Here is a 66,804-nt window from a genome sequence, read left to right as displayed (position 1 = left end):
CGTAAGATTGGGCATTCCAATGTTTGCTTTACCAACTCCTATCCATGTCATGGCTATTGATGCTACTCCTCTTATTGGTGGCCCACTCTAACTAGGGATGTCAAGTCCTACGTGTCAGCCTGTGAGGTTTGTGCCAGGACCAAGACACCTAGGACTCGCCCTGCTGGTAACCTACGACCCCTACCCATTCCCAGTAGACCCTGGTCCCATATCTCAATGGACTTTATAACTGACCTACCGCCGGAGGGTAAGACTGTAGTTTGGGTAGTGGTCGATAGGTTTAGCAAGATGGTCCATTTCATTCCCCTGTCTAAACTCCCGAATGCCAAAACCTTGGCGTCTATTTTTGTGAAAGAAATAGTTCGATTGCATGGTTTCCCGGAAAATATTGTTTCTGACAGGGGTGTGCAGTTTGTGTCCAAATTCTGGAGGGCCTTCTGTCAAAAATGTCAAATTTCATTGTCTTTTTCCTCTGCCTACCACCCTGAGAGTAATGGGCAGACTGAACGCCTTAATCAGTCTGTGGAACAATTCTTGAGGTTGTATGTTGCTGATGACCAGCAATTATGGGTGAAATTTCTTCCATTGGCTGAATTTGCTGGCTGAATTTGCATTCTTCTGCTGGTGTTTCACCTTTCTTTTGTAACCATGGTTTCCATCCCCGTTTTCATTCTGGGTCATCCGTCTCCTCCTCTAACCCTGAGGCGGATAGGCTCTCCTCTGAACTGTGCACAGTTTGGGCCCGGGTTCAATCGAACTTAGAAAAGGCTCAAAGTTCTCAGAAACTCAAGGCCGATAGGAGACGTTCAAGGGGGGTGAATTTTCAGGTTGGGGATAAGGTATGGTTGTCCTCCAAGAATCTCTCTCTCAAGGTAGATTCTAAAAAGTTTGCTCCTTGTTTTATCGGACCATATTAGATCACTGAGGTGAATTACCTGGTATCATTTAGGTTGGAGCTGCCTGAGTCATTCCACATTCATAATGTGTTCCATAAATCTCTACTTAAAAAATATTTTGAACCGGTAGTACCATCGAAAGCCTCGCCTCCACCGGTTCTTGTTAATGATGCTGTCGAGTATGTGGTGTCTAAAATAATGGATGTCAGGAAGGTGTGTAATTCCTTGCAGTACCTGATTCACTGGAAGGGGTATGGACCTGAAGAGAGATCTTGGGTACCTGCCAGGGAGGTTCATGCTCCTAGACTTGTTCGAAAATTTCATTTAGAACACCCTGAAAGGCCATCGCCTGAAGTCTTGGGTCCAGTGGCCCCTCGTAAAAGAGGGGGTACTGTAACAGGGTTCCGAAGGCGCACTCGGTCTCCCATCAGCCACAGACCTGCTGCTTAGCTTTGGGAGCGAGGATCTGTGCTTGACCTCGTTCCCAGGGTGGCTTTGCTAGCTGGGAGGCTCCCTGCTCCTAGGTCTGCCTTGAGCGCCGAGCTGATCACTCGGTGCTCGACTGGTCGGTCTGTCGGTCATGTGACGCTGGCCACGTCATATGACCCTCACTCCCCACTATAAATACAGGCAGCCTGCTGGCCACAGGTTGCCTGTTAATTTAGGTTCCTGGCAGTTGTTGGATACCTGTGTACTTACCTGATCCTGTTCCCTGACGATCCATTGCCTGCTCCTCCTGTACTGCGCATCCTTACTGGTATATTGACCTCGGCTTCTACCTGACTATTCTTTGCGGACTCCTTTGGTACTTCTCGACTCTCCTGGTATTTATGACCCCGACTTCTCCTGACCTTTCTTTGCTTATCCCTCTGTACTGCGTTGTCCTCTTGGTTTTGACCCGGTCCGTTCACTATCCGTTATTTGTCTTGTCTGTCCTTCCCGCACAGTATTCTAAGTTAGGGACTGCCGTCCAGTTGTCCCCTGTCATCAGGACTCGTGAGGCAAGTAGGCAGGGCCAGGGGTGAGGGTGGAGCGCAGTAGTCACTATCCTCCCCCCTGTGTCTGTGTGTACGTGACTGTTACATAAAGACTGTAGGACTACAGGTCCCAGAATACACTATTAACTCACTAGACAAGAACAAAATAGTAAGAATCTGAAAAGAAGTGCACAGAGCATGCACTGCCGCGAGCATTTAGAATCAAATAAGACCTGGACATATAAAGGCTCAACAATCAACAACTCCTCCCTGTATCAACCAGGTGGACCTTTCTTAGATCTGCTGTTCTTAGGGAGTGTCATAGAAGCAAGGCGACGGGGAAATGCCTGCAGCTTGTACACTGGTGGCCCCAGTCTCGCTGCTTAGTCATGTGACTTTATGGATTCACAAGAGTAAGGTGGCCTTATGGCCAGAGATGAATCACGTTATAAATCATGTATTTCCTGGCTGCAGAGAGCCTTTATAGTGGTGTAGAGCATTGTGCCTTGTAGTAAGGGCTCATGCACACGACCGTATGTATTTTGCGGAACGGAACAGCTGGCCCCTAATAGAACAGTACTCTCCTTGTCCGGAATGCGGACAATAATAGGACATGTTCTATATTTTTGTAGAAAGGAAATACGGAAACGGAATGCACACAGAGTAACTTCATTTTTTTTTGTGGACCATTTAGAATGAATGGTTTCCGTATACTGTCCGCAAAAAAATAGAACGAACACGAAAAAGAAAATATGTTTGTGTGCTGAGCCCTAACACACAGAGGGAGTCTGCTGTGGTAGTGAGATAATACTGTGAGTCAGTATGAGATGCAGATGACTGGCTTCACTCTCAGAATCACTGCACACTTCACTTATTTGGGCAGTCACGGGGCCAAAACTGACCAAATAACTGAAGTGTGAACTCAGCCTTACAGGTCGATGTTAGCGCCAAGAAGAAGCGCACTCCTTTTACACCGCCGTCAGCTGATTCCACATAGATGTCTACAGAACCTGTTCTATTAACCCCTTATACAAGTAGAGCCCCCCGACAGAGTGGAGAGGGGGTCAGCAGTAAGTTTGTGTTGACGTCACTGATTATTTTGCCCTTCCTCTGATCCGTCAGAACAATAACTCCTAAAAAAAACGGATCCTGTCTGTGGAGCCTCCGCCTTCACTCGGTCAGCATTTGGTCAGTAATCCATCAGTATTGGTAATGCCAAAAAAAACAGGAGTGGATCCAAAACAGAGATGACACGTGAACGGAATATTTGCATGTCTTCTGTGTTTTGTACCCACTCCCGCTTTTGGCTACCAAATCACAAGCCAATTCTGATGAGACCATACAGGCCTTACAGCTGCTACACAGACAGGATCCGTGGTGCGTCTCAATATTCCTTCATTCCGACAGATCAGAAGATGGGTCAAATAAATGATGATGCCAGCCAGGCCGAAAGGCACAATAGTGGCCCAGTCATGAAGTGGGGAGGGTAGGAACAGCTTGAGAAGTCCACAGAGTGGCCCTATGACATAGTGGTGAGGTAGAAGCAGCATAAGGAGACCACAGAGTGGACCTGTGACAGAGTTTGGAGGTGGTAGCAGCATGAGGAGGCCACAGAGTGGACCTGTGACAGAGTTTGGAGGTGGTAGCAGCATGAGGAGGCCACAGAGTGGACCTGTGACAGAGTCTGGAGGTGGTAGCAGCAAGAGGAGGCCACAGAGTGGACCTGTGACAGAGTGGTGAAGTGGCAATAGCATGAGGAGTCAACACTGTGGCCCAGTCACAGTGTGGGGAGGTGCAAGAAAAAGGGGGTCAGTCAGCACATCCCAAAGCGCAGGTGCACGCTGCCATGGCTATAAACACGAAGACAAAAAACACACAATGCAGCAGCGCTCTGCAAACCAAATAACGTACAATAATGCCAGGGTTATAGAAGATATTCTGGTGCTAATGCTTCCCTTATTTTATAAATTTGAGATTCTTGGCAAATACATTTTGTACAAAATTATTTGGACCCGTCTGCCAGCATCAAGGCGAATCTCTATAAGACAGGAGCCTAACACTATATACCGCCTGTTGTGTGCCATCCCTGCATTCATTGGAAGTCGTCTGGCACCAGGAGAGGTATAGAGTGGGCTCGGCATGCATGTGGAACCTGCATTCCCTGGATTTAATGGAGGCCAGTATGGCACATAACAGGTAGTATATGCACCAATCAGTGCGCCCAACTTGTGTGACAGTGTCACTGCACCTGCTGACGCGGATGTCAGTACTGTGTGTACACGTTGAACGCCGATATAGGTGGCCTGCCAGATCACCGGACTGGCTGTGTTCACCAGGAGCTGTGAGAGGCCCGATGTCTGATGGCGTCCTTATATCGTCCCTAAAGCGGCACTTCACCTCGGATCCAGCGGTCACACAAGTGTTTGGGGACTTCTGCTATTATTTGTTTGGTGCAGTTGGGCCATGGTTCCTACAATACTCGGGGGACATATATCTGAACTGCACCTTCTGAATAGACGTAAGCATTAATGGGGCCCTATTACTATAATGTCATGTGACTTTACTTTTACAAGAATACCCGTGACATCACGGGGCGCATTACTGAGTATAAGAGGCATTTTGATGGTTGCGTCTGACCATTTTGTGATATACTATACTTTTGGAATATTACAGTGTTATTTCCACCAGGTTCAGCAAAAAAGAGAACTTTCTCATTGAATATTTTGTCCCCAGAGAAGCCACTATTTTTAATAGGGCAAAACGCGTTGGGACAGATACATTGGGATTAATACATCTTGATCACTTTTTCATAGATGACTGTTTTAATCTACCTGGAATATGGAGTACATTCTATACTAGCATTGATTAGACCTCTGATTACTAGTACCGATTATACCTGAGTATTGGGAGTGATATATTTGATCCTCTAGATTATTCATTATAGGACTTTATGTCCCTTTGTTTTTTATTTTGAATAAACGGTGGTGGCCTCTATCCTCTAGTCAGGGCCATCCTAAGGGGAATACAGGAGGTTCCTGACACGGGATCGCCCCTATTGGGGCTGCCATTCCGTTCTAAGGTAGGGCATTGAGTATAGGAAAATAGTAGGGATCAGATTCTTCTTTTCCCATCTCTAAAGCCTGATTGGCCCATACTACACTAAGACAGCACTTTTTTGCAATTTTTATAGTATTTTCCAATTAAGGCTAAGTTTTAATGGTGGTGGTCTGCGACTACATAGTATAGGTGCAGCACAGAAGTCCTGGAGATAGGAGCTGAAGATTGTGATGGAGGAGGATGATGAGGCAGAAGGTAGAACCTCCATAGTATAGGTCCAGTACAGGAGAAGTCCTAGAGATGGGGGCAGGAGATTGTGATGGAGGACGATAGAGTAGAAGGTAGTGCTTCCATAGTATAGGTGCAGTGAAGAAGAAGTCCTGGAGATAGGAGCTGGAGATTGTGATGGAGGAGGATGATGAGGTAGAAGGTAGAACCTCCATAGTTTAGGTCCAGTACAGGAGAAGTTCTGGAGATGGGGAAGGAGATTGTGATGGAGGATGATGCTAGAGTAGAAGGTAGAGCTTCCATAGTATAGGTGCAGCTCAGAAGAAGTCCTGGAGATAGGAGATGAAGATTGTGATGGAGGAGGACAATAGGGTAGAAGGTAGAGTTTCTGTTGTATAGGTGCCGCACAGGAGAAGTCCTGGAGATAGGAGCTGGAGATTGTGATGGAGGACGATTCTAGGGGAGAAGCTTCCATAGTATAGGTGCAGCACAGGGGATGTCCTTGAGATGGGAGTGAGAGTTTTTGTGGATTTGTACAATTATGATTTACTATCATTGCTTCTAAGCAGACATTTCTGAGGAACTGAAAGTTCCTGTTTAGAAATCCCTAATTTTTGTAAGATTTGTCAGGAAATAAATTCACTATAACGTAACCTCTGCCCCCGATCCTCCTGACCCCAGACCCTCCCCCATCTCCTCTGACAACTAAGGAGTTTATGCAGAGTGAAGAAATCTGGTGCCCCCTGCAGGTCCCTGCAGCATCAGCAGGTCTAATCAAAACTTCCCTCCTGCATCTATAGACCATTGATCAGAGCTCTTACTGTACATGGACTGCGCCCTAAACCACAATGATATCACCCTGTAATAACCTTGGTGGCAGAGGGCGTAACTACCATAGCGGCAGACCATGTGACTCATCTCCTCTTCTACTGGGGGTGAAAATTTGGTCAGGACCCTACCCTCTAAAGGAACAACTTTTACCAAACGAAGCAGTGGAAAAATGTCCTAAGGGTCACTGAAAGGGGTTTAGGTGAAAACCCTTCTGTCCTGTGTGGGGGCCCGGTTCGAACCTTGCTATGGGGCCCTTACTTCTCTATGTACGCCACTGCTTGGTGGTGATACTATTATAAAGCGGCAGTGTTTGTGAAGGTGTCGGCCGGTGTTTGGGTGGTCTATATTATAACTGTCAACCATCTGACACAAATGTACCCCCACGACTCACTAGACACCCCCACGACTCACTAGACACCCTAACAAGTCACTAGACACCCCCCGCGATTCACTAGACACCCCCCGCGATTCACTAGACACCCCCCGCGATTCACTAGACACCCCCCGCGATTCACTAGACACCCCCCGCGATTCACTAGACACCCCCCGCGATTCACTAGACACCCCCCGCGATTCACTAGACACCCCCCGCGATTCACTAGACACCCCCCGCGATTCACTAGACACCCCCCGCGATTCACTAGACACCCCCCGCGATTCACTAGACACCCCCCGCGATTCACTAGACACCCCCCGCGATTCACTAGACACCCCCGCGAGTCACTAGACCCCCCCGCGAGTCACTAGACACCCCCCGCGAGTCACTAGACACCCCCCGCGAGTCACTAGACACCCCCCGCGAGTCACTAGACACCCCCCGCGAGTCACTAGACACCCCCCGCGAGTCACTAGACACCCCCGCGAGTCACTAGACACCCCCCGCGAGTCACTAGACACCCCCCGCGAGTCACTAGACACCCCCCGCGAGTCACTAGACACCCCCCGCGAGTCACTAGACACCCCCCGCGAGTCACTAGACACCCCCCCGCGAGTCACTAGACACCCCCCCGCGAGTCACTAGACACCCCCCCGCGAGTCACTAGACACCCCCCCGCGAGTCACTAGACACCCCCCCGCGAGTCACTAGACACCCCCCCGCGAGTCACTAGACACCCCCCCGCGAGTCACTAGACACCCCCCCGCGAGTCACTAGACACCCCCCCGCGAGTCACTAGACACCCCCCCGCGAGTCACTAGACACCCCCCCGCGAGTCACTAGACACCCCCCCGCGAGTCACTAGACACCCCCCCGCGAGTCACTAGACACCCCCCCGCGATTCACTAGACACCCCCCGCGATTCACTAGACACCCCCCGCGATTCACTAGACACCCCCCGCGATTCACTAGACATACTAACAAGTCATTTGACACCCCCACAACACACTAGACACCCCCACGACTCACTAGACATCCAAACACGTCACTAGGCACCCCCACGACTCACTAGGCACCCCCACGAGTCACTAGGCACCCCCACGAGTCACTAGGCACCCCCACGAGTCACTAGGCACCCCCACGAGTCACTAGGCACCCCCCACGAGTCACTAGACACCCCCACGACTCACTAGACATCCTAACACGTCACTAGACACCCCCACGAGTCACTAGACACCCCCACGAGTCACTAGACACCCACAGAACTCACTAGACATACTAACAAGTCATTTGACACCCCCACAACACACTAGACACCCCCACGACTCACTAGACATCCAAACACGTCACTAGACACCCCCACGACTCACTAGACACCCCCACGACTCACTAGGCACCCCCACGAGTCACTAGGCACCCCCACGAGTCACTAGGCACCCCCACGAGTCACTAGGCACCCCCACGAGTCACTAGACACCCCCACGAGTCACTAGACACCCCCACGACTCACTAGACACCCCCACGACTCACTAGACACCCCCACGACTCACTAGACACCCCCACGACTCACTAGACACCCCCATGACTCACTAGACATACTAACAAGTCATTTGCCACCCCCACGAGTCACTAGACACCCCCACGACTCACTAGACATCCTAACACGTCACTAGACACCCCCACGAGTCACTAGACACCCCCACGAGTCACTAGACACCCACAGAACTCACTAGACATACTAACAAGTCATTTGACACCCCCACAACACACTAGACACCCCCACGACTCACTAGACATCCAAACACGTCACTAGACACCCCCACGACTCACTAGACACCCCCACGACTCACTAGACACCCCCACGAGTCACTAGGCACCCCCACGAGTCACTAGGCACCCCCACGAGTCACTAGGCACCCCCACGAGTCACTAGGCACCCCCACGAGTCACTAGGCACCCCCACGAGTCACTAGGCACCCCCACGACTCACTAGACACCCCCACGACTCACTAGACACCCCCACGACTCACTAGACACCCCCACGACTCACTAGACACCCCCACGACTCACTAGACATACTAACAAGTCATTTGCCACCCCCACGAGTCACTAGACACCCCCACGACTCACTAGACATCTTAACACGTCACTAGACACCCCCACGAGTCACTAGACACCCCCATGAGTCACTAGACACCCTAACAAGTCAATAGACATCCTCATGAGTCACTAGACAGCCATAATCCATTGGCCACATCCACAGTATATGCCCTCATATGTTCTCCCTGCTTGTGTAGACATTTGTTTTTTCCCCTCGTGTATATACATTTTCGTCTTCTCCCCAGCACTGCAGTGGTTAATGGCACCATGTTTTTGTCCACTGCTAAGTCAGTCCGCTGCTAAGTCAGTTCCGTTTCTGGATCATTGAACCGAGAATGTGAGTTTCCTCCCTGCGATTAGTGAGTCACGGACATTACGTTGTGGGACTGAAATGAGGAAGTGAAGAAGATGACGAATATCCAGGGGACCACCATTAATAGCAGGGACCTCTATGTCTACATGGTGGACGTGCATTACAGGAATTGCAGGTCATGTTACAATGCTGGCACTGGGCCTGGTTTGGTGGTAACAGCAGAACTGTGATCCCAGTTTCAGGCCGTTGTGTGGCATAACTGTGACCATTGTGGTCATTTGTAGCTCACCACCAGTGTGATCGCAGGTTTTAGGCTTGAGTGATTTGGTCATTGCATTATTATTTGGTCATTGCATTGTGTGAGGAGGAACCATCGGGTCTCTACTGAAGTTAGGGCTAGAAAAGGGACGAAGAGTCTACAGAATTATCTGTTCTTCATTCTTAACCCCATCATGGAGATGTGGACTTTTGAGATTGCAGTTTACTTACTAGCAGTAAAGAATCATAGTCTGACAGGCGGGAGCTCTGTATGGTAGAAGCCTGGTCAGACACTGGTAAAAGGGCACCGTTCGAGGTAGGCGGTCAGTGCATAGTTAATAGGACTCGAAGGAAGAACGCCCGGAACTCATGGCACAGTCACCTGCAAATACCAGAATTCTACCTACATTTGTTCTTGGATAAGATGACAGAGTCCAGGCTCTGGGTGTTACTTTCTTTTTCTTAAAACATAAGGGGAGATAGTACACATAAGAATATTATCAATCATATTTCAAATATGTAGTCTTATAGGATATATTAAAACAAAGCACCAGTAAGACCATGTCCACCCTGGTAATTGTAGGGTTCTGTATGGAACAGTCAGAGACAAGAGAAAGATGAAATAACTGGGACCTGCAAGAGTGAGAGGAATTCGGAAGCTGCTAAGATCTCACCCTGAACAAGGGAGGAATCTTATCAGAACCCATAAAGGAGTCTAGAAGCTACCGGTGTCTCCTTAAAAGCTAGACAGTAGTTTAAAAGCTAGTAGAATCTCATCAGGATCTATACAGGAGTACAGAAGTCACCGGCATCTTATCAGGATCTATACAGGAGTACAGACGTCACCGGCATCTTATCAGGATCTATACAGGAGTACAGACGTCACCGGCATCTTATCAGGATCTATACAGGAGTACAGACGTCACCTCATCTTATCAGGATCTATACAGGAGTACAGAAGTCACCGGCATCTTATCAGGATCTATACAGGAGTACAGAAGTCACCGGCATCTTATCAGGATCTATACAGGAGTACAGAAGTCACTGGCATCTTATCAGGATCTATACAGGAGTACAGAAGTCACCGGCGTCTTATCAGGATCTATACAGGAGTACAGAAGTCACCGGCGTCTTATCAGGATCTATACAGGAGTACAGAAGTCACCGGCATCTTATCAGGATCTATACAGGAGTACAGAAGTCACCGGCATCTTATCAGGATCTATACAGGAGTACAGAAGTCACCGGCATCTTATCAGGATCTATACAGGAGTACAGAAGTCACCGGCATCTTATCAGGATCTATACAGGAGTACAGACGTCACCGGTATCTTATCAGGATCTATACAGGAGTACAGAAGTCACCGGCATCTTATCAGGATCTATACAGGAGTACAGACGTCACCGGCATCTTATCAGGATCTATACAGGAGTACAGACGTCACCGGCATCTTATCAGGATCTATACAGGAGTACAGAAGTCACCGGCATCTTATCAGGATCTATACAGGAGTACAGAAGTCACCGGCATCTTATCAGGATCTATACAGGAGTACAGAAGTCACCGGCATCTTATCAGGATCTATACAGGAGTACAGAAGTCACCGGCATCTTATCAGGATCTATACAAGAGTACAGAAGTCACCGGCATCTTATCAGGATCTATACAAGAGTACAGAAGTCACCGGCATCTTATCAGGATCTATACAGGAGTACAGAGGTCACCGGCATCTTATCAGGATCTATACAGGAGTACAGAAGTCACCGGCATCTTATCAGGATCTATACAGGAGTACAGAAGTCACCGGCATCTTATCAGGATCTATACAGGAGTACAGAAGTCACCGGCATCTTATCAGGATCTATACAGGAGTACAGAAGTCACCGGCATCTTATCAGGATCTATACAGGAGTACAGAAGTCACCGGCATCTTATCAGGATCTATACAGGAGTACAGAGGTCACCGGCATCTTATCAGGATCTATACAGGAGTACAGAAGTCACCGGCATCTTATCAGGATCTATACAGGAGTACAGAAGTCACCGGCATCTTATCAGGATCTATACAGGAGTACAGAAGTCACCGGCATCTTATCAGGATCTATACAGGAGTACAGAGGTCACCGGCATCTTATCAGGATCTATACAGGAGTACAGAAGTCACCGGCATCTTATCAGGATCTATACAGGAGTACAGAAGTCACCGGCATCTATCAGGATCTATACAGGAGTACAGAAGTCACCGGCATCTTATCAGGATCTATACAGGAGTACAGACGTCACCGGCATCTTATCAGGATCTATACAGGAGTACAGACGTCACCGGCATCTTATCAGGATCTATACAGGAGTACAGAAGTCACCGGCATCTTATCAGGATCTATACAGGAGTACAGAAGTCACCGGCATCTTATCAGGATCTATACAGGAGTACAGAAGTCACCGGCATCTTATCAGGATCTATACAGGAGTACAGACGTCACCTGCATCTTATCAGGATCTATACAGGAGTACAGACGTCACCTGCATCTTATCAGGATCTATACAGGAGTACAGACGTCACCGGCATCTTATCAGGATCTATACAGGAGTACAGAAGTCACCGGCGTCTTATCAGCATCTATACAGGAGTACAGACGTCACCGGCATCTTATCAGGATCTATACAGGAGTACAGAAGTCACCGGCATCTTATCAGGATCTATACAGGAGTACAGACGTCACCGGCATCTTATCAGGATCTATACAGGAGTACAGACGTCACCGGCATCTTATCAGGATCTATATAGGAGTACAGACGTCACCGGCATCTTATCAGGATCTATACAGGAGTACAGAAGTCACCGGCATCTTATCAGGATCTATACAGGAGTACAGAAGTCACCGGCATCTTATCAGGATCTATACAGGAGTACAGACGTCACCGGCATCTTATCAGGATCTATACAGGAGTACAGACGTCACCGGCATCTTATCAGGATCTATACAGGAGTACAGAAGTCACCGGCATCTATCAGGATCTATACAGGAGTACAGAAGTCACCGGCATCTTATCAGGATCTATACAGGAGTACAGACGTCACCGGCATCTTATCAGGATCTATACAGGAGTACAGACGTCACCGGCATCTTATCAGCATCTATACAGGAGTACAGACGTCACCGGCATCTTATCAGGATCTATACAGGAGTACAGACGTCACCGGCATCTTATCAGGATCTATACAGGAGTACAGACGTCACCGCATCTTATCAGATCTATACAGGAGTACAGACGTCACCGGCATCTTATCAGCATCTATACAGGAGTACAGACGTCACCGGCATCTTATCAGCATCTATACAGGAGTACAGACGTCACCGGCATCTTATCAGCATCTATACAGGAGTACAGACGTCACCGGCATCTTATCAGCATCTATACAGGAGTACAGAAGTCACCGGCATCTTATCAGGATCTATACAGGAGTACAGACGTCACCGGCGTCTTATCATGAACAAGAGAGGTGTTTAGAAGCCACCACAATCTTACTGTCAATAAGAGAGGAGTCTAAGGCCCCTTGCAGACGAGCGTGTCCGGATTATCTCCGGGTGCGTTGCGGATGCTTTCGCAAAAACAAAGCTATTCAGTTTTGTCTGTGATCGCGTTCACTTCTTCAGTTTTTATCGCGTGGGTGCAATGCCATTCACTGCGTTTTGCACGCGCATGATAAAAAATGGAATGTTTACAAACAACATCTCTTAGCAACAGTCCGTGAAAATTGCATCGCATCCGCAAGGAAGTGTGGATGCGATTTTCATGGATGATTGCTAAGAGATGTTTGTAAACATTCAGAATTTCTTGCCCCATTCACTTCTATGGTGCCAGCGTTGCGTGAAAATCGCAGAATATAGAACAAAAGTGATGCATGAAAACCACTGCTCATGTACACAGACCCATTTAAATGAATGGGTCCGGATTCCGTGCAGGCGCAATGCGTTCACATCACGCATTGTACCCGCGCAAAATTGTCGCTTGTGTGAAAGGGGTCTAAGAGGCACCAGTATCCCGTCATGGACAAGATAAAGTTTGGAAGCCACCAGGATGTCGTCATGAAACAAAACAGACGTTTTAAAGCCACTAAGACCCAATCAAGTAGTAAGGAGGAGTGTAGATGCCACTAGGATTTTATCAGGAACCAGAGAAGCGTTTAGAAGCCACCAGGATCTCATTTGTCACATAGGAATCTGAAATCCACCAAACAGAAACCAGAGAAACATCTTTGAGGAGGATTATATCAGGAGTAGGGATGAGCGAACTCGAACTGTATAGTTCGGGTTCGTACCGAATTTTGGGGTGTCCGTGACACGGACCCGAACCCGGACATTTTCGTAAAAGTCCGGGTTCGGGTTCGGTGTTCGTCGCTTTCTTCGCGCTTTTGTGACGCTTTCTTGGCGCTTTTTGAAAGGCTGCAAAGCAGCCAATCAACAAGCGTCATACTACTTGCCCCAAGAGGCCATCACAGCCATGCCTACTATTGGCATGGCTGTGATTGGCCAGAGCACCATGTGACCCAGCCTCTATTTAAGCTGGAGTCACATAGCGCCGCCCGTCACTCTGCTCTGATTAGCGTAGGGAGAGGTTGCGGCTGCGACAGTAGGGCGAGATTAGGCAGATTAACTCCTCCAAAGGACTTGATTAACTGATCGATCTGCAGCTGTGGATCATTGAGCTGCTGATCCTCAATTGCTCACTGTTTTTAGGCTGCCCAGACCGTTTGTCAGTCACATTTTTCTGGGGTGATCGGCGGCCATTTTGTGTCTTGTGGTGCGCCAGCACAAGCTGCGACCAAGTGCATTTAACCCTCAATGGTGATGATTGTTTTTTGGCTAAAGCCTACATCAGGGTGAAGCTGTCACACCAAGTGCATTTAACCAGCAATAGTCTGTTCATTTTTTGGCCATATACAAAATCAGGGGCAAGCTGCGCCTGTCACCAAGTGCATTTAACCCTCAATGGTGTGGTTGTTTTTTGGCTAAAGCCTACATCAGGGTGAAGCTGTCACACCAAGTGCATTTAACCAGCAATAGTCTGTTCATTTTTTGGCCATATCCCAGTCTAATTCTGTCACTAAATCCATACCGGTCACCCAGCGCCTAAATACTAGGCCTCAAATTTATATCCAGCTAAATCTGTCCCTAGTGCTGTAGCTGGGCGAGTTATTTAGTGTCCGTTCAAGCACATTTCTTGTTCTGGGTTGAAATACAATTCCCAATTTAGCAATTTCATAATTTAGTGGTTTCTGCTATATCAGAGCTATTTGAAATCTATCCCTAAAAGGGTATATAATATTGAAGGTGCACATTGGGTCATTCAGAATAACTTCACACACACGCTACTGTGCATTTCCAAGTCTAATTCTGTCAGTAAACCCATACCGGTCACCCAGCGCCTAAATACTAGGCCTCAAATTTATATCCCGCTAAATCTCTCGTTACCGCTGTCCTGTTGTGGCTGGGAAAGTTATTTAGTGTCCGTCAAAGCACATTTTTTGTTCTGGGTTGAAATACAATTCCCAATTTAGCAATTTCATAATTTAGTCGTTTCTGCTATATCAGAGCTATTTGAAATCTATCCCTAAAAGGGTAGATCATATTGAAGGTGCACATAGGGTCATTCAGAATAACTTCACACACACACGCTTCTGTGCATTTCCAAGTCTAATTCTGTCACTAAATCCATACCGGTCACCCAGCGCCTAAATACTAGGCCTCAAATTTATATCCTGCTGAATTTGAATACAATACATTGGGCCAAATAATATATTTGTTGTTGTGGTGAACCATAACAATGAGAAAAACATCTAGTAAGGGACGCGGACGTGGACATGGTCGTGGTGGTGTTAGTGGACCCTCTGGTGCTGGGAGAGGACGTGGCCGTTCTGCCACATCCACACGTCCTAGTGTACCAACTACCTCAGGTCCCAGTAGCCGCCAGAATTTACAGCGATATATGGTGGGGCCCAATGCCGTTCTAAGGATGGTAAGGCCTGAGCAGGTACAGGCATTAGTCAATTGGGTGGCCGACAGTGGATCCAGCACGTTCACATTATCTCCCACCCAGTCTTCTGCAGAAAGCGCACAGATGGCGCCTGAAAACCAACCCCATCAGTCTGTCACATCACCCCCATGCATACCAGGGAAACTGTCTCAGCCTCAAGTTATGCAGCAGTCTCTTATGCTGTTTGAAGACTCCGCTGGCAGGGTTTCCCAAGGGCATCCACCTAGCCCTTCCCCAGCGGTGAAAGACATAGAATGCACTGACGCACAACCACTTATGTTTCCTGATGATGAGGACATGGGAATACCACCTCAGCATGTCTCTGATGATGACGAAACACAGGTGCCAACTGCTGCGTCTTTCTGCAGTGTGCAGACTGAACAGGAGGTCAGGGATCAAGACTGGGTGGAAGACGATGCAGGGGACGATGAGGTCCTAGACCCCACATGGAATGAAGGTCGTGCCACTGACTTTCACAGTTCGGAGGAAGAGGCAGTGGTGAGACCGAGCCAACAGCGTAGCAAAAGAGGGAGCAGTGGGCAAAAGCAGAACACCCGCCGCCAAGAGACTCCGCCTGCTACTGACCGCCGCCATCTGGGACCGAGCACCCCAAAGGCAGCTTCAAGGAGTTCCCTGGCATGGCACTTCTTCAAACAATGTGCTGACGACAAGACCCGAGTGGTTTGCACGCTGTGCCATCAGAGCCTGAAGCGAGGCATTAACGTTCTGAACCTGAGCACAACCTGCATGACCAGGCACCTGCCTGCAAAGCATGAACTGCAGTGGAGTAAACACCTTAAAACCAAGGAAGTCACTCAGGCTCCCCCTGCTACCTCTTCTGCTGCTGCCGCCTCGGCCTATTCTGCTGCTGCCGCCTCGGCCTCTTCCTCCGCCTCTGGAGGAACGTTGGCACCTGCCGCCCAGCAAACAGGGGATGTACCACCAACACCACCACCACCACCTCCGTCACCAAGCGTCTCAACCATGTCACACGCCAGCGTTCAGCTCTCCATCTCACAAACATTTGATAGAAAGCGTAAATTCCCACCTAGCCACCCTCGATCCCTGGCCCTGAATGCCAGCATTTCTAAACTACTGGCCTATGAAATGCTGTCATTTAGGCTGGTGGACACAGACAGCTTCAAACAGCTCATGTCGCTTGCTGTCCCACAGTATGTTGTTCCCAGCCGGCACTACTTCTCCAAGAGAGCCGTGCCTTCCCTGCACAACCAAGTATCCGATAAAATCAAGTGTGCACTGCGCAACGCCATCTGTAGCAAGGTCCACCTAACCACAGATACGTGGACCAGTAAGCACGGCCAGGGACGCTATATCTCCCTAACTGCACACTGGGTAAATGTAGTGGCAGCTGGGCCCCAGGCGGAGAGCTGTTTGGCGCACGTCCTTCCGCCGCCAAGGATCGCAGGGCAACATTCTTTGCCTCCTGTTGCCACCTCCTCCTTCTCGGCTTCCTCCTCCTCTTCTTCCACCTGCTCATCCAGTCAGCCACACACCTTCACCACCAACTTCAGCACAGCCCGGGGTAAACGTCAGCAGGCCATTCTGAAACTCATATGTTTGGGGGACAGGCCCCACACCGCACAGGAGTTGTGGCGGGGTATAGAACAACAGACCGACGAGTGGTTGCTGCCGGTGAGCCTCAAGCCCGGCCTGGTGGTGTGTGATAATGGGCGAAATCTCGTTGCAGCTCTGGGACTAGCCAATTTGACGCACATCCCTTGCTTGGCGCATGTGCTGAATTTGGTGGTGCAGAAGTTCATTCACAACTACCCCGACATGTCAGAGCTGCTGCATAAAGTGCGGGCCGTCTGTTCGCGCTTCCGGCGTTCACATCCTGCTGCTGCTCGCCTGTCTGCGCTACAGCGTAACTTCGGCCTTCCCGCTCACCGCCTCATATGCGACGTGCCCACCAGGTGGAACTCCACCTTGCACATGCTGGACAGACTGTGCGAGCAGCAGCAGGCCATAGTGGAGTTTCAGCTGCAGCACGCACGGGTCAGTCGCACTACAGAACAGCACCACTTCACCACCAATGACTGGGCCTCCATGCGAGACCTGTGTGCCCTGTTGCGCTGTTTCGAGTACTCCACCAACATGGCCAGTGGCGATGACACCGTTATCAGCGTTACAATACCACTTCTATGTCTCCTTGAGAAAACACTTAGGGCGATGATGGAAGAGGAGGTGGCCCAGGAGGAGGAGGAGGAGGAGGAAGAGGGGTCATTTTTAGCACTTTCAGGCCAGTCTCTTCGAAGTGACTCAGAGGGAGGTTTTTGGCAACAGCAGAGGCCAGGTACAAATGTGGCCAGCCAGGGCCCACTACTGGAGGACGAGGAGGACGAGGATGAGGAGGAGGTGGAGGAGGATGAGGATGAAGCATGGTCACAGCGGGGTGGCACCCAACGCAGCTCGGGTCCATCACTGGTGCGTGGCTGGGGGGAAAGGCAGGACGATGACGATACGCCTCCCACAGAGGACAGCTTGTCCTTACCCCTGGGCAGCCTGGCACACATGAGCGACTACATGCTGCAGTGCCTGCGCAACGACAGCAGAGTTGCCCACATTTTAACCTGTGCGGACTACTGGGTTGCCACCCTGCTGGATCCACGCTACAAAGACAATGTGCCCACCTTACTTCCTGCACTGGAGCGTGATAGGAAGATGCGCGAGTACAAGCGCACGTTGGTAGACGCGCTACTGAGAGCATTCCCAAATGTCACAGGGGAACAAGTGGAAGCCCAAGGCCAAGGCAGAGGAGGAGCAAGAGGTCGCCAAGGCAGCTGTGTCACGGCCAGCTCCTCTGAGGGCAGGGTTAGCATGGCAGAGATGTGGAAAACTTTTGTCAACACGCCACAGCTAACTGCACCACCACCTGATACGCAACGTGTTAGCAGGAGGCAACATTTCACTAACATGGTGGAACAGTACGTGTGCACACCCCTCCACGTACTGACTGATGGTTCGGCCCCATTCAACTTCTGGGTCTCTAAATTGTCCACGTGGCCAGAGCTAGCCTTTTATGCCTTGGAGGTGCTGGCCTGCCCGGCAGCCAGCGTTTTGTCTGAACGTGTATTCAGCACGGCAGGGGGCGTCATTACAGACAAACGCAGCCGCCTGTCTACAGCCAATGTGGACAAGCTGACGTTCATAAAAATGAACCAGGCATGGATCCCACAGGACCTGTCCGTCCCTTGTCCAGATTAGACATTAACTACCTCCCCATAACCATATATTATTGGACTCCAGGGCACTTCCTCATTCAATCCTATTTTTATTTTCATTTTACCATTATATTGCGAGGCTACCCAAAGTTGAATGAACCTCTCCTCTGCCTGTGTGCTAGGCCTAAATATATGCCAATGGACTGTTGCAGTGGTGGGTGACGTGAAGCCTCATTCTCTGCTATGACATGCAGACTAATTCTCTGCTGACATGAAGCCAGATTGTCTGTTACGGGACCTCTCTCCTCTGCCTGGGTGCTGGGCCTAAATATATGCCAATGGACTGTTGCAGTGGTGGCTGACGTGAAGCCTGATTCTCTGCTATGACATGCAGACTGATTCTCTGCTGACATGAAGCCAGATCGTCTGTTACGGGACCTCTCTGCTCTGCCTGTGTGCTAGGCCTAAATATATGCCAATGGACTGTTGCAGTGGTGGGTGACGTGAAGCCTCATTCTCTGCTATGACATGCAGACTGATTCTCTGCTGTCATGAAGCCAGATTGTCTGTTACGGGACCTCTCTGCTCTGCCTGTGTGCTAGGCCTAAATATATGCCAATGGACTGTTGCAGTGGTGGGTGACGTGAAGCCTCATTCTCTGCTATGACATGCAGACTGATTCTCTGCTGACATGAAGCCAGATCGTCTGTTACGGGACCTCTCTGCTCTGCCTGTGTGCTAGGCCTAAATATATGCCAATGGACTGTTGCAGTGGTGGGTGACGTGAAGCCTCATTCTCTGCTATGACATGCAGACTGATTCTCTGCTGTCATGAAGCCAGATTCTCTGTTACGGGACCTCCCTCCTCTGCCTGTGTGTGTGCTGGGCCTAAATATATGCCAATGGACTGTTGCAGTGGTGGGTGACGTGAAGCCTCATTCTCTGCTATGACATGCAGACTGATTCTCTGCTGTCATGAAGCCAGATTCTCTGTTACGGGACCTCCCTCCTCTGCCTGTGTGTGTGCTGGGCCTAAATATATGACAATGGACTGTTGCAGTGGTGGCTGACGTGAAGCCTCATTCTCTGCTATGACATGCAGACTAATTCTCTGCTGACATGAAGCCAGATTGTCTGTTACGGGACCTCTCTCCTCTGCCTGGGTGCTGGGCCTAAATTTATGACAATGGACTGTTGCAGTGGTGGCTGACGTGAAGCCTGATTCTCTGCTATGACATGCAGACTGATTCTCTGCTGACATGAAGCCAGATCCTCTGTTACGGGACCTCTCTCCTCTGCCTGTGTGTGTGCTGGGCCTAAATATATGCCAATGGACTGTTGCAGTGGTGGCTGACGTGAAGCCTCATTCTCTGCTATGACATGAAGACTGATTCTCTGCTGACATGAAGCCAGATTGTCTGTTACGGGACCTCTCTCCTCTGCCTGGGTGCTGGGCCTAAATATATGCCAATGGACTGTTGCAGTGGTGGCTGACGTGAAGCCTCATTCTCTGCTATGACATGCAGACTGATTCTCTGCTGACATGAAGCCAGATTCTCTGTTACGGGACCTCTCTCCTCTGCCTGTGTGTGTGCTGGGCCTAAATATATGCCAATGGACTGTTGCAGTGGTGGGTGACGTGAAGCCTCATTCTCTGCTATGACATGCAGACTAATTCTCTGCTGACATGAAGACAGATTCTCTGTTACGGGACCTCTCTCCTCTGCCTGGGTGCCGGGGCCTTAATATCTGAGAATGGACTGTTCCAGTGGTGGGTGACGGGAAGCCAGATTCTCTGCTATGGAACCTCTCTCCAATTGATTTTGGTTAATTTTTATTTATTTAATTTTTATTTTAATTCATTTCCCTATCTACATTTGTTTGCAGGGGATTTACCTACATGTTGCTGCCTTTTGCAGCCCTCTAGCTCTTTCCTGGGCTGTTTTACAGCCTTTTTAGTGCCGAAAAGTTCGGGTCCCCATTGACTTCAATGGGGTTCGGGTTCGGGACGAAGTTCGGATCGGGTTCGGATCCCGAACCCGAACATTTCCAGGATGTTCGGCCGAACTTCTCGAACCCGAACATCCAGGTGTTCGCTCAACTCTAATCAGGAGCCATTGAAGTATACAAGCCACCAGGCTCTCATCAGGAACAGAAAAGGAATGTAGAAGCTCCAGGATTTTATCGGGAATCAGAGGAGTCTAGAAGCCCTCACAGTCTCACCAGGAACCAGATAATAGCTAGAAAAGAAGTCTGTAAGTATAGAAGGCCAACCCAGGTACTATACAACAGAGACATCCACAGTGGCCCTGTAGCAGTGCCCTCATAATGGAGATAGATACCATGTCCCCATAGCAACACCAGCCTCAGTGGCCAACATTAGCAAACTGTGAATGATGGGGGCTGCTCCCCAAGATCACTGGGAGGTCCTGACACGAAACCAGTGATTTCCATCTATGTCGTGTGAACCTACGTACTGGTTATGCTCATTAAGTTGGTGTGAGACCTCTAGTATGAACCTAAGATCTTGAACCACTCCATAGATTCCACTGTCCATGTGATCAACACATGGGTCTAATGAAAAGTCTCATGTTAGAATCTGGGGAGAAAGTGTCTACAGCCAGAGGACAACAGGATGATTTCTGGAGGATGACCTGTTGTGTGATGGTCAGTATCTCAGTCTCGTCTAACTACCTTATTCTTCTTCCACCCAGAGTGTACCACAATTATTTGAATTCTAACTGTGATGACAACTTACCTTCCTTCCAGAACATTCAAGGTTATAGTCACAGTGAAGCCTTATTCACACGTCAGTGTTCAGTCAGTGATTTCCATCAGTCATTGTGAGCCAAAGCCAGGTGAAGATCAAAAACCCAGAACAACAGCAGATCTTTCCTTTAGACCTTATCTTGGTGGAGGCTTCAATCCTGGTTTTGGCTCACATTCACTGGTGGAAATCACTGACCAAACACTGATGTGTGAATAAGCCATAAGAATTCAGATATTTGTGTTCCTTCCTGGGTGGCTGGGAAGAAGACTGAGGTGAGTAGAAGAGACCAGGCCAATGACCCAGTACTGACGGATACTGTGCAAATAAAAGCTGCTCCACCTGCAGAATTACTGAATGGATTGTGGTGGTGGAAACCTAGGAGATGACAGACGTTCTGAAGACACTCCTGTCCTGCACCCACAGTTGTGTTCAAAATAATAGCAGTCAGACATCACTAACCTGATCAGTCACTGTTTTTGGTAGAAATTATATTTCTACATGGCAGAAAATGTACTAGCAGGTGTAGTAGAGTAATAGAAACCCAACAGACCCAACAGTCAGGACATGCATGCCGCTGATTCTGTGTAATTCGATCACTAATTGAAAGGGGCATGTTCAAAATAATAGCAGTGTGGAGTTCAATGAGTGAATCTATATGAAGCCGAGCGATCTGCAAGAAGCCCCCGCAAAGTCCCACTGCTGAAGAGGTGACAATCTGCCAAAGAGCACATTGACGGCCCGAAGAGACATTCTGTGGACTGATGGAAGTGAGATGGTTCTTTTTGGGTCTAGTGGCCGGAGACAGTTTGTCAGACGACCCCCGAACACTGAATTCAGCCCCAGTGTGAAGACAGTGAAGCATGGTGGACAAGCATCATGATATGGGGATGTGTCTCATACTACGGTGTGGGGCCTATTTATCGCAGACCAGGGATCATGGATCAGTCTGAATCCATCAGAATACTGGAAGAGGTCCTGCCGCCTTATGCTGAAGAGGAAATGCCCTTGAAATGAATGTCCAACAAGACAACGACCCCAAACACACCAGTAAACGGGCAGCATCTTGGTTACAGACCAACAAGATTGACGTTATGGAGCGGCCGGCCCGATCCCCGGATCTTAATCCAATAGAAAACTTGTGGGTGACATAAAAAATGCAGTTTATGAGGCAAAACCAAGAAATAGAGAAGAACTGAGGAATGTGGTCCAATCATCCGGGGCCGGAGAACCTGGTCACAGGGGCAGAAGGTGGTGACGCCGAGCGGCACAGACGTCCAGCAGGTCTCATAGACAGCGGGTATACAACTGAGTATCAGTGACGGGATTCAGAGGAGAGGAAATACTCAGACATTTCTCCGTTTATAGAGTGAAGGTTTGTAAAGAAGACAAACACTGCTATTTTTTTGGACCAGTCTAAAATTCACATTTCTTAGAGGAACAACACAAATTTGATATATTTTTCTTCATGTTTTGATTTGGGATAGAAGGTGTCGTGTTCCCAATGCATCTGTGTGGATGGAGATAGAAGCCATTAGAAGGATTCTGAGCTTTATTCACTTTTTTAAACACACTGCTGTTATTTTGAACACAACTGTATACAGTGCAGTGGTCCTAGAGGACCTGATCATATACCCTGGAGTCATCTCCTCCGCTGACCCCATCCTTGAAACTTCTGATCTCTGTGGTGTCCAAGATAATTCCAATGTTCTGGGGCTTCTCATACACATCTCCCCACATCTCAGAGTCTCTCACTCATTCAGAGGAGAGAGTCATGGCACTAAAATGTCTCCAATCTCTGCTGTCAACACTTCCACCTATAGACTGGCTCCCATGGGCAAAACGTACCACAAATTCTGCAGTGAAGAGCAGAGAGCACGCCTTCCACGCATCAATATCTCGTAGGTTAACATACTTTCCCAATTAAAGTCTCATTGTTTATTCCATGTACTCATAAAAATGTGGCCTATTGAGTAACAGCGGTCATGACTGAAGGTAAAGGGCCATCAAATACCATGTGTAATACCTACTTACCACGTGCCATGTCTTATTTGACCCTAGTGCGACCACAGATTCTGCACCACCTATAGCTATTCTCCTTGCCACAACCTCTAGATGCAGGGATGGGCATAGCCTATACAGGTCTAAATCTACACACCTATATCTACACCCCTGACTGTTACCTCTACACCTCTATATCTACACCCCTGACTGTTACCTCTACACCTCCTATAGCTACACCCCTGACTGTTACCTCTTCACCTTCTATATCTACACCCCTGACTGTTACCTCTACACCTTCTATATCTACACCCCTGACTGTATCCTTTACACCTCCTATATCTACACCCCTGACTGTATCCTCTACACCTCTATATCTACATCCCTGACTGTTACCTCTACACCTCCTATATCTACACCCCTGACTGTTACCTCTACACCTTCTATATCTACACCCCTGACTGTTACCTCTACACCTCCTATATCTACACCCCTGACTGTTACCTCTACACCTCCTATAGCTACACCCCTGACTGTTACCTCTACACCTTCTATATCTACACCCCTGACTGTTACCACTACACCTCCTATATCTACACCCCTGACTGTTACCTCTACACCTCCTATATCTACACCCCTGACTGTTACCTCTACACCTCCTATAGCTACACCCCTGACTGTTACCTCTACACCTCCTATATCTACACCCCTGACTGTTACCTCTACACCTCCTATATCTACACCCCTGACTGTTACCTCTACACCTCTATATCTACACCCTTGACTGTTACCTCTACACCTCCTATATCTACACCCCTGACTGTATACTCTACACCTTCTATATCTACACCCCTGACTGTTACCTCTACCCCTCCTATATCTACACCCCTGACTGTTACCTCTACACCTCCTATATCTACACCCCTGACTGTTACCTCTACCCCTCCTATATCTACACCCCAGACTGTTACCTCTACACCTCCTATATCTACACCCCTGACTGTTACCTCTGCACCTCCTATATCTACACCCCTGACTGTTACCTCTACACCTCCTATATCTACACCCCTGACTGTTACCTCTACACCTCTATATCTACACCCTTGACTGTTACCTCTACACCTCCTATATCTACACCCCTGACTGTATACTCTACACCTTCTATATCTACACCCCTGACTGTTACCTCTACCCCTCCTATATCTACACCCCTGACTGTTACCTCTACACCTCCTATATCTACACCCCTGACTGTATACTCTACACCTTCTATATCTACACCCCTGACTGTTACCTCTACCCCTCCTATATCTACACCCCTGACAGTTACCTCTACACCTCCTATATCTACACCCCAGACTGTTACCTCTACACCTCCTATATCTACACCCCTGACTGTTACCTCTGCACCTCCTATATCTACACCCCTGACTGTTACCTCTACACCTCTATATCTACACCCCTGACTGTCACCTCTACACCTCCTATATCTACACCCCTGACTATTACCTCTACACCTCCTATATCTACACCCCTGACTGTTACCTCTACACCCCTGACTGTTACCTCTACACCTCCTATATCTACACCCCTGACTGTTACCTCTACACCTCCTATATCTACACCCCTGACTGTTACCTCTACACCTTCTATATCTACACCCCTGACTGTTACCTCTGCACCTCCTATATCTACACCCCTGACTGTTACCTCTACACCTCTATATCTACACCCCTGACTGTTACCTCTACACCTCCTATATCTACACCCCTGACTGTTACCTCTACACCTCCTATAACTACACCCCTGACTGTTACCTCTACACCTCCTATATCTACACCCCTGACTGTTACCTCTACACCTCTATATCTACAGCCCTGACTGTTACCTCTACACCTCCTATATCTACACCCTGACTGTTACCTCTACACCTCCTATATCTACACCCCTGACTGTTACCTCTACACCTCCTATATCTACACCCCTGACTGTTACCTCTACACCTCCTATATCTACACCCCTGGACTGTTTACCTCTACACCTCCTATATCTACACCCCTGACTGTTACCTCTACACCTCTATATCTACAGCCCTGACTGTATCCTTTACACCTTCTATATCTACACCCCTGACTGTTACCTCTACACCTCCTATATCTACACCCCTGACTGTTACCTCTACACCTCCTATATCTACACCCCTGACTGTTACCTCTACACCTCCTATATCTACACCCCTGACTGTTACCTCTACACCTCCTATATCTACACCCCTGACTGTTACCTCAACACCCCTGACTGTTACATCTACACCTCCTATATCTACACCTCTGACTGTTACCTCTACACCTCCTATATCTACACCCCTGACTGTTACTTCTACACCTCCTATATCTACACCCCTGACTGTTACCTCTACACCCCTGACTGTTACATCTACACCTCCTATATCTACACCTCTGACTGTTACCTCTACACCTCATATATCTACACCCCTGACTGTTACATCTACACCTCCTATATCTACACCCCTGACTGTATCCTTTACACCTCCTATATCTACATCCCTGACTGTTACCTCTACACCCCTGACTGTATCCTTTACACCTCCTATATCTACATCCCTGACTGTATCCTTTACACCTCCTATATCTACACCCCTGACTGTTACCTCTACACCTCCTATCTCTACACCCCTGACTGTTACCTCTACGCCTCCTATATCTACAGCCCTGACTGTTACCTCTACACCTCCTATATCTACACCCCTGACTGTATACTCTACACCTTCTATATCTACACCCCTGACTGTTACCTCTACACCTCCTATATCTACAGCCCTGACTGTTACCTCTACACCTCCTATATGTACACCCCTGACTGTATACTCTACACCTTCTATATCTACACCCCTGACTGTATCCTCTACACCTCCTATATCTACACCCCTGACTGTATCCTCTACACCTCCTATATCTACACCCCTGACTGTATCCTCTACACCTCCTATATCTACACCCCTGACTGTTACCTCTACACCTCCTATATCTACACCCCTGACTGTATCCTCTACACCTCCTATATCTACACCCCTGACTGTATCCTCTACACCTCCTATATCTACACCCCTGACTGTAACCTCTACACCTCCTATATCTACACCCCTGACTGTTACCTCTACACCTCCTATATCTACACCCCTGACTGTTACCTCTACACCTCTATATCTACACCCCTGACTGTATCCTCTACACCTCTATATCTACACCCCTGACTGTTACCTCTACACCCCCTATATCTACACCCCTGACTGTTACCTCTACACCTGTATATCTACACCCCTGACTGTATCCTTTACACCTCCTATATCTACACCCCTGACTGTTACCTCTACACCTCCTATATCTACACCCCTGACTGTTACCTCTACACCTTCTATATCTACACCCCTGACTGTTACCTCTACACCTCCTATATCTACACCCCTGACTGTATCCTCTACACCTCCTATATCTACACCCCTGACTGTTACCTCTACACCTCTATATCTACACCCCTGACTGTATCCTCTACACCGCAATATCTACACCCCTGACTGTTACCTCTACACCTCCTATATCTACACCCCTGACTGTAACCTCTACACCTCCTATATCTACACCCCTGACTGTTACCTCTACACCTCCTATCTCTACACCCCTGACTGTTACCTCTACACCTCCTATATCTACCCCCCTGACTGTATCCTCTACACCTCCTATCTCTACACCCCTGACTGTTACCTCTACACCTCCTATCTCTACACCCCTGACTGTTACCTCTACATTTCCTATATCTACACCCCTGACTGTATCCTCTACACCTCCTATATCTACACCCCTGACTGTATCCTCTACACCTCCTATATCTACACCCCTGACTTTATCTCTACACATCTTATATCTACAACGGCTGACTGTTACCTCTACACCTCCTATATCTACACCCCTGACTGTATCCTTTACACCTCCTATATCTACACCCCTGACTGTTACCTCTACACCTCCTATATCTACACCCCTGACTGTATCCTCTACACGTCTATATCTACACCCCTGACTGTTACCTCTACACCTCCTATATCTACACCCCTGACTGTAACCTCTACACCTCCTATATCTACACCCCTGACTGTTACCTCTACACCTCCTATATCTACACCCCTGACTGTTACCTCTACACCTCTATATCTACACCCCTGACTGTTACCTCTACACCTCCTATATCTACACCCCTGACTGTATCCTTTACACCTCCTATATCTACACCCCTGACTGTTACCTCTACACCTCCTATATCTACACCCCTGACTGTATCCTCTACACGTCTATATCTACACCCCTGACTGTTACCTCTACACCTCTATATCTACACCCCTGACTGTATCCTCTACACCTCTATATCTACACCCCTGACTGTTACCTCTACACCCCCTATATCTACACCCCTGACTGTTACCTCTACACCCCCTATATCTACACCCCTGACTGTTACCTCTACACCTGTATATCTACACCCCTGACTGTTACCTCTACACCTGTATATCTACACCCCTGACTGTATCCTTTACACCTCCTATATCTACATCCCTGACTGTTACCTCTACACCTCCTATATCTACACCCCTGACTGTTACCTCTACACCTTCTATATCTACACCCCTGACTGTTACCTCTACACCTCCTATATCTACACCGCTGACTGTTACCTCTACACCTTCTATATCTACACCCCTGACTGTTACCTCTACACCTTCTATATCTACACCCCTGACTGTTACCTCTACACCTCCTATATCTACACCCCTGACTGTATCCTCTACACCTCCTATATCTACACCCCTGACTGTTACCTCTACACCTCTATATCTACACCCCTGACTGTATCCTCTACACCTCTATATCTACACCCCTGACTGTTACCTCTACACCCCCTATATCTACACCCCTGACTGTTACCTCTACACCTCATATATCTACACCCCTGACTGTTACCTCTACATCTCATATATCTACACCCCTGACTGTTACCTCTACACCTCTATATCTACACCCCAGACTGTTACCTCTACACCCCTGAATGTTACCTCTACACCTCTATATCTACACCCCTGACTGTTACCTCTACACCTCCTATATCTACACCCCTGAGTGTATCCTCAACAACTCCTATATCTACACCCCTGACTGTTACCTCTACACCTCTATATCTACACCCCTGACTGTTACCTCTACACCTCTATATCTACACCCCTGACTGTTACCTCTACACCTCCTATCTCTACACCCCTGACTGTTACCTCTACACCTCCTATATCTACACCCCTGACTGTTACCTCTACACCTCCTATCTCTACACCCCTGACTGTAACCTCTACACCTCCTATATCTACACCCCTGACTGTTACCTCTACACCTCCTATCTCTACACCCCTGACTGTTACCTCTACACCTCCTATATCTACACCCCTGACGGTTACCTCTACACCTCCTATATCTACACCCCTGACTGTTACATCTACACCTCCTATATCTACACCCCTGACTGTTACCTCTACACCTCATATATCTACACCCCTGACTGTTACCTCTACACCTCTATATCTACACCCCAGACTGTTACCTCTACACCCCTGAATGTTACCTCTACACCTCTATATCTACACCCCTGACTGTTACCTCTACACCTCCTATATCTACACCCCTGAGTGTATCCTCAACAACTCCTATATCTACACCAATGACTGTTACCTCTACACCTCTATATCTACACCCCTGACTGTTACCTCTACACCTCTATATCTACACCCCTGACTGTTACCTCTACACCTCCTATCTCTACACCCCTGACTGTTACCTCTACACCTCCTATATCTACAGCCCTGACTGTATACTCTACACCTTCTATATCTACACCCCTGACTGTTACCTCTACACCTCCTATATCTACAGCCCTGACTGTTACCTCTACACCTCCTATATGTACACCCCTGACTGTATACTCTACACCTTCTATATCTACACCCCTGACTGTATCCTCTACACCTCCTATATCTACACCCCTGACTGTATCCTCTACACCTCCTATATCTACACCCCTGACTGTATCCTCTACACCTCCTATATCTACACCCCTGACTGTTACCTCTACACCTCCTATATCTACACCCCTGACTGTATCCTCTACACCTCCTATATCTACACCCCTGACTGTTACCTCTACACCTCCTATATCTACACCCCTGACTGTTACCTCTACACCTCCTATATCTACACCCCTGACTGTTACCTCTACACCTCCTATATCTGCACCCCTGACTGTTACCTCTACACCTCTATATCTACACCCCTGACGGTATCCTCTACACCTCCTATATCTACACCCTGACTGTTACCTCTACACCTCCTATATCTACACCCTGACTGTTACCTCTACACCTCTATATCTACACCCCTGACGGTATCCTCTACACCTCCTATATCTACACCCCTGACTGTATCCTCTACACCTCTATATCTACACCCCTGACTGTTACCTCTACACCTCTATATCTACACCCCTGACTGTTAACTCTACACCTTCTATATCTACAATGACTGACTGTTACCTCTACACCTCCTATATCTATACCCTTGACTGTTACCTCTACACCTTCCATATCTACACCCCTGACTTTTACCTCTACACCTCTATATCTACACCCCTGACTGTTACCTCTACACCTCCTATATCTACACTCCTGACTGTATCCTCTACACCTCCTATATCTACAACGACTGACTGTTACCTCTACACCTCTATATCTACACCCTTGACTGTTACCTCTACACCTTCCATATCTACACCCCTGACTGTATCCTCTACACCTCCTATATCTACACCCTTGACTGTTACCTCTACACCTTCCATATCTACACCCCTGACTGTATCCTCTACACCTCCTATATCTACACCCCTGACTGTTACCTCTACACTTCTATATCTACACCCCTGACTGTTACCTCTACACCTGCCACGACCCTTGGCTAGGTCGTGACTCTGTCTGCACGTGCAGTTTCCTTTGGCAACATGGTTTGCTTGTGAGGCACTTTTCCTTGGATGTGGTATAGCCATTTTGGTATGCACGGGGTTAAGGTGTGTCTGCTAAGTGTTGTGGGTGTGACCTCAGGCCTCCTTATAAGTTGGTGTGGTGAAGACTGAGGTCAGTTTGATTTTGTTGTCAGTCTGTGTAGGAGCTCTGTCTCCTGGCTGAATGTCTTGGTCTGTGTGAGCCACCCTTATTTGTTATATTGTTTACCTTGCCCTGGCTGTCTGTCCCCTCCAGTGTGTTTCTGTTATTCCTCCCCCACCTGGTGTATGTTGTTTTGGTGTGGTTTTTGTTTGGAGGTTTATATGTTGGTGTGCCTGCTCCGGAAGGGGCTTGCTTTCCTGGAGGGGTTTAAGCAAAATGCAAGACTGTGTGCTTTCTAGCCTGGTGCCTCCTTGCATCTGGTATTCGCAGGGAGGTCCAGGTTGTTGTCTGTGCAGTCCTTCCATCTCGGCTGCGGCGGGTAAGTGTTTATAGCATTTGTTGTGTTGCTGTGCTATTTACCTGCTGTACTGTTTTCTCCTAAAGTCTTGCACCCTGCCAGCTACTGGGCATCTGGAGACACCATTCATCCGTGGTGTTGGATGAATGGGTGGTCTCTGCCCTGTCTTTAGTCTTAGGTCATAGCAGGGATACCTAGGGTCCTAGGTTGGTGAGCATGAGCCCCCTTACCTTCTGAGGCGGCTCATGCACTAGGAGTCTAGGGAGATTTCAGGGTTGCGTTAGGTGGTGACCTGCTCCCTGTTCCCTGCTATCTGGCGTAACTGACATTGTACGATGGGGGGGTTTCCCCTACTCCCCGCCGTGACATTATAACAAATAATGGCTCCGCAGTCTCGGGCCTTCGAAAGAGGGTGCAGCATGTATTGCCTCTGTTTTCGGCATACATGCGCGTTCTCCGGAGGGAGAGCGTTAAGGGGTACATCGTTAACGGCGTGGTTGTTTACTTTTTCCCCGCCACCTTGCTAACCATTGTCCGTGTTGGTATCCCCTCATTTTTTTCAGGGTTCCTTGTTCCGGTTGGCTGTTGTCAGCATTCCTGTCAGTATACCTGCTTTGTGCTGGTTTGGGAATGTCTGCCGCCAGCGACCTGGAGTAGGAACGTTCTCCTGAGTCGAACGCGGTGTCCAGTGTTCCTCCTCCAGACTGCTTTGGTGGCTGGCTGCCTGGGACCTTGGTGTTGGTCCAGGGAGATTGCTGGCAGTTCTGAAGGGAGATACGGGTACCTGTCTGGCAGTGCCTCCAGTTGTTCTTTCCTCCAGTCTGCTTTGGTGGCTGGCGACCTGGGACCTTTGTGACGGTCCAGGTTTGTTGGCAGCAGTTCTGGAGGGAGACACTGGCGGTTATCAGGTATTGCCCCTCCCCCTCCCTGTTGTTTGGCCCCACCAGCTTCCCCTTTTTGGTTGAAGGGGGCTTTGAGGGGTGGGAGTGTCACGACCCTTGGCTAGGTCGTGACTCTGTCTGCACGTGCTGTTGCCTTTGGCAACGTGGTTTGCATGTGAGGCACTTTTCCTTGGATGTGGTATTCCCATTTTGGTATGCATGGGGTTAAGGTGTGTCTGCTAGGTGTGGTGGGTGTGACCTTAGGCCTCCTTATATGTTGGTGTGGTGGAGCCTGAGGTCAGTTTGTTTTGTTGTCAGTCTGTGTAAAACCTCTGCTCCCAGGCTGAATGTCTTGGTCTGTGTGAGCCACCCTTTTTTTGTTATATTGTTTACCTTGCCCTGGCTGTGTGTCCCCTTCGGTGTGTTTCTGTTATTCCTCCCCCACCTGGTGTATGTTGTTTTGGTGTGGTCTTTGTTTGGAGGTTTATATGTTGGTGTGCCTGCTCCGGAAGGGGCTTGCTTTCCTGGAGGGGTTTAAGCAAAATGCAAGACTGTGTGCTTCCTAGCCTGGTGCGTCCTTGCATCTAGTAGCTGCAGGGAGGTCCGGGTTGTCGTCTGTGCAGTCCTTCCATCTTGGCTGCGGCGGGTAAGTGTTTATAGCATTTGTTGTGTTGCTGTGCTATTTACCTGCCGTACTGTTTTCTCCTAAAGTTTTGCACCCTGCCAGCTACTGGGCCTCTGGAGACACCATTCATCCGTGGTGTTGGATGATTGGGTGCTCTCTGCCCTGTCTTTAGTCTTAGGGCATAGCAGGGATACCTAGGGTCCTAGGTTGGCGAGCATGAGCCCCTACACCCCTGACTGTTACCTCTACACCTCTATATCTACACCCCTGACTGTTACCTCTACACCTCCTATATCTACACCCCTGACTGTTACCTCTACACCTCCTATATCTACACCCCTGACTGTTACCTCTACACCTCCTATATCTACACCCCTGACTGTTACCTCTACACCTCCTATATCTACACCCCTGACTGTTACCTCTACACCTCCTATATCTACACCCCTGACTGTTACCTCTACACCTCCTATATCTACACCCCTGACTGTTACCTCTACACCTGTATATCTACACCCCTGACTGTTACCTCTACACCTGTATATCTACACCCCTGACTGTTACATCTACACCTGTATATCTACACCCCTGACTGTTACCTTTACACCTCTATATCTACACCCCTGACTGTTACCTCTACACCTCCTATATCTACACCCCTGACTGTTACCTCTACACCTCCTATATCTACACCCCTGACTGTTACCTCTACACCTCCTATATCTACACCCCTGACTGTATCCTCTACACCTCCTATATCTACACCCCTGACTGTTACCTCTACACCTCCTATATCTACACCCCTGACTGTTACCTCTACACCTCCTATATCTACACCCCTGACTGTTACCTCTACACCTGTATATCTACACCCCTGACTGTTACCTCTACACCTCCTATATCTACACCCCTGACTGTTACCTCTACACCTGTATATCTACACCCCTGACTGTTACATCTACACCTGTATATCTACACCCCTGACTGTTACCTCTACACCTGTATATCTATGCCTCTGACTGTTACCTCTATATCTAGACCCCTATTTTTTGGCATTTGGGTCATAGTTTAGAGGTCACTTATTGGGGAATATGTCTTATTTTTAGGGCCAGTGTACGCAGTGCAGATTTGTTTGTACAAACTCTCCACAAAATTCACATAAATCAGAAATAATTATCACAGTTTAGGTTCTTTTTTGTTAGTTTTTTTTTGTTGCTAATTTTTAGCTTCATTGAAGTCCATGGATAAAAGTCATCTTCAGAATGGGCGGAATCACGGCAATAATTGTAACGCTTTGGATTTTAAATTCCGCATAACACATTAGTTTCCGAACGGAATTAAGAGCAAAGTGTTCCTGAGATGTGTCTGGCGTCAGTCATTTTACTGCTCCGGGTTTCCGCTGCACGAGGATTCGTCTGGAGAAACACGTAATCCGCGTACAGTTACCTTTAGTGGTTCTACGTTCAGGTTCACACTGCAGATATAAAAAGATGGAGACTAATGGAAAACAGTTCAAAAGGAGCTCAAAGATGACCGAGTGGGAATCTGCCCCAGGGAAGGGCGCCCCCATTGTCTGGACACCATTTCTGGGTATTTAAACCTAGGACCCAGCGAGGCTCTGAATGCAGCCCCCAGACTGTGTCACCACATGTATGGAGAGTATGTGACAGGTATGTGAGGTGCGTTCTGTACACGCATGATGAGCCGTGGAGCTGTGAGTAGGTGACGTGTGCTTTGGAGCGTGACCTCCCGCCCTCTCTTTCCTCTGGGACTCCCCATTCTTCCTCATTACTACTCAGTGTTGGGCAGGGTTTGTGTCAGTAAGGACTTGAAAGGTTGTGGCCGGTGAGAAGCCGTGTGCCGGGACTGAGCGCGCCGGGCAGGTAAGACTGCTGTGTATGACGGTATAATATCCGTATAAGCTGATGTATATTATATGTGCAGAAAGTCATGTATATGTGTGTATTGATTAACATGTGTATAAACTCATGTACTGTATATGTATGAGAGGTGTATAACCTTGTGTATGAGAGGTGTATGAAGTCATGTATATGTGTGTATTGATTAACATGTGTAAAAACTCATGTATATGTATGAGATGTGTATGAAGTCATGTATATGTATGAGAGGTGTATGGCTTCATGTATGAGAGGTGTATGAAGTCGTGTACATGTATGAAAGGTGTATGAAGTCGTGTACATGTATGAGAGGTGTATGAACTCATGTATATGTATGAGAGGTGTATGAAGTCATGTACATGTATGAGGTGTATGAACTCATGTATGTGTATAAGGTGTATGAACTCATGTATGTGTATAAGAGGTGTATGAACTCATGTATGTGTATAAGAGGTGTATGAACTCATGTATGTGTATAAGAGGTGTATGAACTCATGTATGTGTATAAGAGGTGTATGAACTCATGTATGTGTATAAGAGGTGTATGAACTCATGTATGTGTATAAGAGGTGTATGAACTCATGTATGTGTATAAGAGGTGTATGAACTCATGTATGTGTATAAAAGGTGTATGAACTCATGTATGTGTATGAGAGGTGTATGAAGTTGTGTACATGTATGAGAGGTGTACAAAGTCGTGTACATGTATGAGAGGTGTATGGCCTCATGTATGTTAAGTGTATAAAGTCGTGTACTTGTAAGAAGGGTGTATGACCTCATGTACATGTATGAGAGGTGTATGACCTAGTGTATGAGAGGCGTATGACCTCATGTACATGTATGAGAGGCGTATGACCTCGTGTATGACCTCATGTACATGTATGAGAGGCATATGACCTTGTGTATGAGAGGTCTATGAACTCATGTATGTGTATGAGAGGTGTATGAAGTTGTGTACATGTATGAGAGGTGTACAAAGTCGTGTACATGTATGAGAGGTGTATGGCCTCATGTACATGTATGAGAGGCGTATGACCTCACATACATGTATACCCATGAGTTTTGGCAGTGGCCTCTTCATGCACATGGCAGTGTACAGGACACGCAGATCCTCGGCCTTCTGGCCGCTCACTATACAGAGGTTTCCCTCTCTACCACCCAGCACCTCACAGTTCATACCACACGTCTTGTGCCGCAGCTCCGCCAGCCTCTTCCATGTTGGAGGAGCTCCGCTCATATTTATCGGAGCTCTGCAGCCAACTCATAACGAGCCTCGTTAACCCCAGAATCTCCTCCCCACTCAGATTTTCCCGGGTCAGACACATCTGGATGCCAGGCCGGGATACCACGGACCTCTCACGTCCGTGTTCCACAGCCATGTGCATTCGGCCTAGGCCCAGTAAACACTTCAGTTATTTCCATCAGTGATTGTGATCCTAAGGCCTCTTGTACACGAACGTATTTTCATTCTGTTTCCGTTCTGTTTTCTTTGCGGATCGTATATGGAACCATTCATATGGAACTCCGTGTGCATTCCATTTCTGCTTTTCCGTTCCGCAAAAAAATAGATTTTGTCCTATTATTGTCCGCATTACGGACAAGGAGAGGACTGTTCTATTAGGGTCCAGCTGTTCCGTTCCGCAAAATATGGAATGCACACGGATGTCATCCGTATTTTTTGTGGATCCGTTTTTTGCGGACCGTAAAATACATACGGTCATGTGCAAGATGTGCACGGGCACCGACCGCAGGGCCGCCGTATTAGGGTGCAGGACCCATTTACTTGAATGGGGTCCGCGATCCGCATCAGACAGTCCGCATGCATGGACAGAAAACCCATGGAAGCGTGTTGGATGTCGCGGATTAAGCAGTGTAGTAGCAGGCCGTCCTGTCGCTGCAAGTCCAGGAGAACATTCCCCACAATGTAAGAGTGGCTCCACAATGCTGTGCCCATTGCCGCCGACCACCTTGACAGCCAGTGGGATGTTTTCTGCTTGATGTACAGCTGCCCACCAGTGTGGCTACTCTCTCCCAGGCCTCAACACAGCATGGCAACACTTCACCTGACACATGTGATATGAAGGCGGGAGCGTGTGAGTGACCCTTTGGCCAGCTGATGTTGGGGACGGCAGCATGCCCATGGAGGAGGTGAACCTGGTGTGGGAGCTAGCCCCATGATATGGTGGGAGGGGGTCAAAGGGACCTGGCCTTGTTGCTGGGGTGCTGCCTTGCCACTGCCACAAAACATTGACCCAGTGGCCCATGAAAGACATGTACTGTGTCTGCCTGTAAGAGCTGCTACAGGGGTCCACTGTGACATGAATCGTGCCACCAAGCGAGAATTGTGGGATTTTACTAGTCATACGACGTAAAGTCATGATTTTAGTAAGACACGGAGGCGAGTATTGCTTTCTCTTTCTTTACTAAAATTATAGCGGCAAAACACAGGAAGAGAAAAAAGTGCCCCTGTAACCTAGGCAACCAGCCACTCCCCCGGACTAGCCGGTATAAGAGTCAGCTCCAACCCACAGTCCTCCTCTTTCTTGTAACTCCTCATAGCGAACAGGAAGAACCAAACGAACTGGAACCTCGGAATGCCACTCATCGTGCCAGTCACGGAACCGCATCAACCGGAACACGAACAGTCCTGGAACCTCATGTCAATGAAGAAAAACCGACCGCCAGACAGCGAAACCACACGGAACAACTGGAGCTGCGAATCCTGGAGGTACCTCTGGAACTGCAAAGTCCTGGTGAATCAACCTAAGGCAAAAGACACGAAACACGGTGACTCGACACTATCCCACCAAGGAAGGAATGTCTGAGGCATGCAACCGGTAAACAAAGAACAACCTCAACGTCCTACTATGGAAGGAAAAAACATCACGCATGCAATTGGTATACAGACAATGACATCAATAATCATATATCTCATGCAGAGAAGTACTTACCATACCCAAGACCCAACAAGGGCGGGAACAGAACATATAGGGAGGGCAATACTCGCCTCCGTGTCTTACTAAAATCATGACTTTACGTCGTATGAATAGTAAAATCCCACAATTTTAGAACAGACACGGAGGCTTCGTATTGCAAGTTCAAAGCTGCATGACTACCGCAGAAAACGCATGAGGAGACGGGCGGAAATAGAAATCCCGGAACGTAGACTCCCGCGACCAATCAGCCGCCCTAAGGATATCTTGCAACCTAGCCCCAGAGGTCAACATAGCGGTGGCAGAAGCGCTGCGCGTGGAATGAGCCGAGAAAGTGGAGGTGTCTACCCCCGCAAGCGAAAGCACCCATTTGACCCAACGAGCCAACGTGGTGGAAGAAACCGGGGCAAAGGGAGCGCGACAGGCTAGAAAAAGATTCGGACAGGCAGGAGAGCGGTGAGCCCTAGTTCTGACCTCATATTCGCGAAGGCAAGCGACCGGACACAAATCCGGTCGGGCCGCAAACGCCGGGTAAGAGATAGAGTGAGAAGAGGATTTGGTGCGCCTGGAAATCGAAAAGGACACCCCCTCGGGCGTAAACGACCGAGCCGAAATGTCCAGGGCCTGGACGTCAGAAACCCGCCTGCACGAAACTAAACACAGCAGGGAGACCAGCTTGGCCGAAAGGTGGCGCAAGGACAACTCAGAATTCGAAGGCCAGGATGAGAAAAGTGACAGAACTAACGACACGTCCCAGGTAGAAGAATACCTCGGCTTAGGGGGACGGGACAGGCGCGCGCCCTTCAACAGGCGGCACACGAGGATGCTGCCCGACCGGGCGACCCCCAACTCCCAGGTGGGAAGAAGAAATGGCAGACCGATACACATTGATGGTCCGGTAAGCCCGGCCCTGCTCAAACAAGGACGTCAAGAAATTCAGGACGGCTGAAACAGGTGCTGATACGGGATCCAAGTCCCTTCCCACGCACCAACCAGCCCAAGACTTCCAGGCGGAACGGTATGCACGTCTAGTACCAGGGGCCCAAGCGTTGGCCAGTAGGCGTCTAGTCGAGCCCGGAAGACCCTGGAGTTCACCGGAGATCCCGAGATCCTCCAGGCCATTAGAGACAGAGAGCCCTCCGTCAGAAGTGGGTGAAGCTGATCGAGGGGCCCCAGTACCAGGTCCGGAAGGGCTGGCAACAACCTGGGGACATCCACCGTCAGCTCTAGGAGCTGAGGGAACCACGCCTGAGATCTCCACAGCGGGGTCACCAACACCAGTTCGGCCGACTGGCGCCTGACCTGAAGGAGCACCCTGGGAATGAGAGCGAAGGGGGGAAAAGCGTATAGGAACTCGCTGGACCAGTCCTGGAGAAACGCATCCACGGCCTCCGCCGCGGGATCCGGTCTCCAGCTGAAGAAACGCGGGAGCTGGGCATTGAGCCGAGATGCAAAAAGGTCGACTGACGGGGAACCCCAGAGAGAACAGATACCGCAGAAGACCTCCACATTGAGCTTCCAATCGCTGGAGTCCGCCCAATGACACGAGCTCCAATCCGCCTCGGTGTTGTGGAGGCCCGGAAGGTAGTCTGCCTGGACCACCAGATTCTTGGAGAAACAATAGTTCCAAAAATCTTTCGCCAATCGCGCCAGCAGAGCGGAACGAGTGCCGCCCAGATGATTGACGTACCGCACGGCGGACACGTTGTCCATACGGAGGCGAATGCAAACATTCACCTTGTCGCACGTGAAACTCCGGATCGCAAAGGACCCTGCCAGCAACTCCAGGGCATTGATATGGAGGCTGGATTCCTCCAGGGACCAAAGACCCCCCGTGGACACCCCCTCGCAGTGGGCGCCCCAACCGAGAAGGCTGGCATCGGAATCCACCGTGAACTCCGGACGAGAACCGAAAATGGCCCTGCCGTTCCAGGCCGACAGGTTGTGGATCCACCAGGAGAGCTCGTCCCGAGTCTCGACATCCAACGAGATGACATCCGCATAAGAGGCACCCCCCCGAAGATGGGCGATTTTCAAGCGCTGAAGAGCCCGATAGTGAAGGGGTGCGGGAAAAACCGCCTGTATGGATGCCGCAAGGAGACCAATTATGCGGGCCAACTGTCGCAGGGAAACCTGTGGGCGCCGCAGAGTTCGTTGCAACTCCTTGCGAATGGCGCGCACCTTCTGTAAAGGGAGGCTGAGAGATTCGGCCTCCGAATCTACCAGGAAACCCAGGAACTCCATGCGTCTGGACGGTAACAGGCAAGACTTCTCCCAATTGATCAGGAAACCCAACCGAGACAGGAGATCTGTCGCCAAACGAAGGTGGGACAGGAGCAGGTCCCTGCTCCGGGCCATTAGCAGGATGTCGTCCAAATAGACAATGAGACGGACACCCCTGGCCCGAAGCCAGGCCACAACCGGCCGCAGGAGTTTGGTAAAACCCCAAGGGGCGGAGGAGAGACCAAAGGGCAGACAAGTAAAGCGCCAGGTCTCCCCGTTCCAGAGAAACCTGAGCAGGTCCCGGGAGAGAGGCGCGACTGGGACCGTAAGGTACGCATCCTGGAGGTCCAGTTTGACCATCCAATCCCCCGGCAGAAGAAGATCCCTCAGGAGGTGGATACCCTCCATTTTGAAATGTCTGTAGCGCACCAGGGTGTTCAGGGCTCGGAGGTTGATAACCGGACGCATCTGACCTCCCTTTTTCTCGACTAGAAAAATATTGCTTATCACTCCCGGGGAGGAGGCGAGCGCAGGTTCCACGGCTCCTTTCCTGTAAAGGGTAGAGAGCTCCTCCTGGACCAAGGCGCGGTCCGTCGCGACTAGACTTAGCGGGTGGGGGCGCGGGATGCGGTCCGGTGAGGAGACCAATTCTATCTGGAAACCCAGAACCGTTGACAGGACCCAGCTGTCCGATGTAATGGCCTGCCAAGCAGGGAAAAAATGATGGAGTCTGCCCCCTACAGGTGGGTTGAAAGAAACAGGAGGAAGTGGCAAACTTACCATACGGCCGTCTTGATCCGGGAGTGCCTCGGAAGCTTCTGGAGCGCCAAGGTCTTCCACGGGAAGGGAAGAACGGGGTTGGCTGGCGCGAATCCTGGTAGGAGGTACCCTGGTAACCCGTTGGCTGGGAGAAGGAGCCTCGGCCCCCAGTACGGGCCTGATAGGATGAACGGCCGGACAGGCGGCCCCTGACACTGCCCTGGAAGAGACCCGTCCCTGGAACACCTTCCTCATAGAGGACTGCGCCTTGTCCAAGGCCGTGAAGGCACCTACGTAACGCCCCAGGTCCTTTATAAAAGAGTCCCCGAACAAGAGGCCCTGGGCGTCTTTGCCTGGTTCAGTAAGGGCGAGGTTCGCCAATTTAGGCTCAATTTTAAAGAGTATGGCCTTGCGCCTTTCTATGGAGAGCGAGGTATTGACGCTACCCGCAATACATATCGCCCGCTGCACCCAACCTCGGAGATCTTCCGGGTCCACCTGCCTATTCTCGGCCCGAGCGGACTCCGCCAAGTCGAACAACTTAGCCAGGGGCCCAAAGATATCAAGTAGCTTGTCTTGGCAAGCTTTCAATGCCGACTCCAGACCTTTTCGTGGGTTCCAACCAAGTTTCGCAAGAAATTGTGTCATCTTGGGGTCAACTGTGGGGGTGTCACACACCTTATTAGGGATGATAGGCCTGGCACACTCAGCCTTAAGTTTATTCCGCGCCGCTTTGCTAAGCGGGCGACGGACCCAATTTTCAAGGTAACTGGAAACATGCTCAGCGGGGAGCCATTCCGCCGACCTGGGATGGTGTAATGCGTCAGGATCAAAAAGTGGGTCCCCATAAGGGTCTAGAAGCGCACCATCCTGAGCAACCGGAAGGGTGCATGATGCGCCAGAAGGTCGTGCAGCCAGGGGCGAGGGATCCGACGGACCCGGGCCCTCCGTGTCTGTAGCGTCCCCAGATTCAAACACGTACTCATCCTCAGCCTCCCCTCTAGACCCGATTTCTGAGTCGTCGTTCCGCCTGGCGTGGTAAGGCTCTTTTGCGTGTCAATGGCACGCTATCCTGTGGGTGAACAGAGTCACCAGTCAAAGGGGTTCTGGAGGCCTGAGTATCTAGATGGGCTTCGCCCATGGAGGTGGATGGGGAGGGATCAGGGTTTGTCACATGCTGTGCGACTGGTGCGTCACCGGATTGATTCCGGAGCGCCTGTGACAAGGTGTGCGAAATGGTGGCCGACATGGAGTCCATAGCAGAGGCAATGGCCTCTGCCACTGCCTTTTGGAGCAAGGATGCGGCATCAGGGGCCGGATCCACCTGATGGGGAGATGCGGCAGGCACAGGAGGGGGCATGATCGGAGCCGGTGGAGGGGCAGAGTCCCCAGGAGAGGGGGGGGTTAATCGCTGGGCAGAACATAATGAAAGGTTCTAATATGGTGAGAAAAAACCTTTAGCAGCCGGATCCGAGGCTCCCAGGGTACCGCAGGTCGCAGGCGACTAGCTAAAATGGCCGCCGAAGTCACGCGAGAGGACGGGGCAAAGATTCGCGCAAGCGGAGCGTCGGCGAGACCAAGATGGGGCAGGGAGACGGCCGCAGAGGGAGCCAATAAAGAAAGGGGCCACAGGTAATGAAAGAAAAGATCCCCCCTGGCGAAACAACGCACAGGGGGACGAGACCTAGAAAAAAGGCAAGGTTTAAAACGCAATACCTGTGAAAAACATATAACAATCCAACACAACAAACATATAGCAGATACTCATCTTCCTGTGAGCAGCAAGAAAGAGGAGGACTGTGGGTTGGAGCTGACTCTTATACCGGCTAGTCCGGGGGAGTGGCTGGTTGCCTAGGTTACAGGGGCACTTTTTTCTCTTCCTGTGTTTTGCTGCTATAATTTTAGTAAAGAAAGAGAAAAGCAATACGAAGCCTCCGTGTCTGTTCTAAAATCGCAGGGAGCGGCCCTTGCTGTCCGCCACGTGAGAGTACAAGGCAGGGGTGGCCTTTTGGGAGAAATAATGTCAGCTAAGTATCTTCCAGTGAGGCAGAGCGCACACCATTATCTCCCTAAAGGCAGCAGACTCTACTAAGTGGTACGGCAGCAACTTGGCCAGGTAGGAATAAAGGTTGTGCTCAGATTGCTGGGCGCGTAGAGTTGTTTCCATGCATTCCGTTATAGATGGCTGATAATGTAGCGGAGGAGGAGTCGAGCAGGAGAAGCGGAAAGGGATGAAAGACACATACTGCCCATGGATGCCTTCTGGCTGCCGGAAGGGGGATCGGGAGAAGCAGGGAACTCCTGTTATGGTAGCTATTGTCCCACAGTAACCGGTGATCAGCTTCATGAGCTCTGATAGAGCCGCGCCGTCTGCGTTTGAATGTCTGCAGCTTATTTTTATCCCGCAGATTTTGCACAAGGCAATGCTTATTGTAACGGATTTCCTGGCACCCCAACTGGGTACCTCCATTGATGGATGCTCCCAGTGCTTCCCGAGGGCTCCAAGCACTCCGCTTGACACCGTACGCGCTGCAGACCCCATGACCTGCCGCAGCTTGGTTGGGATCTCGCCATCTTCTACCCACGCTGGACCTACGACCAGGCTCCAGTGGTTGAACCTCTCTTCCTTCAAAGAGCGATGCAGGAACAGCTCTTACAAGAGCTCAGGGATTATAGCCGGGGAGTATACAGCGTATAGCATTCCCCAACTGTTGTGGAAATTTTATTAGCATGTTTTTTTAAATATATTGTGTATTGTCATCATGTCTCTCAGTGTCAGGGTAAACCATTGGAGTGGATATCTTCCTGTGGATGTGGAGATGACGCACGCATGAGGATCATAGTAACTTTATTGGGCATTGATCACAGAGCGAGGGTGGATCGCTGGAGCACTCCAGTGGTAATGGGAGATTATTGTGTACATGTGTTTTGTTAGCTGGCTGTTATTTTATTGTATTGAAGAAGTGATGGTGGTTTCTCATCTTCCTGTATGTTTGTTACTGTACATGAAGGAAGTGGTCGGGTGACGGACCGGCCCCTTTCTATTGTTACCCATTTGGTGGCTATAAGATAAAAGTGAGGAGACTGGGCGGGAGGAGGAGCAGCGCTGAACAGAAGCTCTACGATGAAGCACCTTGTCTGACTCTTGATGAGTGTTACCTTTCCTCACACAAAAGAGCTTGATACACCTGCTTTTAAGAGGGAAATTCTTTGTGGTTGGTGTACTTCGGCGCACTTTTAGCGTAGCTTGGATACGTGCGTCTGACGCAAGCAATTTTCTACAACACAGTGTAGATGCAGCCTTGTCCCCCACACATGAGACGAGGCTCTATGCTGAGGGTAAAACAGGAACTCTTTAATGGAGCTACATGTCAGCCTGTTATGCAGGTCTTCCATCAAGGGACACTCCCCTGGGGACCTTGTGGAAGACTGAGACAGTTTTTACATTAGCCAATAGCTGATACAATTACCAAACACAATGGGCTCTGCCTGTGATACAATTACCAAACACAATAGGCTCTGCCTATGATACAATTACCAAACACAATGGACTCTGCCTGTGATACAATTACCAAACACAATGGACTCTGCCTGTGATACAATTACCAAACACAATGGGCTCTGCCTATGATACAATTACCAAACACAATGGACTCTGCCTGTGATACAATTACCAAACACAATGGGCTCTGCTCGTAATACAATTACCAACCACAATGGACTCTGCCTATGATACAATTAACAAACACAATGGGCTAACTTAATCACTTAACCCTAACCCCAACCCCAAAACACCAGAAAACACTCCAAAGCCCCACATATCCCCATAAATTATACTTTCCTGGATAGCTCTGATCTGGGCGAACAACATATCCAGAAATCACCCAGATCCAAGCAGGGGTTCATGAATTCCATGGAAGTCACATTTGAATGCCCGCAAGCATGGCTTTCCTGCCCAAAACAGTTCCACAGATTTAGGCTGTGCAGCCGGTCTGTCTTCTCCTTCAAAGTTTTAGTACATGGGCCATAATCCTGAAGCAAGAAGTTGAAAAACAGGCCCCTCCAAAACCCAGTGGCGAGGTTATTTCCGCCACACATCTTTCCCTTTCAGGGAAGACTAACCAGGTACCTGACCTCACTCTGGTCGATACCTAAGTTAGTCTGGTAGCCCACCCACAACCAAATACTGGACCTGTTGAATTTGGTAGCCTGTCTCGGTCCAGTGAGTCCACCAAGGTTGCTCTCTTGCTGGGAGTAGAGGTTGCTTTGTGGACAGAGATCAGCAGTACTCTGCCCTGGTGCCAGCGCAATCCTGCCCTGTAACAAAGGGAGAGGCAGGGCAGAGACCAGCGGCGCTCTGCCTGGATGCCAGCGCTTCTGCTGGAGTAGCCTGTGGGGAGTCAGGCTCTGGACAAGAGGATGGGGGGGGGGGGGGGGGTAGAGGCTGACTGCGCTTTGCCCAGATGCCAGCTCTTCTACTGGGATGTGGTCAAGAAATCCTACCCCCAGGACCTGGTTGTAGATCTGCTGTGGAGAGGAGGGATCGCTTACCTCCTCCTGGCATTCCTGCAGGGTTGGTTGGGGATCTGTACCGGCCGTCCAGCATCCCTGTAGGTCTGGTGCAGAGACCGCGGTCCTATCTGCACCATCGGAGTTAGGGGTGCTGTACCCCTGTGGTTGGGGAGACAGACCAGTTGTCTCCTCTCCCTGCAAGGTGCACTGCCATGGGGAAGGGAGATGATGTTCTTCTCTTTTTGCAAGGTACACCGACGCTGGGGAAGGGAGACGATGCTCTCCTCTCTCTGCAAGGTACACCGCCGCTGGGGAAGGGAGACGATGCTCTCCTCTCTCTGCAAGGTACACTGCCGCTGGGGAAGGAAGACGATGCTCTCCTCTCCCTGCAAGGTACACCACCGCTGGGGAAGGGAGACTATTCTCTCCTCTCTCTGCAAGGTACACCGCCGCTGGGGAAGGGAGACGATGCTCTCCTCTCTCTGCAAGGTACACTGCCGCTGGGGAAGGAAGACGATGCTCTCCTCTCCCTGCAAGGTACACCACCGCTGGGGAAGGGAGACTATTCTCTCCTCTCTCTGCAAGGTACACCGCCGCTGGGGAAGGGAGACGATGCTCTCCTCTCTCTGCAAGGTACACTGCCGCTGGGGAAGGGAGACGATGCTCTCCTCTCCCTGCAAGGTACACTGCTGCTGGGGAAGGGAGACTATTCTCTCCTCTCTCTGCAAGGTACACCGCCGCTGGGGAAGGGAGAGGATGCTCTCCTCTCCCTGCAAGGTACACCGCCGCTGGGGAAGGGAGACGATGCTCTCCTCTCCCTGCAAGGTACACTGCCGCTGGGGAAGGGAGAGGATGCTCTCCTCTCCCTGCAAGGTACATTGCCGCTGGGGAAGGGAGAGGATGCTCTCCTCTCCCTGCAAGGTACACTGCCGCTGGGGAAGGGAGAGGATGCTCTCCTCTCCCTGCAAGGTACACTGCCGCTGGGGAAGGGAGAGGATGCTCTCCTCTCCCTGCAAGGTACACTGCCGCTGGGGAAGGGAGAGGATGCTCTCCTCTCCCTGCAAGGTACACTGCCGCTGGGGAAGGGAGACGATGCTCTCCTCTCCCTGCAAGGTACACTGCCGCTGGGGAAGGGAGACGATGCTCTCCTCTCCCTGCAAGGTACACTGCCGCTGGGGGAAGGGAGACGATGCTCTCCTCTCCCTGCAAGGTACACTGCCGCTGGGGAAGGGAGACGATGCTCTCCTCTCCCTGCAAGGTACACTGCCGCTGGGGAAGGGAGACGATGCTCTCCTCTTCTTGCAAAACATACTGCTGCTGGGGAGCAGGACCGACTGTCCCTACTCCCTGGAACTCCAGCTGCCGTTGGGGATCTGGGCCGACCGCCCAGCATCCCTGTAGGGCCGGTGAAGAGACCTCGGTCCCATCTCCACCTGCCATATGGAGTTCCCCCCAGAACCTGTCTCTCAGGTCCCCTACCTCTGTAGCTGGTAGAGAAGTAGGGGTAACCTCAGCCGGGTCTTCCCCACCGCAGGGCTTTCAGTCTGGGACTGCCACCCAACTCTCCTGCAGGGTATTCTCAATTTCACAGAGCAGATGTCGGTAGTCCTGCTCCAGCCCCCACTCCTGTGTCACTAGATATTCCAAGTCTGGTCTCACCTCGTTGGGGTCAGCCCAATCTTGCATACCCTCCCTGAAGTCGTAGATGTCCCAAAATTGGGTCTCCGCAGGGCTCCCGAACTCCGGTTCTGTGAAAACCTCCCACAACAGGCCAGGGCCATTGTAATCATACCCCTCCGGGTTGTCGTGCTCCGCCGTCCAGGGTGTATGCCGAGCTGTATACCACCAAAGCGCCTGGTAGGCATTCTCCAGCCACAGCTCCTGTCGCACCCGGAGCTGCTCTCCGACACTGTACGCCCTCCAGGGTCTCATACCAGACGCCTTCCTGGACTGTATCCTGATCAATCGGGTCCTCCTCCTCATGTCGGGATGCTGATAGGTTACAGACTGGTTCCATACTGCTGTAGCCAGGGGAGCTGTACGGGGACAAGCGTTGCTCTCAATTTTGTAAAGCCATGAACGGTGTCTCCGAGCTGCTTCTCTTCGCACTAGGACGCCATCCCACCGCTGCCACTACTGTAACGGATCTCCTGGCCCCCTGACCGGGTACCTCCATTGATGGATGCTCCCAGTGCTTCCCGAGGGCTCCAAGCACTCCACTTGACACCGTCAGCACTGCCGACCCCACAAACCGCCGCAGCTTGGTTGGGATCTCGCCGTCTCCTACCCACCCTGGACCTACGACCAGGCTTCCAGGCTCCAGTGGGTGAACCTCTCTTCCTTCAGAGAGCGATGCAGGAACAGCTCTTACAAGAGCTCAGGGATTATAGCCGGGGAGTATACAGCGTATAGCATTCCCCCATGTAGATGCAGCTTTGTCCCCTGTCATATCTTCTATATGAGAGAATCTTCATATAAAAGAGAGGATAAAAAAAAAAAATATAAAAATTATATTATCCTCCAGGCGGACATAAAAAACGCCTCTAAGTTCTTTTATCAAGTATCTTAACTTGATTTGTGCGAGCAGTGAAACAAAGGGTCAGTTGTATGTGCAAAATATATAACCGTTTATTATAAAACCCAAGAATATAAAAACAATACAACTGCAAAACAAATGATAAAGCTACAAAGTAACACCCAAAATGTACCACACGGTGGAGCTAACACACCCCTATCTGACCAGCACAGTGTGACTTGGTGATTTATGACGACCAGTGTCATACTTTTAACAAACAGACTCATATACCAAGAGAAACTTAGGATCTTCTGTTTTCAAACCGGCTATAACAATAAAACACGGATTTACAGAAAAATAACTGTTACCCATTGACTCTGTTTCCTATGACCAATCAAAAATATATGATATTAATATGATAAAATATTCAGCTCGGCAATCAGACTACGGGATATAACTTCCCAAGGGTTTAGTCCTCTTTTCAAATAATGTCAGATCCTCTATTAACAATATGCATCTTTGCTAAGAGAATAATCCGCATTATGGAGGCGCCTAACACTATATATTCCCACAGTATGGGGACTCTTGGCTATACACCGAGAGAAATATCTTATTAATATCATGAGCAGTAAACAAGATATACGTTACCGGGTCAAAGGCAGACAGAGTTCAGGAGGGACCAGTTCTGAAGAACTTTCCTAGTAATCCAAAAAGTATAATCCAAGTTTCTTCTGGTAAAGTTTTTCTTTTTGAATGAATGGATCAATGGATATATGGATCTTTTTCCTCTTTCTCTAGTTCTTCTTTTGCTACCCCGCACACGAGTAATTATTCCCCCCCTTATCTAAGAATCATCCCCTTTAGATTAGGGATTCCCAATCAGGTAAGGTGGGTGTACTTGCATGCTAATAGCACCATGATGTCATATCAACTCCTAATATGGTCAAGAACAAATAATGAAATAATATAATATTGTCCACCTGCCTCCAGAGGGCACTGCGGTACTGCAGATAAACAGCACAACTTTTAAGCATTAAAATTAAATATCTAATAATATGTTTTCAGGACCTTGTTGACCTTTCTATACAAATCATTGAGGAAGGTCTTTCCCTGACACTTTTAATCACCTATATCCTGGACTTGTTGGAGTTGACTGTCTTTTCCTATCTTTTTGAAATATAGTTTGATTTGATGAAAATTTTATATAGCGGCTTTGACGCTTGGCATCGGAACTTGTACATTTCACTTATCTACATCCATGAATAACTATTGTTTTGAAATAACATTTTCTCTTCTCAGAAAATCCAATTAACATAAACTTACTTGTTTCTATACCTTCTACAATACCTTCTAAATGATGAATACATGGTATAACATATATATATAAATCGATACATTGTTACACATAGATAATACATTATATGAATTATTGATTAACATGTGTTGTAAACTAAATATACCATGCAGAGATATATATAATATAATTATGAATATATAAATTGAACTTTTTTTTTTTTTTTTTTTCAAGGTATAAGTTCCATTTGTATGAACAATACTGAATGACCGCCGGCATAGGCAGTGAACATACATATAATATACATACAGTCACACGCGACTTGAGACATAAAACATCCCATAACAGTACAGTACACATTAATTAAGGCACATACATCGTCTTAAGTATAGAAGCCGTGCAACACGTGCCTCAGAGACCAACGTAAATAGGGGAAGGAAAGGACCACAAGGGAAAGAAGGGGGAGGGGAAGGTAGGGAAGGAGGATAGATGCTGATGCTAAAAGGTCCAAGGTTGTGACTATTTACATCACTAAAGCTCGTCAGGCGTATGCAATATAACTGCAGACTCTAGAGAACATGAATACATTGCACTAACCCACCAGAGAGAATTGGGTCTTATACTGTTTCCAAGGAGCCCAGAACTTCAGAAATCCCTGGTGTTTCCGCAATTCCCAACTCACTAGTTCCTCTAATCTGTAGATTTGGTCTACCTTGTCAATCCACATGTCTAACGTCGGGGGATTAGTGTCTAACCACTTAAGAGGAATAAGTAGTCTAGCTGCTTGAATCAGCTGCGTTGCGAGGTCCCTCTTGCCCGGGCACCAGGATTCATTGGGGAGCCAGAGCAAGATGGACTCAGGAGACAACAGCAATCGTTTGCCCATGATCTTCTCAATTTCCACAGCTATTTTACGCCAAAACTCAGTAATTCTAGGACAGGACCAGAAGATGTGGCTCAACGTGCCTGGGTCTTCACCACATCGCCAGCAGTTCCCAGTCGGTGCAAGACCAATTGAATACAAATATTGCGGGGTTCTGTACCAGCGTGTTAGAACCTTATAAGAATGCTCCTGGATTCTGACACAACGGGAGAACCCATGTGAACTCGAATGCATCCGTATTATATCTCTCTCTGTAAATGATCTACCTAATTCCTTTGACCATTGGGCTATGTATGCAGGTGTACCCTTACTTTGCCCTGTTAAAAAAGAGTTGTAAAGGAATGAGACCAACTTCTTGGGCAAATCAGGTTTGTTCCTGATTTTCTCAAACCAAGTTAAATCCCCAGCCCTCACATTTTTAGAATGCAGGATCCTACAAGCTGATAGCAGTTCCGCCCTATCTAAAAAATTTGACGAGAGCCTATCCACATCTGGTGGCTGAGGAACCCCTTCCTTATGAACCAAGTCTGCATAAAAACTAGCCCAAGTCTGTCCACTGAACTTACTCCAGATCTGAGGCACTGTTAGGGATTGTGGTCTTAACAGGAACGGGATCAGTGAGGCTGGCATTAAAGGTGAGGGGGAACCTAAGACATCCCTATCCTTAGCCACTGATCTTACCATAGCTATTATTCCCTGAAGTATCGGGTTAGTGAAGGGAGGTATAGTCATCTGCAGACCCCAAAGACCTGCCAATTGGGGAGGGGTAACAGAAACAAGATCCATATCCACTCCGTAAATGTGCTGAGTTTTGGAGTTAAGTTGGAGCCACCGTCAAATAATTATTGCCTTGTAATACACATATGGGTCTGGAAGCACGAATCCGCCGTGCTCCTTCCTCATCGACAATCTAGCATAGGGTAATCTTGCCCTTTTCTTATTCCATAGGAACTTCGAAAAGGAGGACTTAATTTGCTGAAAGAAACTCTTGGGAATAAAAATAGGGAGCATCTGTAAGACGTATAATAGTTGGGGCATGATAAAGGTCTTAAGAAGGTTCTTACGACCCATCCAGGAGATATATGGGACCGCCAGGGATGCCAGCTGACTTTGAAGCTTAGTTACCATAGGGGGAAAGTTAATCTTGTAAACATTACCAAGTTCCCGGGGAATTTTGACTCCCAGATAAGTAAGGTATGACGGTTGCCACTTAAAGGGGGTAAGACCCTGAAGTTTGGTAACAACTGAAGGATGAGCCAAAACATTCATGGCTTCGGATTTAGTGCAGTTCACTTTAAAATTAGAGAGCACACCAAACTTATCAAATACGTCTAACAGATGCGGGAATGCTTCCAAAGGATTGGTGACGAAGATCAACAGATCGTCCACAAAGGCAGCAGTGTGCTGTTGGGGCAGTGGGTCTGGTAACTTCAATCCCTGAATATTAGGATGTTCCCTAATCGCCTGGATTAACGTCTCCATCACCAGTATGAAGAGCGAAGGCGACAACGGACACCCCTGGCGGGTTCCATTAGTAATGGAGAACGCCGCTGAAAGAGAGCCGTTCACCCTCACTCTGGCTCCGGGCGAAGAATATAGTGACATGATCGCCTGAATAAATGCTGTAGGAATGCCAAAGCGGCCGAGGGCTCTCTGCATAAACATCCAATCCACCCGGTCAAATGCTTTTTCAGCGTCAACACTAAGGAATACTAAGGGCTGAGAACACTTTTTAGCATAAGCCATGGCTGATAAGATTCTACATGAGTTGTGGTTGCCTTCACACACCGAAACAAAGCCAGCCTGTTCAGGATGTATTAATTCGGGCAGGAGTCGGCTCAATCTGGAAGCTAGAACTTTTGCCCATACCTTGACGTCCACATTCAGTAAGGATATCGGCCTATAGCTCCCACATTGCTCCAAGTCCTTACCTTCTTTCGGCAGTATGGTTATAATAGCTTCAAGGGACTGGGAATGCAGAGAGCCCCCGGCTAATATAAATTGAACTTCATACAGCAGGTGTGCCTCAAGGACATGAAATAACCTTGTTCCTTCCAGACATACATGTTTTAGGGAGTTGACTTACTCCTTACAGATGGTCCCATATCTTTAGCAACAACTTTTAAACACAATGTCCGTTTATGTTCACAATTATTTTTTTATAAGCTGAACTTGCCATGAACTCATCTTCACTTCCTCAGCCACATAATAGAACTTTGGTTCAGGCTGATTTTATTCTTAAAGGCAATGAGATGAGCATTCATCTTGATCATAATGTCATTAGATAATATTGTATACCTATGAAAATGCACAACACCCCACACATGAGACGAGGCTCGATGCTGAGGGTAAAACAGGAACTCTAACTCCTTAAGGACCCTGGGATTTTCCATTGTTGCGTTTTCATTTTTCACTCTCCGCCTTCCCATAATCCTAATTTTTTTTTTTTGTGGTACAAGTTGTACTTTCCAAAGGCACCATTTACGGTTGCATACCATGTAGTAGGGAGCGGGGAAAAAAATCAAAATGGGGTAGGTTTGGGAAAAAACACAATTCTGATAAAGGTTACACTGTACACTATGCGGTAAAATTGACCTGTGATCTTTATTCTCCAGGTCAGTACGGTTCCAATGATACCACACTTGAATATTTTTTCTTGTGTTTTAATAGTGACATTTTTTTTTTTACCTTTGAGAGATTTTTTTTATTTTTTTCATAACCATATTCTGACCCCTATAACTTTTTTGTAGCTATGTGTACGTGCGACAGTGTGTGTGTATGTATGACATGCGACAGTGTGTGTATGACGTGCGACAGTGTGTGTCTGTGACGTGCGACAGTGTGTGTGTGTATGACGTGCGACAGTGTGTGTGTGTGACGTGCGACAGTGTGTGTGTGTGACGTGCGACAGTGTGTGTGTGTATGACGTGCGACAGTGTGTGTGTGTATGACGTGCGACAGTGTGTGTGTGTATGACGTGCGACAGTGTGTGTGTGTATGACGTGCGACAGTGTGTGTGTGTATGACGTGCGACAGTGTGTGTGTGTGTGTATGTATGACGTGCGACAGTGTGTGTGTGTATGACGTGCGACAGTGTGTGTGTGTATGACGTGCGACAGTGTGTGTGTGTGACGTGCGACAGTGTGTGTGTGTGACGGGCGACAGTGTGTGTGTGTGACGTGCGACAGTGTGTGTGTGTGACGTGCGACAGTGTGTGTGGTATGACGTGCGACAGTGTGTGTGTGTATGACGTGCGACAGTGTGTGTGTGTATGACGTGCGACAGTGTGTGTGTATGTATGACGTGCAACAGTGTGTGTGTGTATGTATGACGTGCGACAGTGTGTGTGTGGTGTGTGTGTATGACGTGCGACAGTGTGTGTGTGTATGACGTGCGACAGTGTGTGTGTGTTGTATGACGTGCGACAGTGTGTGTGTGTATGACGTGCGACAGTGTGTGTGTGTATGACGTGCGACAGTGTGTGTGTGTATGACGTGCGACAGTGTGTGTGTGTATGACGTGCGACAGTGTGTGTGTGTATGACGTGCGACAGTGTGTGTGTGTATGACGTGCGACAGTGTGTGTGTGTATGACGTGCGACAGTGTGTGTGTGTATGACGTGCGACAGTGTGTGTGTGTATGACGTGCGACAGTGTGTGTGTGTGTATGACGTGCGACAGTGTGTGTGTGTATGACGTGCGACAGTGTGTGTGTGTATGACGTGCGACAGTGTGTGTGTGTATGACGTGCGACAGTGTGTGTGTGTATGACGTGCGACAGTGTGTGTGTGTATGACGTGCGACAGTGTGTGTGTGTATGACGTGCGACAGTGTGTGTGTGTATGACGTGCGACAGTGTGTGTGTGTATGACGTGCGACAGTGTGTGTGTGTATGACGTGCGACAGTGTGTGTGTGTATGACGTGCGACAGTGTGTGTGTGTGTATGACGTGCGACAGTGTGTGTGTGTGTATGACGTGCGACAGTGTGTGGTGTGTGTATGACGTGCGACTGTGTGTGTGTGTGTATGACGTGCGACTGTGTGTGTGTGTGTGTATGACGTGCGACAGTGTGTGTGTGTGTATGACGTGCGACTGTGTGTGTGTGTGTATGACGTGCGACTGTGTGTGTGTGTGTGTATGACGTGCGACAGTGTGTGTGTATGACGTGCGACTGTGTATGTGTGTGTATGACGTGCGACTGTGTGTGTGTATGACGTGTGACTGCGCTCCTGTGGTCTTTAATAGAGAGGAGGGAATTTCAGGTTATGAGATTCGTTGACGCTTAGTTTACTGGTAAAAGGTGAATTGCGCTGTGGATTCTGCTACCACGGACCATAACGCACTTCTATGACGGAATGTATTTAGAGGACGCCCCTGCATAACGGAAACAGGAAGGATCCGTTTTGCAGTCCACAGACTTCTATTATGACGGAATGTCTGTAAATACATTCCGTTATACATTCCGTCATAGAATTGCGTTATGGTCCGTGGTAGCAGAATCCATAGCGCAATTCACCTTTTACCAGTAAACTAAGCGTTAACGAATCTCATAACCTGAAATTCGCTCCTCTCTAGTCTCCATATCTATGTACCCAAGAGTTTTAAGACGGACGCACATTTTGGTTGTCGGGGGTTTTGCTCCTCAGAGTTTTTGGATTTTTTAGTCTCCCATTTCTATGGTAATTTAAGGACAATTATCAGCATTTCAGAAGTTTTTTCTCTTTTCTTGAAGTTTATGAACGACTCAGGATTTCCAGTGTTGACCCTTCTTTTTCTTCTTCACTTTGCCGATATCAGCTTCTGGGGCGGCCGGGAGAAGCCGGCCCCTGGGCGGTCGGGAGAAGCCGGCCCCTGGGCCGCCGGGAGAAGGTTTTGGCCCCTGGGCCGCCGGGAGAAGGTTTTGGCCCCTGGGCGGCTGGGAGAAGCGGTGCCTGTAGGAGGTTTTGGTCCCATTCTTTATTCAGGGCAATGTCCCCAGCTGCTCGCACTCCCATGGAGGAGAAGCCTCAGATGAACGCTCTCAGGTTGTCACTGCTGGCAGTACTCACCTTTTCGTCTCCAGATGTCCCAGGCTGCAGGGGCCTCACCAGAGAAGATAACTGCCCCCCATTCCCTGTACCTCCTGCAGAATGTCCATCTGTCGTTGAGGTTTCTCTTGAATAGAGATGGCTCCTTGACATCAGGCTCAGACGTCACTCCCCCCCACCATGTGATATGACACATGTAATACAGAGACGCCGCCCCTTGTAACATAGATGCACCCCCCCCCGTGTAATATCACACATGTATTACAGATACACCCCCCATGTAATATCACGTGTAATACAGATGCCTCCTGTATGATATCACACATGTAATACAGATGCTTTCTGTATGATATCACACGTCATACAGATACACCCCCATGTAATATCACACATGTCACTCCCCCACCGAGTAATACCACACATGTAATACAGACGCCTCCTGTATAATACCACACATGTAATACAGAGACCCCCCCCCATGTAATACCACACATGTAATACAGATGCACCGCCATGTAATATCACACGTCACTTCCCCCCACTGTGTAATACCACACATGTAGTACAGATGCACCCCCCCATGTAATATCACAGATGTAATACAGAGACACCACTATGTAATATCACACAAGTAATACAGATGCACCCCCATGTAATATCTCACATGGTATACAGAAACCCCCCGTGTAATATCACACATGGAATACAGACGCCTCCTGTGTGATATCACTCATGTAAAACAGATGCAGTGTAATACAAAGACCCCCCCCATGTAATATAACATGTAATACAGAGGGCCCCCCCCCCATGTAATATCACACATCTAATACAGATGCTCCCCATGTAATATCACACAAGTAATAGACGCCTCCTGTATGATATCACTCATGTAATACAGATGCCCCTCCAATGTAATATCTCACATGTAATACAGAAACCCCCCCACCCCACGGAATTTGATATCTGATATTACTGTAGGGGAAAGCTTGGGATCTAGTGATCACCAGTCAGTGTGGTTTACTATAAGTACAGTGACTGAGTCACACCACACAAAAACAAAAGTTTTAGATTTTAGAAAAACTGACTTTTCTAAAATTAGATTAGTGGTACACGAGTCCCTATCAGACTGGAACAGTTTCAGTGGAGTCCAGGAGAAAAGGGACTACTTAAAAGTGGCACTATTGAAGGCAACCGAAAATTGCATTAAGCTTGTCAGTAAAAGCAAAAAAAGGAAGAGACCACTGTGGTACTCAGCAGAAGTGGCCAAAATCATTAAAAACAAAAAGATAGCATTTAGTAATTATAAAAAAATAAAAAAAACGAGGATGACAGGGAAATGTATAAGATTAGGCAGAGAGAGGTCAAACAAGTTATAAGAGCTTCTAAAGCACAGGCAGAAGAGAAATGAGCTCAGTCAGGGAAAAAAGGCGATAAGACATTCTGCAGATACATAAATGAAAAAAGGAAACTAAAACAAGGAATTACCAAACTAAGAACAAAAGAAGGAAGGTATATGGAAGAAGATAAAGAACTAGCTGACGGCCTCAATGAATACTTCTGCTCAGTCTTTACGAAGGAAAATGAAGGAGAAGGACCTCAGTTAGGAAAGAAGACTAATGAATCTTTTGATGCATGTGTCTTTACAGAGGAAGAGGTTCTAAGTCAGCTGTCTAAAATTACTACAAATATGTCACAGGGGCCTGATGGGATACACCCAAAGCTATTAAAGAGCTCAGCGGTGAACTAGCAAAACCATTAACAGATTTATTTAACCAATCACTGGCAACAGGAGTCGTCCCAGAAGATTGGAAATTAGCAAATGTTGTGCCCATTCACAAGAAAGGTAGTAGGGAGGAATCGGGCAACTATAGGCCAGTAAGCCTGACATCAATAGTGGGGAAATTACTGGAAACCAAACTTAAGGAGAGGATTGTGGAACATCTAAACTCCCATGGATTGAAAGATGAAGAACAGCATGGGTTTACTTCAGGGAGATCATGTCAAACTAATCTTATAGATTTTTTTGATTGGGTGACTAAAATAATAGATGGCGGAGGTGCAGTAGACATCGCTTATCTGGACCTTAGTAAGGCTTTTGATACTGTCCCACATAGAAGGCTTATCAATAAAGTGCAGTCATTGGGCTTGGGCTCCCATATTGTTGAGTGGATTAGGCAGTGGCTGAGGGACAGACAACAGAGGGTTGTAGTCAATGGAGTATATTCAGACCATGGTATTGTTACCAGTGGGGACCTCAGGGATCTGTTCTGGGGCCCATATTGTTTAATATCTTTATCAGAGACATTGCAGAAGGCCTCGATGGTAAGGTGGGTCTTTTTGCTGATGATACAAAGATTTGTAACAGGGTTGATGTTCCTGGAGGGCAGACTAGATGGGCCAACTGGTTCTTATCTGCCAACACATTCTAGGTTTCTACATCACACATGTAATACAGAGACCCCCCATGTAATATCACACATGTAAGGAGTACATAATTGCCTCGTACATCACTGCAGAATAGGTTAGTGCTATTTGAGCAATAACCGTGTCACATGGCGCCCGTTATCGGCAGTGGCGGAGGGTGTGCGGCTGCAGCAGGACTCGTACAATTATCGGCAGCGACAGTGATGCTCCGAGCACATGATCAGGTTGAGGTGTCATTTACATGTTTTCAGCCGATTGTGACATCATATGACGCTGTCTCCTCTCCGCAGGCCACCACCCTGGTCATGCCGTAGACCGCGGCCAGCAGAGATGTGGGGAGCCGTGGTGTTTCTGGACACGTGTGTGATCCTCTCCACAGTCTTCAGTACAGGTAACGCGTGTCATACTACAGGGGTGGGCTCCAGATGGTGGGACACTAATGGCCAGGGACATCCGAGCAGCCATTTAACCCTATGCTTGTCCTCCTGGTTGTAATCACCAGCACCTGGGGGAGGTACCCATAATCATGTCCTGCTTCCACCTCACGCCCCAGTCGTCAGACGCCAAGTATCTCTGCAGGCTGTCCTCTGCTCCTCATGTATGTCTGTTCCAGCAGGTGCCACTCAGCAGCGTCAGGTCCAGGCCCAGGTGGGACACAGCGTGAAGATGCAATGTGTGGTGCCTGTACCCAATATCACCCAGTGGGGGACGTTCCGACTCTTCCTGCAGAAACGGCTGCTCTTTTCCAACCCAAAAGTGGTGTTTTCTTTCGCAAATGGTCAAGAACAGCCAGATCATCAGGACTGGGCCTACAAGAACCGCTGCCGCCTCTCTAAAGAGAACCTCAGCCTGACCCTGTCACACATCAGTCCCAGTGACGAGGGCGAGTACGACTGCACAGTCTTCCTACCAAAACGCTGGGGCTACCAGCTGGAGTACACGGGCCAGCTGCGCCTGTCCACGTGGGGTAAGACAGGGAAGTGACTGATGGTCAGATTGTTTCGTCCCTTGGTCTGGTAGGAGGCAAACTAAAGCAACAACCGAGGAAGAGAACGTGGCAGAAAACAATAAAACAGAAGAGGAGGGCATGACCACGAGCCAAATGGGAGGGGGGGGGGGGCGTACGGCCATCGCGACGAGGCGTAGGGGGGCGTACGGCTGGCGCGATGAGACGTAGGGGGGAGTATGGTGGCAGTGGAGTGAGAGGTGGTGGTGGGGGAGTGGAGGATGTTGGGTGTGACGATGAGATGTATATTCTAACGAAGGGTATTGAGGATAGTACAATGAGGTTGTATATGGTAGGGCGGAGGGTGTATACTGACTACTTGATGTTCCATCTTGCAGCTGACTACTCAAGGCCGCAGATCTCCTTGTTCGAGGGCAGGGATGGCGCACTTCACACAGCCGTTTGCTCCTCTAATGGCGGCTACCCCAGGGGAGATGTCGAGTGGTTTGTAAACCCTGGTAACCAGGATCTCAGGAACAAGACGGAGACCTGGGCGGACAGCGACCCCCGGACCCTGCTGTACAACGTATCGGGGCGTCTCACCCTCCCGAAATCAGCCACCGGCTCCATACACTGCTGTGTGGTAGGAGGGCACAAAACAGTGTGTAGCAACAAAAGGGGTAAGTGGGGGGGTTAACCACCATCAGGAGGGAGGGAAAGCTTTAAGGAGTTCTCCCGTGAATAATCACACCTCATATAGGACATGGTCATCTCTTTCCAACAAACCTAGAACCGGCCCTGAACCTCACATGGGTCCAGAGATCTCCCCATTCATGGCTCCAATTGTCTGCTAGACTTATTTCCAGATGTCAGTTTAGGGGGGCGCGTCCTGTCCGCGGCCGCTACTGGCGGATAACGGATGGAAGTCAGTATGGGGCTACGTCTCAGCGAGCAGAACAGAGAAAAAGAGCAGGGGGCGCCGTACAGACGGAGTTCAGTGCAACGCAGTAGATACGATAAATCTACTTAGACCCCAAGTATTCCCCTAACATATTCACATCCAGGCAGGTTGGAAAACTGTAGAATACTTTTCATGGACAATCCCTTAAATTACAAGAGGGAATATCCATTATTACAGAGGGGTAACACAGGGTAATACCCACCGTCATTCATAGAGGGGTAACGCAGGGTAATACCCACCGTCATAGAGGGGGTAACGCAGGGTGATACCCACCGTCATAGAGGGGTAACGCAGGGTGATACCCACCGTCATAGAGGGGTAACGCAGGCTGATACCCACCGTCATAGAGGGGTAACGCAGGCTGATACCCACCGTCATAGAGGGGTAACACAGGGTAATACCCACCGTCATAGAGGGGTAACACAGGGTAATACCCACCGTCATAGAGGGGTAACACAGGGTAATACCCACCGTCATAGAGGGGTAACACAGGGTAATACCCACCGTCATAGAGGGGTAACACAGGGTAATACCCACCGTCATAGAGGGGTAACACAGGGTAATACCCACCGTCATAGAGGGGTAACACAGGGTAATACCCACCGTCATAGAGGGGTAACACAGGGTAATACCCACCATAATGGAAGACGTGACGCCCGTTCTTGTCATTACAGGACTGTCATCAGAATTATCCGGAGCTGGGAGAGGAGAGCCCAGGAGAAGCACAGCCCTCATCTGCCTCGCTCTGATGATGTCACTCACCCTATACACACTGCAACAAGTGGGCGCCCAGGTGCATGCTGGGTAATCCCCTCCTGCAGGACGGAGAGGCTTCTCTGACCTCTAAGAGGTCGTGAATTATTTTTACTCTGAATCATGATGATTCCTCATTAAACCACATACGATCTCTATTTACTGTCCATATGGAGGGCAAAAGAGTGAGGATGAAGAGGGCCCAACAGGAATGAAGTACACTGGCCAATCAGAACATGGGGGCCAGTGGGGACACTGACCAATCAGAACGTAGAGAGCCCAGCGGAGATGAAGGACATTGACCAATCAGAACGTAGGGGCCCAGTGGAGATGAAGGACACTGACCAATCACAATAAAGACAGACCAGCGGAGATGAAGGACACTGACCAATCACAATAAAGACAGACCAGCGGAGATGAAGGACATTGACCAATCAGAACGTAGGGGCCCAGTGGATATGAAGGACACTGACCAATCACAATAAAGACAGACCGGCGGAGATGAAGGACACTGACCAATCACAATAATAACAGACCAGTGGAGATGAAGGACACTGACCAATCACAATAAAGACAGACCAGTGGAGATGAAGGACACTGACCAATCACAATAAAGACAGACCGGCGGAGATGAAGGACACTGACCAATCACAATAAAGACAGACCGGCGGAGATGAAGGACACTGACCAATCACAATAAAGACAGACCGGCGGAGATGAAGGACACTGACCAATCACAATAAAGACAGACCGGCGGAGATGAAGGACACTGACCAATCACAATAAAGACAGACCGGCGGAGATGAAGGACACTGACCAATCACAATAAAGACAGACCAGCGGAGATGAAGGACACTGACCAATCACAATAAAGACAGACCAGCGGAGATGAAGGACATTGACCAATCAGAACGTAGGGGCCCAGTGGATATGAAGGACACTGACCAATCACAATAATAACAGACCAGTGGAGATGAAGGACACTGACCAATCACAATAAAGACAGACCAGCGGAGATGAAGGACATTGACCAATCAGAACGTAGGGGCCCAGTGGATATGAAGGACACTGACCAATCACAATAATAACAGACCAGTGGAGATGAAGGACACTGACCAATCACAATAAAGACAGACCAGCGGAGATGAAGGACATTGACCAATCAGAACGTAGGGGCCCAGTGGAGATGAAGGACATTGACCAATCACAATAAAGACAGACCAGTGGAGATGAAGGACACTGACCAATCACAATAAAGACAGACCAGCGGAGATGAAGGACATTGACCAATCAGAACGTAGGGGCCCAGTGGAGATGAAGGACATTGACCAATCACAATAAAGACAGACCAGTGGAGATGAAGGACACTGACCAATCACAATAAAGACAGACCAGCGGAGATGAAGGACATTGACCAATCAGAACGTAGGGGCCCGACAATGATGAAGGACACTGTTACAGTGGTGCTGCGGGGGTCATCATGCAGATATGCTAGTATTTGTTTCTGATGTTCACATTGCTGTATAACATCTTTAAATAGTTCTGATAAACTCATCTGGGGTCAGCCGGTCCATGGCCTGAGCTTTCTGTTACTGTGGGACCTCACTGTACCAACCAGTTTGGCTTTGGGTTAACTCTACGGGCGTTATCCTGGCAGCACCCCGGTAGTCACCACTTAACCCATATACAGGGATCTAGACTTCGCTGCAGGGAAGCTTCCAGGTCACTACCTCTTGAGACAGTCCCAGTGATAGTTGGCAGCACAGTGGTTAGTGACATCAGTGGGATGCACCAAAGGGTCAGGCAACATGTGTCATCAGGAGAAGGGCCTAGGTTAGGGCAGGCAGCGTACTAGCTTAATTGTGAGACTAGATCAGGGCAGTTAGCAGAGAAACAAGCTAAGGTCAGTACAAGCGGCTGGAAGTCAGAGTCGGTAGTCAGGTTGGAGTACGGTACATGGGTAGTCAGATGGGAATACGCCTTTGCTTGTCAATAGAGACTAGAAAACCTAAAGCTTAAGCATCCCTTCCACTGGGGATGGTATGTCACCAAGATCGACCCTATTAAACTAGGCACATGGCCTGGTAGGGGTGATCCTGCAGTATGCAATAATTCCTTCCTCCTCCTTCATCGGTGCCACTATAGAGTAAGACTTTGACTTGGTCTAGTGCTGTCAATAGGCTTTATTCTGGTGACAGAGCTGCTTTAAATACATAGGGATGGCCAGCCAATCAGTGGAAAACACTAGGGTGTGCACAGGCTGGCCCTTCAAGAGCCTAGAGGCCTTCTTAACACAGCACAGGCTGCGGCCTGCAGGAGACATTGGAGATGCCGCTGGCTGAGACACCGCTGGTGTAAAGCGAAGAGTGAACAGGTCCGACTACCAGTCTAACAGAAGGGGGAGTACCATGGCGCCCATGCCCACACGAGAGAGGGGAACAGCAGTGGGCTTGGGCCACAAATGTAATACATTGACCAATCAGAACATAGAGGGCCTAGCAGGGATGAAGGACACTGCCCAATCAGAACTTAGATAGCCCAGCGGGAATGAAGGAGGACACTGCCCAATAAGAACATAGATAGCCCAGCGGGGGAAGGAGGACACTGCCCAATCAGAGCAGAGGTTACAGAGGCCAGTTCTCTGCACACAGCTGGGCAGCCTCCTACCCCGTGACACCGATTCACACTAGTCCAGAAGTGAATCTGAAGTACTCACGTAAAGATTAATATTTAATAAATGAGATCATGGTGAATGTAGTCAGATTGGGATTCTTAGACTCTGGGCTGGGGACTGCTCTGCATACTAAGCCTACAGAAGATCTGGCCAGAGGGGGACACATCTTGGTGACATGGTGGTGGTCTGCAGAGTATGGCAGTACTAGCTTCACAAATACAACCAAGTACTAATAAGTGCGGATGATAGGAGTCTTACTCCAACTGCATCTATGTCCAATCAATACACAACTGGGAAAAAGTCCCCTCGGTATCTTCTACAGGTCAACCTAAAAACTCAACTACAGGGGTCTGACCTCAAGTAGACCATGGCTGTGCTATGAGAAGAAGGGCTGGGTCCAGAGCAGCCCTTGGGAACATATCACTGTGCTCTGTCCATATGACCTCAATTATACCATGACTCCACCATGAGAAGAGGGGCCACCAGGAAAACATCAACGTGGGTCAAAGACACCATCACCCCACCATGTGAAGGGACCTGGTGCAGAAAAGCCTTGAGGGACACATCATTCTGTTATGTCCACAGCTATAAGAATTAGTCTTGTAGTTGCTGATCGGATGTCAACATGAGAAGAAAGACCTGACCTCATCTAGAGTCACCAACACCCCGACTCCCAACATGAGAAAGGTCAGGTCCAAAGCAGCTGAGGAGACATGTCACTGTGGAGGCTTCAGGACTCTCTAGATTTGGTGAGAACAGTCAGTGATCAGACAGCACAACCACCTGCACACAACTAAAAGGAGTAAACATAACAAGCAGCACTCAATGACACCACAAGAAGGCGCTATAGCACATTAAGACATTTATTGTCCTAGAGCTCTGCCAGCTCCGTCCTGTCTTGATCCTGGGTCCAGTTCTCACACAGAAGACCCCGAGTACTAGAGGGCAGAAGGGTCAGACGTTCTGGTCCGGCCCCTGTCAATTTGCTGCCTCCTGCTCCTCTTGGATCCACACACTGTAAGAATCCCTGAGAGCCATGCAGACGGGCGCAGTGTGGCATCGGTCACACACGGGAAGCGGGTAGATGTGATCGCCCATAATCGCCTCATTGCTCAGGGGCAGCAGTTCTGGTGTGTTGTAACAACTCATTGATTTTCTCCACCTCCTTCTCAGAGGACTCTTCACTGGCTTCTCGAATCTCCTGCACAATGAGGTCAGTGTATGCCACCCGCTCGGTCCTGAGGAGGGACAACACATGGAGAGGTTACAGCGCCCCTCAGGAGCAGACGTGTCTACACTTCACATACGCACCATTCCTGCAGCTGACGCTCTCTGAGCTGCCGGCGTTCCTGGCGCTTGTGCTGACGAAGATCCTCCCCCGCGAGACTCTGTAAACCGGAGATCAACGCTCCAGCAGGAACCCTGAGGACCAAGACTGATGTGAGAACAACGTATAGAACCACCAATATGTAGCTGACACAAAACTGCCACTCACCCGAGTAACGCTCCAATGACAGAGCCCCCGACCAGGCCCCGAAGCCCCAGGTTCAGCCGGAATAAGCCACCAGTGACCGCTGTGAGATAGAAGGAAGGAGTTTCACTGTGGACATCAAGACCTACAACGTGCACCTCAGGTCAGCAGCCATAACTCACACCACGAGGGCCCTCAACAGTGAGGTCACATTCATCACCAACCTAGAGAAGACCAAAATGGCAACAGCAAACAACGTCACAGCCAGGGGTCATACACACAACCGTATGGATTTCGCGGTCCACAAAAAAAAAATATATATATTATTCATTTGAATAGGGAGGCAAAAAACTGAAATGACTGGGTGCATTCCGTGTCCGTACGTCCGTTTCGCAAAAAACTAGAACATGTCTTATAGTCAGTTTTGCAGACAAGGATAGGCACTGTTACAATGGATCCGCAAAACAACGGATGTCATCTTTATTCTCTTTCGTCTATGATAGCGCCCCTGGAGAATAGGCAAGAAAACCTATCTAGGGTCGGACCACAGCCAGAAGCACCTTACGGCCAAAGAGAAGACCTTTATTAGAAGGTATCTGAAGTCTACAATGCCTCCAGATCTGCTCTATAGAAGCGGAAGCTCTCTGACCATGAAGTGGAGACTGATCTCGTAGAGCGAGTCCTGAACCCGGACGGTGGAACAACTCCCTTAGAAGAGTAGGAGATAGCATGACTAATCCACCTAGCAATAGTCTAAGGAGAAGCTGCAGATCCTTTCTTAGCTCCCTGAAATTCAAGGAGGACCTCCAAGGCTGAGTGACCTGTAGAGATTGCAAAATACACCTCCTAACATCTAAACAATGGAATCCCGATTCCTTCTTATTTTTAGGGGAAGCACAGAAGGAGGCAACACTATCTCCTGAGAGCGGTGAAAAAGTAAAGAGACTTTTGGTAAAAAAAAGAAGGATCAGGAGAAATCACCCGATCTTCCAAGATTACCAAGTAGGCATCCGTCCTGGCACACAATGTAAGTCAATGGGGACGGATCCGTTTTCTCTGACACAATAGAAAACGGATCCGTCCTCCGCTGACTTTCAGTGGAGTTCACGACGGATCCGTCTTGGCTATGTTACAGATAATACAAACAGATCCGTTCACGACGGATGTAGGCGGTTGTATTATTGCAGGCATGTCCAAACTGCGGCCCTCCAGCTGTTGCAAAACTACAACTCCCAGCATGCCTGGATAGCCTACAGCTAGGTTAGTAGTGTTGCAACAGCTGGAGGGCCGCAGTTTAGACATGCCTGTATTATTATAACAGATCCGTTTTTGCAGATCCATGACGGATCCGCCCAAAATGAGAGTGTGAAAATAGCCTTAAACTCAAACCGCTTAAAGCTGAAATTTGGACCTTCAAAGTGCTAGGCCCAAGTTTTTTCTTCCATCCCTTTAGTAGGAAATCTAATACGAGCTGGATGTCAGGAACTTCTAGCACAGCCACGGGTTTTTGGGCGAATCAGACAAAAAAATAAAATAAAAAAAGCCCTCCAAGTGACCTTCTTCTGACTGGCCAACAGAGTGTTAACTACATCCCCAGAGAGACCCCTTTTCTTTAAAATCTCCCTCTCTACAACCAGGCAGTCCGGGGCAGATTCCTCACCTCGCCTGAGACAGAAGCTCCATCCACCACCCCAAGGAACTCAGAGTCTGGGGTGATAGAGAGATCTCTGCGTCCCGGAGGAGACATCTGTCCCAATCCCACAGAATCTGAAGAAGCCTTGAATGATTCTGGGCCCACGGCCGTCATGAGACCCAGCACAGACATGGCCTCTTCTCTGCAGCAGTACTGGGCGGCTTTTAATCAAACCGCAAACCGACTCTCTGACCTCTTCACAGATTATCTGCTTAAGGGCTCGTTCACACGACCGTTGGGGTCCCGTTCCTGTATTGCGGACCGCATATGTGGATCGCAATACACGGGCACCGCTCAGTTGTCATTCCGCATCACGGATACGGGTCCATTCCTTTCAATGGGTCCGCAAAACTGGAGATGCGGAACGGAACACTATGGAACCCTTTCTGGGGTTCCGTTTTGTGCCTCCGAACCGCAAAAAGATAGAACATGCTCTATCTTTTTGCAGAACGGATCGCGGACTATTTCAAGTGAATGGCTCTGCGATCCCCATGCGCCTGTCCCACTGAAGGTGCCCATGCATTGCGGACCGCAATTTGCGGTTCACAGCACGGGCACAGGACACCAACGGTCGTGTGAACGAGCCCTAATGCTGCCCATTAGAGACGGAGCCTCCTCCTCCATTAACTTGCTGATCCACACTTAGGGGTTTGGTCCAGGCAGCTTCTCACACACGGCACATCCCCGTTCTTTTGCTCTGGAGGTCTTCCTGGAAGACTCCTTAGACACCCAAGCACAAAACATGACCCCATCAGTACTATTATATAAAAAAAAACATGCCAGGGTATAACCCTTCTTGCCCCACCCTGGTGCCGGTGTATCATCGGTGGTTTCAGCGCGCTGAGCCTGCTCCATATCTCACAGCAAACCAAGCCAGAATGGAGGAACTGCCAACCTACTCCACTCGGCATGGCAGCGAGCTGGCTGAGCTTTTCTCCTCGGTGCGCGCAAGCCGGCTGCCTCCCCTTCCCTTACCTACGGGGTAACCCGCCTCACACTAAGACATAGCGGGGCCCCCGCAGCTCCATCTTAGTCTTACTCCAGGGGATCCGATTCCCACCTGCCCCTTAGTACAGGAAAAAGAACTGGAGGTAGAGGGGGTGGTCCTGGTTCCTGTCCTGAGGAGGTGGAGGCGGTCTCTCCAGGGGCGCTGCCATAGGCGAAAGAGAAAAAAGATGACATTTCGTGGATTCATTGCAACAGTGCCTATCCTTGTCTGCAAAACGGACTATAAGACATGTTCTATTTTTTTGCGGAACGGACGTGCGGACACGGAATGCACACAGTCATTTCCGTTTTTTGCGGCCCCATTAAAATAAATAGTTCCGCATACAGGCCGCAAACAAAACGGAACAGACAAAAAAATATGTTTCTGTGCGCAAACCATAAGTATGACCATGGAAAGAGTATAAAAGGTCCAGGCCAGCCTCAACGCACTGCAGCCAAGGAAAAACAAGTACAGCGTAAAACATCAACCCAACCCGTGAGCACGTACACACCCAAATAAAGCCTACAGCCCACCCTCCCCATCATCCATGAAGACTCAACCCGTCCCACCCACAGACCAGCCTCCCCATCTCCATGAAGACTCAACCCGTCCCACCCACACAGACCAGCCTCCCCATCATCCATGAAGACTCAACCCGTCCCACCCACACAGACCAGCCTCCCCATCATCCATGAAGACTCAACCCGTCCCACCCACACAGACCAGCCTCCCCATCATCCATGAAGACTC

At 49.0% G+C, this 66,804-nt stretch overlaps 1 protein-coding gene and 1 long non-coding RNA gene across 3 annotated transcripts; one reads left to right on the top strand and one right to left on the bottom strand.

The window, feature by feature from the left end:
• Nucleotides 1–33,910: 33,910 nt before the first annotated feature.
• CD80 (CD80 molecule) lies at nt 33,911–60,201 on the top strand. 2 transcript variants are annotated; one of them, XM_044273578.1, is made up of 5 exons: nt 33,911–33,983; nt 56,859–56,959; nt 57,185–57,535; nt 57,913–58,194; nt 59,150–60,201. In XM_044273578.1, the coding sequence occupies exons 2-5, from the start codon at nt 56,899–56,901 to the stop codon at nt 59,281–59,283; spliced, it is 828 nt and encodes a 275-aa protein (XP_044129513.1). In that variant the 5' UTR covers nt 33,911–33,983; nt 56,859–56,898; the 3' UTR covers nt 59,284–60,201. The 2 variants fall into 2 exon arrangements, with proteins under 2 accessions (XP_044129513.1, XP_044129512.1); XM_044273577.1 differs by having other exon boundaries at nt 57,182–57,535.
• Nucleotides 60,202–62,750: 2,549 nt separating this feature from the next.
• On the bottom strand, nt 62,751–63,546 carry LOC122922827. Its single transcript, XR_006387194.1, has 3 exons — nt 63,398–63,546; nt 63,214–63,324; nt 62,751–63,140 (listed from the first exon to the last, which is right to left on the bottom strand). It is a non-coding gene; the product is annotated as an uncharacterized LOC122922827 (long non-coding RNA).
• Nucleotides 63,547–66,804: the final 3,258 nt, after the last annotated feature.

Source organism: Bufo gargarizans, unplaced genomic scaffold (assembly GCF_014858855.1).
Source record: "Bufo gargarizans isolate SCDJY-AF-19 unplaced genomic scaffold, ASM1485885v1 fragScaff_scaffold_771_pilon, whole genome shotgun sequence".
Classification (NCBI taxonomy): Eukaryota; Metazoa; Chordata; class Amphibia; order Anura; family Bufonidae; genus Bufo; species Bufo gargarizans.
The sequence above is the reverse complement of the archived record's forward strand: the minus strand, read 5'-3'. Positions and strand labels throughout refer to the sequence as shown.

Excerpts from the sequence above, each read along its gene's own strand:
- CD80 (XM_044273577.1), top strand. The coding sequence starts at position 56,899 with ATGTGGGGAGCCGTGGTGTTTCTGGACACGTGTGTGATCCTCTCCACA. Across the intron at positions 56,960-57,181 it reads CTCCACAGTCTTCAGTACAG|CAGGTGCCACTCAGCAGCGT; the intron begins GTAACGCGTGTC and ends TGTCTGTTCCAG. Across the intron at positions 57,536-57,912 it reads GCTGCGCCTGTCCACGTGGG|CTGACTACTCAAGGCCGCAG; the intron begins GTAAGACAGGGA and ends TCCATCTTGCAG.